Source organism: Eschscholzia californica, unplaced genomic scaffold (assembly GCF_041429995.1).
Source record: "Eschscholzia californica isolate CP2 unplaced genomic scaffold, dmEscCali1.0.p SCAF_4, whole genome shotgun sequence".
NCBI lineage: Eukaryota > Viridiplantae > Streptophyta > Magnoliopsida > Ranunculales > Papaveraceae > Eschscholzia > Eschscholzia californica.
Window position 1 is genome coordinate 16919722 of NW_028238461.1, and position 55991 is coordinate 16975712.

At 36.4% G+C, this 55991-nt stretch overlaps 5 protein-coding genes and 1 pseudogene across 7 annotated transcripts; 3 read left to right on the top strand and 3 right to left on the bottom strand.

The window, feature by feature from the left end:
- Positions 1-2248: 2248 nt before the first annotated feature.
- LOC147543270 (protein trichome birefringence-like 19) lies at positions 2249-4843 on the top strand. Its single transcript, XM_086633227.1, has 2 exons — positions 2249-3185; positions 3874-4843. Exons 1-2 carry the CDS (start codon positions 2676-2678, stop codon positions 4660-4662), a joined length of 1299 nt encoding a protein of 432 aa, XP_086489353.1. The 5' UTR covers positions 2249-2675; the 3' UTR covers positions 4663-4843.
- A 130-nt stretch (positions 4844-4973) lies between these two features.
- On the bottom strand, positions 4974-8245 carry CAS (calcium sensing receptor). Its single transcript, XM_086633225.1, has 6 exons — positions 7794-8245; positions 7462-7707; positions 6861-7053; positions 6050-6191; positions 5646-5777; positions 4974-5345 (listed from the first exon to the last, which is right to left on the bottom strand). The coding sequence occupies exons 1-6, from the start codon at positions 8064-8066 to the stop codon at positions 5105-5107; spliced, it is 1227 nt and encodes a 408-aa protein (XP_086489351.1). The 5' UTR covers positions 8067-8245; the 3' UTR covers positions 4974-5104.
- A 508-nt stretch (positions 8246-8753) lies between these two features.
- Positions 8754-12400, bottom strand: LOC147543272 (golgin family A protein). Its single transcript, XM_086633226.1, has 6 exons — positions 11828-12400; positions 11202-11324; positions 9830-10009; positions 9657-9738; positions 9287-9351; positions 8754-9186 (listed from the first exon to the last, which is right to left on the bottom strand). Exons 1-6 carry the CDS (start codon positions 12119-12121, stop codon positions 8887-8889), a joined length of 1044 nt encoding a protein of 347 aa, XP_086489352.1. The 5' UTR covers positions 12122-12400; the 3' UTR covers positions 8754-8886.
- Positions 12401-37626: 25226 nt separating this feature from the next.
- Positions 37627-40335, top strand: LOC147543273 (glycosyl hydrolase family 81 protein). Its single transcript, XM_086633932.1, has one exon. The coding sequence runs from the start codon at positions 37986-37988 to the stop codon at positions 40206-40208; it is 2223 nt and encodes a 740-aa protein (XP_086490058.1). The 5' UTR covers positions 37627-37985; the 3' UTR covers positions 40209-40335.
- A 2344-nt stretch (positions 40336-42679) lies between these two features.
- Positions 42680-43998, bottom strand: LOC147543274 (low affinity inorganic phosphate transporter 1-like; annotated as a pseudogene).
- An 844-nt stretch (positions 43999-44842) lies between these two features.
- LOC147543275 (uncharacterized) lies at positions 44843-49698 on the top strand. 3 transcript variants are annotated; one of them, XR_015223305.1, is made up of 8 exons: positions 44843-45176; positions 46020-46144; positions 46857-46894; positions 47516-47626; positions 47725-47804; positions 48379-48508; positions 48569-49300; positions 49420-49698. XR_015223305.1 is itself a non-coding variant. In XM_086633933.1 (8 exons), the coding sequence occupies exons 1-8, from the start codon at positions 44889-44891 to the stop codon at positions 49503-49505; spliced, it is 807 nt and encodes a 268-aa protein (XP_086490059.1). In that variant the 5' UTR covers positions 44843-44888; the 3' UTR covers positions 49506-49698. The 3 variants fall into 3 exon arrangements, 2 of the variants coding, with proteins under 2 accessions (XP_086490059.1, XP_086490060.1); XM_086633933.1 differs by having other exon boundaries at positions 48379-48415; positions 49259-49300; XM_086633934.1 differs by lacking the exon at positions 48379-48508 and having other exon boundaries at positions 49259-49300.
- Positions 49699-55991: the final 6293 nt, after the last annotated feature.

Sequence of the window (55991 nt, forward strand, 5' to 3'; positions counted from 1 at the left end):
CAGTTGTTCTTCTTTAATGTTGTTACTCAAGCTGAAGGTTCTTACTCGAACTTCTCTATCAAACCGAGCACTTCCTCCTTCTCAACTTCTTTGACTCATCTTCTTTCTCAACTCTTACATAAATTCTACGTCTCTTGCTTTCATTGTTTCTGATCCCAACACTCTAAACTTATTTACTTGAAGAAATTGGCCAAGAAAGAGTGGAAGCAACCTACATTTGCTTGTGTGAAGGTTGGTTTAAAAAGACCCAACTTATATGAAATTTCCCTTAATTTATTGGTTGTATGATTTAGGAAATGAATAACACATTATAACATGCTGAGCATGCTTTTTTATATGATTTCGAGTAAGTTTGGAGTATTTATAGTGATGAAGATGAAAGAAAAAAGTAAATTTTGAGTATTTTTTTCCTCGCAAATAGACTGACTAGTAGTTTTTTTTGTTATGCAACTATTGTTTTCTTCTATGAAACATGTATTATGACATCATGTATGTCTCCTACCACAAGTGCAAGGGATCGTGAGCAACAACGGAGAACTAATGACAATAAGCCAAATTCAAACAAAGAGTCTCCTATTTTGCCATCGTCTATGTACCTTCCTTCCATAATATAAGGGAATTGCCGTGGTGAGGTTATGAAGAAATTTTTACACGATCCGTTGACTGGTATAAACACACGGGTAACACAAACAAAAGAACTGGAAACGTCTTCTCACGCAAATGGGTCTGACCCTTATTTCGGAGGCCCAACATGTTGTTCTTTGTTGACATGTATCAAGAAACATGTTGCTTTTCAGATTTGGAATAAAACGGTAAGCATATTTGTTAACGAATTTTTGTACATATAAGAGAGATTTAGTTAATCAATTGTCTAATTTTTTTTTTTTTATTGTTTTCAGGAGAGTTAGGTGATGAAGTTACACAACCATACTTCTGTCGTACTTAGGGGTAGGATTCGGGCGGGTGGTCTGTGGGCAACAATGAGTCTGGCTCAGGCAGACTCGGGTATATTTCGTCTTTGATTATTAGAGTAGTCGGGCGGGTATCTGACGAAGATTTGTTGACCAAAGCCCGCCCAAGTAGAAGGACGTGTCAGGCTTTCGCATTTCTACTTCGGAAAATGAAACTAAATATTAAAAAAAATGTTATTCAGTTTCAGTATTATTTTTCTAGATCTAGTTCTCTAAAGATCAAAAGTAATTATCATTTTGTCACAAAAAGATCAAAACTAATTATCATTTTGCAAAAGTATTTATAGAATAGATCTTAGTATCAAAGATAACTGGCATCGTGACGAAGTACAAGAGAAAATAGAAAATAAAAAGAGCTGAAACTACAAGAACGCGAGAAGGCAAAAGCCAAAGAGAATTTTTTTTTGTTTTCATCCCTATACACCCCTCGTAGATTAGCACACTGCACATCTTCATTTTATCAATAGGCTTCTGAGTCCCAACCCTACATCTGGCGGATGAGGGGCACTCTGAAAAATTGGATGGGTATGAAGATATCGGGCGGACTCTCAGGTTATGGTTGCGGACTTTTGTTGTCTGGATTTTTCGGGTCGGGACTCGGGCAGAGGGACCTACCCGTGTCCCAACCATTAAAACTCGAGTTTATGGATCAGGTAAGCTCGACTCGGGCTCAATGTGACACAAACATTTCCTGGTTTAGGCGGTATCGTTCGGGTGACGGACTCGCAGACTGTTTTCTCGATCCTACCGTAATTGTGGGTTTTCTTGTGAAAGTTGTTTTTTTCATAAGCTGATGTGATATTTTTTGGGTTTATTGAGTTTACCCCCTCAATACTAATTGGTAATTGAGTTTACCCCCCTCAATAATTGATAATAGAGTTTACCCCCTTAGATTTACTATCTTTTGCAAAATACTAAGGTCATGTTTGGCGTAAAGGAATTGAATCACAAATTAAATAGTGTACGGACAAAATAATGTTTTACGAATTACATTCTTGACTAAATCTAACACACTAAGGTATTACAATTACTAAATTCACATTACCTAGTCATTAATTTGATAGTCATATTCTATTTCCACACACCGTCAAACATTGTCTTAGTGTTTTTTAACAAAAATAGTAAATTGAGAGGGGTAAACTCAATTATTAATTATTGAGGGGAATAAACTCAATTACCAATTAGTATTTAAGGGGTAAACTAAAAAAACCCTAAATTTTTTGGCCAAACAGTTTCGTCACTTATGTTTGTTTATATTATTCCCAAACTTGATTATGAAATTGTGGCTACCATCTTTAATTTCATGCAACCTATATATAGTCTAACAAGTAACAACAAACATCCATAAACAAGGTGGATCTAGCAATCAATATAATTAAATGTAAAAACAAATGGGTTTGTTATCAAATATTTTCAGAATGTGGAGGGTCAAACAACAAATCATTTATCAATTTTGGGGTATAATTGAGTTATTTCTAAGAACTATGAACATAATTGGCTTGACTACAACATGTGTTCCACTACTACTCCACCCAAACATTTTTGAAAATTCAACCACCATTTTTGAAGATCATGCATGAACTTAGAGTACTAGTATATATCATTGAGTCAATGACCTAAATATGAAATATCCTTAATGTTTGATGCTTCTATTTCTTGATCTTGATCATTTCATTTCTAGCTTGAACCTTTCTCTTATCTCCCATGAGGATTTACTCCATTGAGCTTCCCATAATTTGGAAGATTACTCAACCTCTACAAAAAAACTCTAGGATTGTAATTCTAGCATCCATACTAACCCTAACAATTCTCACAGTCATTCCTTACTATTATCCTTTACTTGGGTATCCTACATTTTTACTCAAAACTTATTCTTCATTATCTTCATCTTCATTTCAAAATGGAGTCATTGACGAAAAAGAAATAAGATCGAAAAAGAAGTGTGATATATATAAAGGCGAATGGGTTTCGAATCCACTTGCACCTTATTATACTAACTCAACATGTTGGGCAATACATGAACATCAAAATTGTATGAAATATGGAAGACCAGATGTTGATTTTGCAAAATGGAGATGGAAGCCAAATGAATGTGAACTACCACTTTTTGATGCTGAAGAGTTTTTGGAGCTTCTTAGAGGGAAATCTTTAGCTTTTGTTGGTGATTCTATTGCAAGAAACCAAATGCAATCTTTGATATGCCTCTTATCCAAAGTAATCCTTTCTTATCCCTTTCTTATTTTTCTTTTGTTACTTTTATTTTCTTTAATTCGAGTGCTATAAAAAACGGTATCTATTTAGAGGCCCATAGAGGCGACACGAGGATCAATTTCTTTTTGCATGATTTTAACAAGATAAATGAAGTAGATTGATAGGAATCTGAATTCTTATGAGTCAATTGGAAAACGTAAGAATCGTAAATCCTATGAAATTGCTTTTCCTTTCTTTTGTATTGGTTGTAGTTACCAGCGCACCCCTAAGATTTAGTGGAATTTTAGTTTATTGGTCACCAAGTAGACCACAAAAAAGAAATCCTAGGGATTCATGAATGCTAGCATTCATGATTCCGGCGATTCACGATTCTTATTCTTAGGGTTCATGATTCCTTCACCCAAAGAGACCATAGATAAATAGACCACGTCCCGAATTTTATACCTTTTGAGTCCCCCTAAAGAGAATCGATAGTAGGTCAACACCCTTTCATTCGTACGTAAGACTCCAGCTATCTCGCTTCGAGTCCGTAGTTTGGTCTAACTATGGTGTAAAACTCTAGTCATTAAATGTTATCATGACACAAAAGTTCTTAGTGGGTTCTTGAGTTTTTCGACTAATTTCGTTTTCTTTCCCTCGGTTTGTCCCCCTATTTAAAATGGTGCTACCTACATTTTGCTTGAATTTTCAGGTTGAATATCCAGTGGATGTTTCATATACATCAGATTTAGAATTCAAGCGTTGGTTATACACTGAATACAATTTCACTATGGCGATTTTTTGGGCACCATTTCTAGTAAAAACCAAAGAAGTCGGCCAAAATGGTGCCACAGGCATGTTCCATCTATACCTTGACGAATTCGACATGGATTGGACAACCCAAATCGACGAATTTGATTACCTAATCATATCTGCAGGACATTGGTTTACCCGACCGACAATGTTTTACGAAAAAGGAAAAATTATCGGATGCAACTTTTGTCAAGAAAAGAACGTAACCGACCTTAGCTTCACTTATAGTTATAGAAAAGCTTTCAAAACTGCATTCAAAGCTATAAATAGCTTAGAGAACAAATTTAAAGGTGTAACATTTCTAAGGACTTTAGCTCCTTCACATTTTGAGAATGGGACATGGGATCGAGGAGGTAATTGCGCGAGAACAAAGCCATTTAAGAACGGCGAAACGTCTTTAGATAGTATGCAGTTACCTTTGTACAGGACACAATTGGAGCAATTTAGGGTTGCTGTAAGAGATGGGAAGAAGAAAGGATTGAAGTTTAGGTTGATTGATACAACTCAACCTATGTTATTAAGACCAGATGGGCATCCAAGCAAGTATGGGCATTGGCCAGGAGAGAAAGTTGTCATGTTTAATGATTGTGTTCATTGGTGTTTGCCTGGTCCTATTGATACTTGGAATGATTTCTTGCTTGAGATGTTAAGAGTTGAAAGTAGTGGACAAGAAAGATCAATTGAATAGAAAAATGAGGCTGGCTTAGAAATGTCATAATCGACGGACTTATAACAAGATTAAAGCGAGAAATTCGCTATTCAACATTATTAAGTTTTTAAAGATTCGCTTTCTCTAGTGGATTTTGTATGTTCTTGTCTTTCAGGTGTTCTCGTGACACCTTGGCTAATACATTACCCTTTCAATAAAACAATTTCTCTTTTTCGTTCTTTATGTTCAGTGGTGGATCCAGGATTTACTTATGGGGCTAAAATGTAAGTTGAAATTTTGGCAGAATTTTGTTTGTGATTCAGATGAGTAGCAAGAAAAAGAAGAGAATAGAAAACAAACTACATTTATATATAAGAGAAATTGATACATAGTTTCTCGATGATTTTAGTTGAGAAGCTCATATCTAATCGATCCAAAATCTACTCGGACAGCACTCAGGCTAACAAAAAGAAAGAATTCACTAATCGGTGCCTCCAGTGAGGAACTTTTGTTTCGATCTAACAGAGGTACCCATTGTTCCAAATCGTTTAGGGATGATTCGAGATGGTGATAGAACCTCTGCAAATACATTTAACGAGTCTGTACCTAAACGACTTTGTAACCATCCTTTGCCTCCTGAGAACCCATCGGCCATTATCCAACTGTTCTTAAACCCAAGATTTGTAAGGGTTTTTGCAACTATCTTGGCTGTGTCTGAGTACCTGATATTTCATTAACACGTAAAAAGAATTTTAGTTTACGTACTAAGGTGGTTTTTGTGACTTTTCTCATTGTATGAATGTAACTCATCTGAATCTAAATATCTGAAAGCTGACAAACAAGACGAGCATTATGAAAGATTACCCGAGTCAATTCAGACCACGAGTAAGATTTCAGATGTGACTTCCGGAAAGAAAATACTACCTAAGTACTTACTCAAGAATGCAGTGTTCTGTTTATGCTATATAAATATAAGCGCTAGGAATGAATTTAGTGAGATTGATAAGGAAGAGAGAACTCACGAGTCCATGATCACGATGTTGGAACCTTTATTAATTTTTTTGAGATATGAAATCTTCAGAGCGGCTATTTCAGCTTCTACCTTCTTCGTGTTCCTTACGATTCCCCTTATCTTGCTTGGGAGTTCTTCCAAACTGTATCATTAAAAAGAACAAGTGCAAACCTTAAGTACACAACACTGAAAATCGAACTGATAGGGTTCCAAAAGAAGACTTATTAGGCGAGGTAAAACAAATTATTCAGCGAGGTGCTTGACAAGTACATGGTAACTATATGAGATATTGTTTATAAAACAATTAAGATCATCTAGGACATTATAGCACTCTTCTGTCTCTGAAACTGATTGTTTATGTCAAACCGAATAAAGGGATCTGAAAGAAAAGCTCAAGCAAAGAGAAAATCTTACGGAATTGAGATCATCTTATTTTTAGCGCTGGATGGAAGACGAGGAATACCAAACTTATTCTTGTCCTTTTCCGATCTAACATCGATCAGAAGATAATTCTGCGTGGATATTAAGTCTAAAGTTTGAGCAGGACTGAGCTTTCCTATTGAACAACAGAATCACAAACATATTTAGACGTTCAAACAGAAACTTTGCGGTATAGATTAACAAACGAGAAGAAGTATACAAGTAACCCATTACTGCAAACTCAATGTCATCTCAGACGAATATCTACATAACATGGATCATCCATACCTATCGGTGTCCACACCGAAACAAGACGTCATATACGCGACAAGAAAAGGGCAATATCAGGATACCATATATATATATATACATGTAGTTAATATTCCTTCATTTTACTTCATTGTGCACTTTGGACCGACTACAAACAAAAGACAGTCAACCTAAAGTGCTCTTTCATGGTTCTACTAAGTGTGGAAGGTCAACCAAGATCTACATACAAAATCTCATGGTATACCTATTGAAAGGACTATAATATCCGAGAAAAATATCAGAGTATCCTCGCATCCAATATGACAGAAAAACAATTACTAAAGTGAGATCCCATAGAGCGATTATATGAGGTTCAATATGGTACTTATCTCCAACTGTAAAAGCGACAAGTTTCACAAGTATTTCAGAAGATAATTGTAAATTTAAAACTGTAAGTTCTTTTTCTAAAGAAGGGTATATGAGTATACATAATTTGTTTCCTCATCATCTGGTACCCGAAAGAAAAGAAGTTCATATCAAAAAACAATTGATGTACCTTTGTAACCACGAAGATTATACAAAATTCCCGACCATATCGGTGGAAGGAGAAGATAAGTGAGGACAAGCACACCAGCAGTGCCTAAAATCACAACCGGTTCAGTCGATGAAAGGGTTTCCACTGTTGATGAAGCAATGGGTTTTGCTTCTTCAATTACTTTGGTTGTTTGTTGTGCTGCACCTGCTACTGTCTGTAATGCCAAATGCTATATCAGCTCAAATAATTTATTCATCAAGAGGATTTCTAATGAAGAATAATCCAATCCTTTCTGTTAAAATCTCACTTATGAATCATTTGTTCGTATTACCCGAAAAATCGCTTTTGGATCAAATTAAGCAAACAAAAAACTACAAGTACTTGGATTCTCCACAAATGGATGACCTCTAATCAAAACAACTCAAAAATCAGTTTTTTTATTTATTTATGTGAAAGCGCAATTAGATTTCAGACATAAATTTTAGCAACCAATTCAATCAGAACTACAATCAAACTTTTGAAAAATTCAGTTAGGATATGACAGAAATAAGGTAAATTCAGATTCAATTTTAAGTACCCAAATAATCTGATTGAGAAATAAAGGAAATGGGGGGAAACAAACCTTAGCAGCAGAAACAACTGGTGCTGTATCAATGCCAGAGCTTAAAAGGGTTTCTTGGGCTTTCTTGGATGCTTCTGATATTACAGGTGAAGCAATCTTCACTGCCTGATTTCCAGCATTCTGTAAAATGGGTAGGGCAAAATCGAAAGTTGGCTTCAACCCATCAATCACAACCTGAAGAACTCTTTGAGAGAAGTCTAATGCACTTGAACTAACTTCCTCAACTTGATCAATTGCACTCTCTACCTAAAAAGAAACAAAAAACAGAGTACTGGGTTATTAGTAACAGAACTAAAAATGCATTATTTGAAGAGTTAGAGGAGAATTGGTACTTGGGTAAGATTGTCCATGATCTGATCTTTGGAGAAGGTGAAGGCTTTGGCTTCATTAGGGTAAGTAGTAGAGAGAGTGAGAAGAGAGATGGAAGTTAATGTTGGAATGGGGAGTGAAATTGTTGGTCTTAAACTTGATTGATTAGGGCCATTTTCTTTAGGAGAAGTAGGAGGTTTAAGAAGAGAAGCTCTAGATGGTGGTGGGTATGAAGATAGTGTTGAAGGATGGGGTGTTGGCCTTGCCATGGCTGCAGCTCGAAAACCCACCTCCATCACCAGCTCTCTCTCTCTCTCTCTCTAAACAGGATAGACAGAGAAGGGAGTCAGAGAGTCAGGATGAGTGAAGGAGAGAGATGGACTAGTGAAATTTTTTGTGTGGATATTTGGTAGTTGATGTCCACTGATTTGGAACAGGAAAAGCCAAAAATGTCTCACCTCAATTCTACGACTTCTGAATCCAAACTCTAAATATTCGTAGAGAAACGCTATAGCTTTCATGGCCTGAATTTCAGGTCGATCAGAGGGCGAAACGTAATATGGGCGGCCTGAATTAGTCAGGCCATGAGGTGAGAGAACTGGCCTGACCAATTGCAGCCGCACACATCACCTTTCTGCCAATAGTCGACCCCAAAAATCGGGTCACGCAAGACTTTGTTTTGATGCTCGTGAGGACCTCCCCTCAATTGGTGTGGCTCACTTGGATTTTTAATGATGTGTTGTGTTTTACCAAAAATAATACTGCATACGCAGACAGTTGATCCAGCTCAATGTGTGCACATGAGACAGCCATGGGTTAGAAAGTTGGGAGTGAAGCTTTGCCTTATCTCTTGAGCTAACTGTTACAGTGATCGAGTCTCACAGACCCAATATCACTTCAGGGCAAGGAAGACTCGTTTTAGGTTTAAACTTTCCACTCTAACCACTGCATAAGATCAGTACTAAAAACCTCAAGAACACAACTTTTCAAGTCTTAGTCTTTTCTCATATAACAATATAAGAGTGCATTTACAGAGTACACAATATCAACCCTAACAACTTCACTTTCACCGACTCATGGACCATTGTCACGTAATCAATTTCCGTTGGAGAAAACTTAGAATGAAATCTTGATAAATACCAATATATGCAGAGCCAAAAGATAAAGCACAAATGCAGATCTAAACAACATGAGCCTCTGCTGACTTTCTGTTCTTCCCCCCGAGTAAGGATACCTTAGATGTGGATCCACAATGTAATCTGCAGAAGAAACCCTAGACGAAGAACTTCTTCCCGATCGATTCCTAGCTGTACTTGAATCGAAATTTCCACTATCAACTCTCCTTCGTAAAGCGTTAAGTTTTTCTAACTCTAGCTCCATGACATGGTTTTCACTGACAAGGCCTTCAGCTTGAGACTTCAAAAGAAGAAAAAAATTGATTGAAAAAACAAAATTAAGAAAGTTTTTCTTTATTTTGAGAGAAATCTACAAGTTGGAGAAGATAATTAGTACTGACTTGCTTTGTCGCTAGCTGCTCAATTAAGCTGTGAAGCTGCTTGTCTAGTATTTTCTCTCTCTGAGCTGCAAAACGAAATCAGCTTTCCATTTAAAAGTTAATATACAAAGAATCCCGAACTTTTAGAGAACTAAATAAAGCAACTGCTAATTTACACCATCTGATTCTCATCTACTTTATTTTGAAATCAGGTTATTCGGTTATGTAAAAATACTAATCCAGAAATAAAATAGGAACCCCATTATCATAAATAAGCTAGTAGACAAATGATAAGCAAAAATCAGTTAACATTTGTGAAACCTCAGTTCAAAGAGATTGTCCAAAAATGAAATGCATAAACGAACTTCCTGGACTAGTGCTAAGAGATTACCTGGGGAAGGTTGCCGCAAAGAATTATGCTGAACTGTTGCCCATTTTTTCTCCAATTCTTGAACTGTATCTTCCAAAGAACTCTGAAAAGCACAAAGTAATTTAATATTCGGCAAAGAGATAGTAGTACTAAACTATAAACTCCGAGTGGATTATCATACAGGTATGACATACCAACTCTTTTTTCTTGGCATCCAACTTGTCTAATAATGTAGATTCTGAGGCTTCTGCATCAGCTTGAGCTTCTTTTAACCTTTCAGAATCATTTAGTAATTTTCCGGATTGGTTGATCTCAAATGTAGATTGCATATTTTCAAGCTCGGTTCTCAACGTCTTCTCAGTCTCATCCATATCCTGGTGAAATAGTAGTCACAGGTTAACAAAACTAGCCCCTTACACATACCAAAGTAATGATACACATAACATAAACCAACTCTTAGAACATTTCACACCTATTAATCGATACAAGGCATAATTGTATAACTGATTGCTTTAGGTGGATTTTCGTTCTTTCTTCAGACCTTGAATCTGAAGACAGTGATTGCCTCCCTTCTTTCTTGTTGGATTATTGTTGATCAACAGGAACGAAGATATTCTGACTAACAGCAGGCTCCAAAACTCATTCCCATGGAACTATCGGGCCAGTGGCCCGTAAGTTTATGACTATTATGCATTTACACAATTTCGCACCAGTGAGAAGAGGAGTTCATTCTGAACATGGAAGACACTGCTTCATCATGGCTTCAGCTGCTGACAGTTTTTAGGCAAAAAATTGAGGTTTTTTAGCATTCTTATTCATACTCTTAAGGTGGGACAGTGTTTCAACTTTCATATTTGAAAGCCTTTGGGCTTACGTTTTGTATCTTCTTCTTTTTTTTTTATTTCCTTCCTTCTGTATCTTTATTTTCTTGTGTGCATTTTTCTTATCACAAAATTACACATAGGGTATGTATGGTAAAGTCATAACATAAATTCCAAGAAGTACCCACATATATTCACTACTTGTTGTTGTATTACAAATAACAATTCATGACCGTGAAAAGGTTCTTTAACCAGGTATTAGAATTTGTATTCAACTGCCAATTTTGAACATTTTTGAAACGGTTAAAAATCAAGACCGTAAAAAAGGAGGAAAAGTGAAAATATAATGATAAATTTATTGTCCCTCGCATGGGCTCATGGAGTGTCAGAAATTGATTAAATCCTCCATTGAGATAAAAATTCCACCTTTATGGAAGCCGCCACACAACATATATCAATAGAATAGAAACAAATGCAATTGGAACCCGAGGTAGAAAATTCTCACTGCTTGCAAGGCAAATAAGGCTATAATATAGGTACTGACTATTCCGAGACCCGCTTGATAATGCTAATGTTAGGTGTTAAATCTGCTATTTTGTTCAATCTAATGTATATATCATAAACATGAAGAAAGCTATTTAGAATATACTATCGGGAGATATGCAAATGTCTATGATCAAATTATAGTAAACCTAACTTTCTATTAAACTTGAAAAAAAAGCTTGCTTAGTTTCTATTTTCTAACCTTTAGTTTCATCTGCAATAGATCTGCATCCTGCAACTTTTCCTGCATTTTCTTTTCACAGTTCAATATAGCCTTTTCATATGCAGCATTTTCTTCTTGTAGCGTAATCTCTCTGAATTGTACCTGCAAAGTAAAACCAAATAAGCAAAGACCCATGTCAAACAACAAATAAATTTCGAACTTCCGACTAACATCAAAGAGCAACAAGCCAACAATTATCCATAAACAACTATATAAAATCTAACATTCAAGAACTTGAATTGGGATTGCATTACAAGAACAGATATCTAATTCTACAATCTACATAAAACTAAAAGTTCCCCCCACCACCACCCTTGAGAACAAATACAACAACATTCATATATGGCATTAAAAATCAGGCAATAGGTTATGTTTATCTAATAAACATTTGAGAATGGATTAATGCAAAAAATCCAAGTTTGGGCAAATAATGAGTAGACACAAAATCCACAATTATATTATTAAGTGTAACTGTGTAAGTGAAGCAAGACTTTAGGGAAAAAATGAATCATTTCAGTTTCTAACAAGAATTGGCTAAGCAAGAGATGAAATTAGGTTAAAAGAAAAAGAACCCAGATGGGGGAATGAATGATAAAGTGGTGAACCTGTTCACGAGTGGCAGAGTGAGCATTCAATTGAAGAGTAAGAGCGGCATTGGAAGCAAGGGAATGGGCATGGAGGTGAGGAAGACTTTGAGAAATGTTAGGGGGTGGAATTCTTTGACGTAGATCTTGGATGGATCTTCTGAGTGAAGAAGCTTTCTGATCTAACTCTCTTACGTATATTTGTTGATCGGGAGTGAAGATCACAGCCGGGTATTGATTATTGTTGTCGTCTTCATCGTTGCTCTGACCATTTCCTCCTACCACATCTGCCGCCCAAGCAAGCAACCCTGCCATCTCTCTCTCTCTCTCTTCGAAACTCAGAATTTAATTTTGCAGGAGCAAGTTTTGAGGGATGCACCAATTGATATAGATCTAAACTAGTAGGGAAGCTAAAGGCAGAGTTTTGTTTTTCTTTTGCAAGAGAAGTAGAAACTTATGTATGTAAGAGCATCTCCAATGCAAAACTCAATCTTAAAAATTGGAAGTGTCAGATAAGATTTTCGAAGTTTTTCTTTAAAAAAACATCTCTAATTCAAAATTCAACTGAGATCTCAAAGATGATATGTCGAGGGTGAAATAGAGATATCTCAAGAAGAATACAGGGAAAAAGGTGGAAATCCCAAAACACATTGTGAGGGGTCGAATTCGCGGGTCAAGAAGTCAGAGGATCGGGCCGTTGACCGCAAATCAAACCTTCACCTGTTTAATATTTTTGCGGGCACCGACGACGTCTTTGGGCTTAACCTGTGACAAAAGAGACAAAACACACGTGACCGTAAGATCTTAGGGGACACCGGATGGTGTCGTCCTAAAGGGGGCTCCAACGGTCAAGTCAGTAAACTTGGCAAATGGTAATTAGGAATTGTAAACCAGAGTTTGAGCTATCGAGTTAAATATGTTGTCTGAGCAAGACGACCGTTGGGAGAGAATGTGATACAACCGGGTGTATGCTTGCCTAATTCTCTGGTCGTCGAGTGAAATAACGTGCTTGCACCCCTTAGTCGTGTGGAAAGAGAAAGGATCAGTCGCCTTCCTTGATCAGGTGGTCGTCAGGAGAGATAAAGATCACTCGTCTACCTTAATCAAGTGGCCGTCTAGAGAGAGAAATATCACTCGTCAACTGCTTAATCAAGTGGTCGTCAGGAGAGAGAAAGATCACTCGTCAGCTGCTTGATCAAGTGGTCATCAGGAGAGAGAACGATCACTCGTCAACTGCTTGATCAAGTGGTCGTCTGCAGAGAGAAAGATTACTCGTCAGTTGCTTGATCAAGTGGTCGTCTACAGAGATGATGATAGTAGCAGTCGTTGGTTGCCTGCTAGAGGTTTGGATGATCGATGTGAGAAAGAGAGAGAATAAGTGGTTAGTTGATTGCGGGTGAATTGGATGTCAGGTGTTGTTATCCCTCGTTCGCTTCCTTAGTCGATGACGGGTGATCCTTATATAGTGTTTCGTGGTCAACTGTCTTTCTTGGTCCATTGTCACCTGGTGGTGGGTTATCGTCTTCAATGTGGTAACGCACAGAGGAGTCACCATTAATATGAATACTGTAACCCCTTAACGAGTATATTCGAGATATTGTCATCTTGAATGACCGTAACGCCTCCCCAACGGATATGCGAAGGGAGGTCTGCTGAGGAGGTAAGGGCGGACCTCTTTATCCAGAGCTGGATGTACTTCCGTATTTTGGTCTGCTGAGGAGGTGAGGGCGGCCTCTTTATCCAGAGCTGGATGTATTTCCGTATTTTGATCCGTTGAGGAGGTGAGAACAGACCTCTTTATTCCAGAGCTGGATGTACTTCCGTATTTTAACACTGTTTCGGGGTGTCTAAAGATAAATGGGTCGGGCCCATTAACCATTAATTGATGGGCTTGGTCACCATGGCGCTCCTAGTGCCGTATTTTGGCCCATACACACAAACCAAACATACCTTTAAAGTCACCGGACGGAGTTAGCCGACGACTTCGACTCTTTCTCATGTCTCTCTCTCTCCATCTCTTCTCTTATCTTTCTTCTCGCTCTCTAACTCCGACGAAGGGAAGGAACCCCTTCATCATATTCTTGGTTTGGCCAGACGAGATCAGATCTCGTTTGGTTTTGTCTAGAAATCAGGGCTCCTCCCCTTCACCAGAGATATATATAGAGAGAGAAAAACAGAAAGAGAGGAGAGAGAAAGGAGAGAGAGAGCGGAGAGAGAGAGAAATAGAGGAAAGAAGAGAGAGAAAGAGAGAAAGAGAGAAAGGAGAGAAGAGAGAGAGAGAGGAGAGAGGGGAGATGAGAGTTGTCGAAGATGATGAAAATGTGGTTGGGATTTGTTGTGAAGGTCGCCAGAATTTATGGTGGAAGTAGCCGGTGTTCATGGTAGAAGTGGGAGAGGAAGAAGTTGAAAATATAAGAGTTTGAGTGTATAGAGGAAACAAAGAATTTCAAAGAATATTTATTTCCACCCAAAACTTTGTACCCCAGAAATTTCTTTATTGTCCCAAATCACCCACCATTTCCAATCTATAAAATAAAACTGAAGGGAAAACGCTGACTGGAATTTTTTTTTCAATAAAGGATATTGTCTAGAAGTCCGTCCCAAAAATTAAAATATAGTCCTTCTTAAAAATAAAATAACCTATTTAAGAAAAAATAATTGTGTTCTTCTTAGAAATAAAATAACTAATTTAAGACAAAATGAAACATAAGATATTCTAAGGGTTAAAAAAAATGAAATCTCTCTTTCTCAATAAAATAATTAATTTAAGAAAAACAAAACAAGAGAAAATAAATATGAAAAGCCGTCAAATTTGAGTGATACAACGGTTCGTGCCCCATGGCACGGGATATACCCTAGTCTATATAATAATAGAAAAAAAAACGCTGATTGGGACAAACATCACTTTTTTTAATAAAATAACCCTTCACAAAATTTAAAATAAAAATAACTGTATCCTTAGAAATAAAATAACTAATTTAAGGAAAAAAAAAACAAAAGAAATTACGAGGGTTAAAAAAAAGAAATTGAAATCATTCTCTCTCTCAATAAAATAACTAATTTAAGAAAAAAAACAAGTAAATCTGTTTGATTATACCCAAAAAGTCAAAACAAATAAATTTTTCTCTCTAAACAAGTAGAATACCAAAAAGTTAGAGTATCAAGAATGATGGAAGCTTTGGGGAATAAAGATTCTAATCTATTCCGGCCAATTAGATCGCTTATATCAAAATAAATTTTTAAAAGAACACAAACATGATTTAAGGGATGGATGTATAAGATATTATTTAATAAACATGAGCTTCCTTTATTTTGTTATTAACAATTATTTGTCCTCTTTAGGTTGGGAGGAGTGAGACTCTCAAGGAATAGATTGGAAGAGATAATTATTTTCATCTTGTTGATTTTGACAAAGTTCACTGATTTTTGTTTCTAATGCATATGAAAGTAGCTTGAACTATTATTGTGTGTCACAGATAAATAATAGGTATAAGTTTCCATTGCAACTTGCTCGTGATAGAGAAAATGACAAATATTTATCTCCAGATGTAGATTGAACATTTCGCAACCTTTACATACTTCATACGTATCATAAAGTACTATTAGTTAATGAATATAAAACCATGGTGTATAGGCTTACAAAAGTTAATGCCGAAGAGATTTTTTTGGGTCGAAATAGGTTTCTATGTCGTAATGATAAAAAGCAAATGGTTATATTAATGGTAATTTAAAAAGAAACAAAATTTAGATGATGACTTGTTAGAATTGTTATAAATTATTTAATATTATTAGGTATCGTCTTTTAATAACTCTATTAAATAATTATAATAATTATTTTATATTTAATAAATAAACAGAATAAATTAAATATAACTAAAATAATTTATTAAAATAGTTATTTTTTATTATATTTATAATAATTATTATTAAAAGATTTTAGTATCAAAACAATTTTTTTGATAAATTATTGTTTACTAATTATTTATTAACCAGTTCTTAAAATAGAATGTAGAATCATTATTAATTGTTAAAATATTATCTATCCTGTAAATAATTATTTTATAATCATTTACTAAATTATTATTTTATTATTAATAATCAAAATATTTTAATAATTAATAATTCTTTCCAAAATATTTTGATTATTACTAATAAAATAATGTGTTAATTCCTATATAGCCCCCTACTTTGTGACCAGCTTCCTTTATGACCCCCTTTTTTTCGTAAATTCAAATATGGCCCCCTATTTTCATGGAAATGTCCTAACTACCCTTCCTTTAAATCTTTTTTCAAAATAAAATCAAAGAAACAAACATAATTCCACCTCACTTCCCTCTCCACCACTTATCTCTCTCCACCTCACCTCTCTTCCCAAATCATCTTTCTCTCTCTCTAACTCACCTCTCTCTCTCACCGAAGTACGGGTCTGTTGAAGAACATACCCGATCTGGTTTGTTCTTCAACAGACCCATACTCCGGCGAAGGGAACCCCCTTCGCCGGAGTTTTTAGAGAGAGAGAGAGAGAGATGAGACTAAAAAAAAAAAAAAAATTCTTTTTTTAGGTTGAAGGTCGTCGGCCGGAAAATTTTCCGGCCGGCGACCTTCATCGGAGAAGATAGAGTGAGGTGGAGAGAGAGAGGTGAGGTGGAGAGAGAAAAAGGTGAGTTGGAGAGAGAGAAAGATGATTTGGGAAGAGAGGTGAGGTGGAGAGAGATAAGTGGTGGAGAGGGAAGTGAGGTGGAATTATGTTTGTTTTTTTTATTTTATTTTGAAAAAAGATTTAAAGGAAGGGTAGTTAGGACATTTCAAGGAAAATAAGGGGTCATATTTGAATTTACGAAAAAAAAAAGGGGGCCATAAAGGAAGCTGGTCACAAAGTAGGGGGCCATATAGGAATTAACTCTAAAATAATTAATTGTTAATGAATCTTTTTTTTTTTAGCAAACTACAATATTTTAATACACTTTTAAAATAATTATTTCATAAATATCGTTATTTAATTAATAATTCATTATAAACTTAGTTGATAATTTATTAGAACTAGCTGAAAAGTGGAGTAGTGTATTGTGTCCGGAGATTGATAAAATAATAAGAAAACGTAATTAGTTTGCTTGTACATGGAAGGTTGTTTAGTCATCGAAGTTTGTATATGAAATCTTTTTTACACCAACTCAGTTAGTTGATTTGAATTCATTATATTGTTCTTGTTTGAAACGGAAAGTTGAGTACATCCCATGGGAGCATGTTGTTATTGCTATCAAGTATGATGGATGGCCAATGGCCAGTGGCGAGGCCAGGATTTATAGTATGTGGGGGCACATTTAGTACCAATAAAAAAATTAAATAACAAGATAAAATCATGTATATTAATTCTAGTAATATCATTGATTCTCTCTCTCTCTCTCCCTCTCTCTCTCTCTCCCTCTCTCTCTCTCTCTCTCTCTCTCTCTCTCTCTCTCTCTCTCTTGTGGCGGTTAAGGATAATGGTTGTGATGGTAGTGGTTGCAATTGATCTCTCTAGTGCACGACTCTAGTTGTACACCCTCATTGATAAGACGTTAACGATGATAATATTATAATGGTAGCATTTTACTAACATGTAGACGCGTCTATATATAGTTGGTCAGCGAAGTCCCAACTGAAATTTCAATGAGTTTTAACCGATTTGCTCTTTGTAATCCAAAGAGACATTATTGGTTACATCAGTAGGATCTTACCGTCGTGTAAACACATCCACTAGTTTCGCTTGACATTTTGATGTGTTCTTCACTAACAAACATTTCGCATAGCCAGTGAGACGCTACTGATGGTTAGCACAACCTCTTATTGTTGGTAGCTTACCTGATAAAAAAGTCACGTCCACAACCTATTGACTGAAACTCTACCATAGAGAGAAAATGAGAGATGCAACTGGACGAGACCTAATCATTGGCCACCAGCGTTCATTGATTGAGAAAAAATTTGGTATGTGCAACTAACAATTGATTTTGTCTTAGTCAATTTACACAGTAAATTATGACGTATATGCGTACGGAAAACAGGATTAACGACTTCACTTGGACTTTTATGTAATGACTTATAGTTGGTGGGCTTAAATTATATGTTCTTAAAATAGATAACTCCAATTCAATTTTAATATCACACTTGTAACAAAAGGGAGGAAAGTAAATGCACTTATTAGGTACACTCACATCCAGAGGTATTTTATGTTTTAAGTTAAAGGAGCTAGGAGTGTAGATAACAAGATGTGTGAGTGCACTTACCATCATCACCATTGGGATGTGGGGGCCTGTGCCCCCACATGTCCCTTACTGCCATCGCCCCTGCCAATGGCTGAATACTTCTACATATGACATTATTCCCATCCCAAATGGTGATGAACCAAAAGAGTTTGTAGCAAATGCGAGAATCATTAAACTGTCATCAAATAAGAAACCACCTGGTAGGCCAAGGAGTTTGAGAATTGAAAGTGCTGGAGCAGCGAAGTTTAAGAAAAAGAAAAAGTGTGGACGTTGTGGCAAGTTAACGCACCACAACCAGAGAACATGTGAAACAATATTGAGTTTAGATGAATTTTGACATTTTCATTTCTTTATTGTTACTCGATAAAGGATTATTTGACATATGAGTATATTTTTTTTGTTAAATATATACAAAGATACTATTTGCAGGAAACTGTTGTATGTATCCACTTTTTATTTGACTGTGTTATGCAAACAAGCGTTTGCAACAATCTGCTATGCAAAAACGTCTGCATAAACATTTTTGAAAAGTTATGTTTGCCTTATTTTGTTATGTTTACATAAATTTTAATGGGAGTTCGGGGGCGTAGCCTCCGATTTTTTTAAACAATTTCTCAATAAGCATAAATTTTGACTTTAGTTATGTGGTGTTATATATTCAGTCCAACCGCTCAAATGTGAAGAATTACATTATACATTGATAGTGATTTGTGCTTTGACTTTATATAAGATTGAGAGGCAAAGAACTGTACTCTAGTCAATTTTTGTGTTAACCACTTAGGTATATATAGATCATGGATTTATGAAGGATGTTTTATTTGGTTATAGGTCTTAGGTCTACACCATAACTAATACAAGGTGGTTTAACCACACTATTGAGTTTCCGAAGACAACACCAAGGAACTTCTATTTTAGAAGTATTTCTTGTGAAATTTTTGATGTAGGATGGATATTTGTGAATCTAAAGAAGTGTTAGGATGAGTTAGAGAATCTTCAACAAGACAATCGATAAACCTGTAAGTCCCATATGTGGTAATTCATGAAGTCGCATATGAAGTTTGCATGTCTGGAAACTGAACTTGCACATTTGTTTCTGCAAACCTTGTTTGTAATTTTTGTTATGCAACCACTGAATTGCAATGTTTGTTCTGCAAACACTGAGTTGCAATGTCCAATCTGCAAACACTGAGTTGCAAAGTACAATACTAATTGTTTCATGCTAGAGTGTACTTCTATACCAGTCAAATAAGATAACATACATCCTGGTCATCATTTAAATGAAACTATCAAAATCAAAATGGATGATTTCACAATTCAAATTTTAAGCTATCAAGCAGTTCTTTAATCTTCACTAATGGTTCCCTCAACCCAAGGTTTGTTGGTAAAATAACTTAAAATGGAAGCTGCGACTTCAGGTCGCTTTCTTGATGCCCTCTCTTCCATATCTTCGGGCCCGTCTAAGTTAAACGATGGATAATCTCCTTTTGTGATTGTATCAGCATATAGCAGCACATGCATCGCACAATCAATCCTACAATACATTATAAACTAATTGGCATTCATCATTTTTATGGCAAACACATTAAAATCAAAATTAATATGTAGGTTATACTTACGAGTTATTCTGTTTAGGGCATTTAACTTTTGTGAGTTTCGGATTGGCTTTCAGGGGCACTTCTGTTAATTTGGCTTATTGATTTTATTCACCAAAGTTACTGTGAATTTCTTTGCCTCCTTTGCACATCGTATACTTATCTTGAGTGTTTTCTTTAAAGAATCGTAATGGAACCACTGTTGATCGATTCCGTCAAAGGCGAAAAGATGCCAATGCAGATCTTCATAACTCCCATCATCATCACTTGTGTTCAAGGGAAATAGAAACCAACCACTCTTCTTTGCATAAGCTTGTTTGAGCTTTTTGGTTAGTAATTCAGAAGTGCTACCTTCTGAAACTTTAAATTTCATCAACGTCATATATACTCCCTCAGTCCCAAAATGAATGACCTATTTTGAAAACCTAACTTTTTAAGGGAACATTATTAATTAACATTGGTTTTCCAATTGTATCATTAACTTTTTTAATTTACAATGAAAAAGTTGAAATACTTTTAAATAAAGTTGTCATTAAATATATAGTAATGGGTATTATTGGAAAGAGCGAAAAGTTCTTTTCTTTATTTTTAGAAATATGACACTAAAATGGGACAACCCAAAATAGAAATTAGGTCATTCAATTTGGGACGGAAGGAGTAATGTTTTTCATCTAATTATATAACTAATGTAAACTATGTACAAATTAGTAACGTTTGAAAGAACTTACCCAAATAGTAGAACTGAAAACAACCGTGAATTTGTTAAATTTCACTTTGTGTAATAGATACCAATCTATTACTTGACTTTCGACAAATCAATTCATAATGAGATATTCAATGTCATCTCCAAGGATAATCAATTCTGAATTTTTGTTCCGTGCAATTGTACTACAAAAAATATGCAATAGAATTAGTTCAAAAATATTTTGCAACCCAATGTAGAGGCCCCATTATTTGCAACTAAATGTTTGTCGACATTGGATTGCAACCAAATGTTTGCAGACACTTGTTGCAACTCAGTGTTGGCAGAAAATAGTTTGGCTGTGCATAAAATTATTCTGAAACTCCATTGTTACAAATAGAAAAATACATTTTGAAGTAAATTTGTCCTTACCTTTTGTTTGCCAATGCATAAAATTCTTTAACTGTATTGTTTTCTTCTTTGTTGAAGTGTATCCAAATTTACGAACTCTCCCATTTAGCGAATGCTTGATTATCCTTCACATCAGATTACGTTTTAGAAGTGTCTTCACCCACTTGGAGGTTTACCTTCTCAATTGAAAAACCCCTTAAGCTACATTTTACTTTTAACTTCTTCGACATGTATACTTTTTTCTCTGATGTCTCAAAGTTCGAAGTTTCAACCACTTCTTTTCTTTTCTGATATTTTTTGTCTCAACTTCCTCAAACTTGGTTTCTGAACTTACTTGCTTACTATCTATATCATCTGATCCCTTCATGTTGATATTACTTTTCGATTTTGAAGCTACCTTTTTTTTTCAGTACTCTTTGACTTCATCTTCGACATGTTGTCATCAACCTCCTTACTGCACTTTCTTTGTTTTGCAGCTTTTAATTGCTCGATCTCTTTGATAAGAATCAAATTTAATTATCTTATGTAATACAACTCTTATTTCAACTTATCTATTTCTTCATCTTCAATTTTCAAATTTCTTTTATGTTCTTCACACTCAGCTTCTAATTTCTTAACTTTGTCTTCAAGATGTTTCAAATAAGAATCATCACCATTAGATGGAATAGTCAATATTCCATCAGAAATCAGTAGTTCTTCATTTTCAGACAGTGGAACCATAAAATCCTCTGAAATCTGAAATTCAAACAGTATGTTTGCAAATTTCAGTATGCATTAAACATTTGCAAACAATTATTTCCAACTTACGGTATGCAACTTACAGTATGCAACCTACATTCGCAAACTACAATTTTGCAAATTCAAATTTCATATAATGAATGCAAATCAAAAAATATAAGAAGAATAGAATATACATGTTTCTCTGTTATATAATCTAATGATTGAAGAAAATCCAGCTTCGTGTGATCCAAACTCCATCTCACAATTCGAGGACATTAGTCCTTATTGTGATGGATTCTTCTAAGTATGCAAACTACATAAAGTTAATCAAGATATATAGAACTGATTTTACAGGCAGTAGAAGGAGACATTCTAACGCCTTTGAGGGTTTGTCGACATTTTCTTCGATTGACTTCATCATGTACTTGTGAATAATTGTTGGCCTTGAGATAAAATTTATCTTTTCCATCGACCTTAATAAGTTTGTGAACGACATTTGTGTCGTCGTTCAAGCTTGTGTTGCAAACCTGAATGATGAAGCTGTGTGCATAATCATCAACTTAACAAAATCATCAGTTCCTGTTTTTCTTCTTCAATAAACCTTTCAATAACAGTTTCTATCATTGATGTAGAACCTTATGTGCCTTCTCTCCAACATAGGTACGGACAAATTCATCTTCTTTTTTCCTTCGAAGGGAGATACAACCATGCTGATGAGACCTTAAGAGAATACCGACAGTTGCGTAAAGTTGAGCTTAACCGACCTGGTATCACCTTAAGAGAATACCGACAGATTAATGAGGGAATATGCTAGTTGAGCCTAACCGACCTGGTATGACCTTAGGAAAATACCAACAGATGTGTAAAGATGAGCCTAACCGACCTGGTATCACCTTAGGAGAGTACCAACGGATGTGTAGAGACGGTCCAATTAGTAAAGGGAATAGACCAGAGTCTGATCGATCTTGTATGACATTAGGAGAATACCAACAGATGTATAGAGATGGTCAGATTAGTGATGGATATGGTCTGACACCAAATATGTATAATTGGGGGTTATTCGTTCCGAACTTTTGTGAGATCTTCAATGTTTTTAAGATCTTTAAAGTTTGGCGTTATTGGTTTAGACCTTTTTTTAAGGACTTTCAAGTTTCGTGTTATTGGTTCAGATCTTTATTTAAGAAATTTAAAGTTTGGCGTTATTGATTCAGATTTTTATTTAAGAATTTCAAAGTTTAGTGTTATTGGTTCAGACCTTTATTTAAGAACTTTAAAAGAAAGCGTTATTCATTTTTTTAGAAAAATCAAGAACTTTTAATCCAATATCCGACCCAAGATCTTTTGGAGACAAATTTACTCACAATTTGTCAAATTCAAAGTTTCACCTCTATATAGGTGGATCTTTGGAGTTCTTACTGCCATGAGTGGATATTAAAAATAATGGGTTAAATAACTAAAAAAACTCTTTTCTCTATTATAAAAAAAGACCAAGTCCACAAAAACCCTGAAACAGGTAATCTTCTCTTTCTCGGTTGGTAGCCGTTTTCTTCTTCTTCTCCGTTGGTAGTCGCTTTCTTCACCTTGTAAGTTGTCAGCTTCAACAAGGTGATCTTTATTTTTGTAGCAGATAAGATTACCTACTATTCTTTGATACCATGTTTCATCATGATGTTTGTGTAGTCAAAGAAGATTACCCACGTGACTAGGTAGAATTCAGTAGCCATTGTTTGTGAAACTCGATAGTAACCCTAAAAACATGTGTTTGTACGCTAAACTCAATTTTCGTTTCCCAAACAATAATGCCAGAAACAAGTGTGAAACTCGGTAACAACCCCAAAACAGGTAGAATTCAGTAGTAGCCACTTCTTTAAATCCATGCATAATCCTAGTAGGTGGGAATAATAAGTTCTTTATTATGTAGTTACGAATTCTTCATTCTTAAAAGTTGGTTGTTGTTATTTATTTTATTAGTACACTTAGGCAACCATTGCATAACATATCACTAACATAAATTCTTACTATCATAGTCGTCCAATTGTAATTTTAGGAAGATAGAGCCGAAATTTATAAGTTTGTGTAATTCTATGATAAATTTGGAGATAAACCTTTTTGTATTCAATTTGTTGTATTAATGAGTTCACAGACGACAAAAAAATACATGAAATGATCTCAAATTGAAAATGAACGGTAAATACGGCAAAAACAGTGCACTTTCAAAAGCGTACCATGACCAAGTTATTATTCCGACTCTAAATAGAAAATGTATCGGTAATAAAACAACATAATATTTCATTTTTTTTCCTATGGCATCTCGCGTTTGCGCAAGAATAATGAGAGAGATAAATGAGATTTGATATTTTTTCTATGTCGTCTCATTTTTTACATAGGAGTGAGAGAGAGAATAAAAAAAATTATGTTGTATTGTATTTACATAAGTTTGAGATAGAGAGAGGGGGAGAGAATGAAAGAAGCAACAAGTATTTATATAACTTTTCTAACAAAAAAATATCTAGAACTTCAAATTTTTAATAAGAATGGTCTAGAACTTAAAGATCTAGGATTTTTAATATCCCGGAACATAAAAAGTTTCACCACCTAAAAGATTCTGGACCTTCAAAATTTTAATTAAAAAATGTCCCGAAACATAAAAAAACTTTTGGATCTTAGAAGATCCGGACTTTGAAGATCTAGTAAAAAGACCTTATAGTCCACGCTATTCTGAGACCAGTGACTTTAGAGGCAGGTATGATCCTATTATGTACGGTGGGAGTTATTATCAAGCGTCTTCATTTAATTACACTTGTGAGCCTTATTATGAAGAGACTCTTGAAGATAGATCTGAATCAGAGGTTGCGAGTCGTCTTATCGAGATTATGTCACAACTTGTAGAGGCACAGACTCAAACGGAGTAGAAGATTGAGTCTTTAAGACATCAATTACAGGTTATTGAGTCACAGTTATTCGCCGACGAAGAAGGGGTTGTTGGGTTTTACTCCCTACTAATGTTTATAGAGGAATCTCAGACATCTCATGTCTAACATTAGTATCCCAGGATTACATGCATAAACTAATAATTAACTAAGTGAAACTAGTTTGACGATTACCTTAATCGCTAGTTTTCCCTCGAACCTTTCCAATCGCTTTAGAAGACCAAGAGCTCCAATTGTTGCTCCTCTACTAGGGACACCGAATGGACTCCTTAATCTCCCACCTTGAAGGTCAGCTAGAACTCCAATGGTAGTTTGATACGAAGAACACTTCTTCTTGACTAGTTGATAGCTTTTGGGAATTAACTCACTTTCTCTTCTCTACTTGATGTGGTAGAGTAAGAAAGCTATATGAAAAATTTCACACCTTATCCTCTGCCCTAAGAGTCTTTATATAGAACCCTAATAAGAGTCCACCTCTAATTTGGTTTCCTAAAAGACCCTTTAGAATAATATTAAAAAAATTGCCGAAAATAGCAACTAGTTGATATTTTCTCAATTCCTTGAAGAGGTGACGTCCAAACTCGGCCAAAATTGGCAGATTTTATGTTCCTTACTAGAGGAACCGACCCTCCAAAAATCAGCGCAATCCGAGCCCAAAAAATCCCTTTTTAGCTCTAGGCCCAAAACCCCTTTTGCGGGCGTTTTTGCTATCTTTGCCTAAACTTGTTTTAGGCCTATGAGATATATTTATGGGACACTCCCATTATAATGTATCTCACTCCCACTAGTCATATCATCCGATGAAATAGCCATTCTTATGTGTAACCTGTTGTAGGATCCGATCGAAGTTAACCGCGAATTACTTCGTAATTCGACGATCGTAGTAGGTTTCTAGCTAAACACTACTACCCCTAAATCAATCGGACTTGATGATCTTCTTCATCAATTGTCCTATCCGACAAATTGCTCGTGTTGCAATCTTGGTCGAAGGACATCTCCTTCAGGGGTTTCACCACCCGCAAACTCAGGAGGGTACTAGGTACGATGACGAGGTTAATACGTCTAACCCTAATACTAAGTTAAAGATCGATGAATTTACTGATAATACCTAAGAGTCTGAACAAATTGATGACCTTATGGTCTGTTTACCTTGATCCTTATCGTCTCATTATGATAGGACCTGTCAGACTTTGATGTTCAGGATGATGGCTCTATGAGCAAGTTTGAGGATGACACGATTCCAAACTATCCTATTTTTGACACTTTTAAGGAGTCAGTCTTAGATGCAATGCTAGAAAGGCCTGATATTATAACTGACTGCGAGGCTCCAGATGCCTTTGAGGATATTGAACATGTAGTAGTTAGAGACATGGTGGATAGTTTGTCAAACTATTTACCTAAGGAAACCATAGACCTTGACCTTGTCTCCGAACCTACTCACTTACCCTTAGGGTCTGGTTCGACTTTCCACATGATTTCAGACTCGGTTGTTGATCCGTTTTGGGACATTTCAGACGTTTTTCCGAAAATGTCTATGGACCTCGTGGATGTTCAATCCACTAAGCTTGCAGATGATTTTTTTTTCCTTCGACTGATATATATATATATATATATATATATATATATTGACCCTTCATTTTTATTTCGATCCCTTTGATGACTTCTTAGTTGTCGCTCCTTGTGCTTATTTTCTTTTATCATCTCATGTACACTTTACATTTTTTATCTTTTTATGAAACAATCAACACCAGCTTCTTTGGGTTGACCCTCAAAATTTTCGTCTCGTATTGTATGATCGTTTGACTAATTGAGATGGGTCTTGATGTTTGTGGGTATCATCTCTGAAAACCCTCCACGAGACATAACTCGTGCTTTTGTGAAAACAAGAGAATCAACGGCTAATTACATGGCTCAATGCAACCGTGTTTACCCGCGTTAGTGGTCACTTTATATGGTCATGTTGTTATGTGTTTCATTCTCACATTTTTTGTTGATCTTAGGAGCACTTCTTACTTGTTTTACTTTTGAGGCGTGGTTTGTTCCAAGTTTGGGGATGGCAGCGAGCTTGTCATCAACTTGGAACCTGTTCATACACGAGTATCGGTAGTTTCATCTTTTATCTCCTCCGGCTATGGTAATATCTTTTCACTCTCCTCTTTAAATTAATATGTATCTTATCTTTTGGTGAGTATGCTTAAAACATTGAAGACAATGTTAATTTCAAGTTTGAGGATGGGGGTATGGCCTTTTGGCCTTATGACCATGGGTTTCAAAAGTTCATAGGTTCAATAATTCGACAAAATTTGAAATTTTTTTGGTAGATTTGGTATGAATTTAGTGGTATGCTTAAGTATGTTGATACATGTGTTTCTTTTTTGGTGAATGTTATGCATGCTCTTAGTCTCTTTCATGAATGTTAAGTCCTTTAGTGTTTGTTGTCTTATCATGTGAGTAACATCCTAAGGAAGAAGAAACATTTCTGAGGGACCTAGAATAGTCATTAGTGGAGACTTAAACCCATGTGAGATAGCTGAGCCTTTATATTATTTTCGAGTGTACTCTTCTGCGCTAACTCCGAGTATAATGAAGAGTTACTCAACTTCGTAACTCTTAAAAGAGCTTAGAGGATCTTATGAGCTCAACTTCCTTAGTCAGTAGGAGTGACATCAGGATAGCGAATTAACCTTACTCTTGTAATCTATGAAACCCGATAATGTTGACAATTTTGGGGAAACAGATACTCCACCGCTCATTCGTCATACTACTCCCGAGAATGAAGACATGGAAGTATAGAAGAAGAATGTGAAAGTGAAGTGCGAAATAAGAAAATTTGTTTGTTGAGAATACTAGTGGTCGTATTTGTTCGTTATGAGAAATTTTTTATTGTTGATGCTTATTAGTTGTAAGTCATTAGTTAACGTATCATCATTCGAGAAATCTAATTTGTAGTGTCATTGATGATTAGTTGGTATTTGACCATGATTAGGTGGATTTTAAAATCCTAGGCTTCTCCCCCATTGATCCGTTTACCGTTATTATTTGTTTTAGTATTTTTTATTGTTTAATCACCAAAAACCAAATCATTCAAAGAAAACGTGTTACTTTTGAGTTTCAGAATAAGTTTGACTAGTCCCTGAGGATCGACCCCGGTTTTACCGGGTTTTACTACTTGACCACCGTGGACTTGGGGTATAGACCTTTTAGGGTAACCTTTTAGGCCCATCAGTTGGAGATATAAATTACCATAGAGTAAAGTTGAGTCCCTTATATGTAGATCACAACTAGAACTTATTAAGCCACATGTTAAGCTAAAGAGTTTGGGTTGTCTTAACATGTCTCACTGTCACACCTTAAGTCCTACACTAGTTAACTCTTTCTAGTTTAGATAATAAGAGTTATTATCTAAAGGTTGAAGTTGCTAATTGTTGTTCCTCTGGTTATAGTTTGAGATCACTTTATCTCTGTCTTGTCTTGATTAAGACAGAGTATGGGCTGAAGGTAGGGAACTTCCTTTCTCTAAGTTATAGAGATAAACTATAAGAGAATACCGACTTTTATCTGTAATTTCTTCTTTCAGATCAACCGAGATAACATCCCCAAACTTAGATTTTGCTAGTCCTCGAGCAAAACAGAGAATAAAACTAAACCCAAATCACCACTTTCGTAGGGAATCGCGATTGCACTTAGCCCGTGCAACAAGCCGTTAAACCTCTAGGTTACCCAAGAGGACGAGTTTTGTCTCGTGAGGGTTTGCAGTGAATATACCCACAAAATTCAAAGATCAAAAATGCAAAAGGGTCTACATATGATGTGGACTAAAAATGTTCTTCCGGTAGATTTTCGAAAGTTAATAGAAATGAAATCCAAATTAATTGAACCACACAAACGCTAAAAATCTTTTCACTAGTAATCAAGACTCGAAGTGTACGTGACCAGCCAATATGAGTATCATTTTGGTTCTGAAAAAGACAAGACCTCGATTACCGTCTCGATACATTTCGCCTCGACTGCTGCCTCACGGTCATACACTCAAAAATCAAAGTCACTCAAGAATGGTTCACTCTATGTGTTAGTATGAATATGAAGGAAAACTCAACACATGAAAAAGACGGACTAAAATTCTGTGGACGACTGATCTCAAAGAAGGAAACAACCACTAATACAGGATGGGGAAGCTAACCAACTCTTCCCACCTGATCTACTATCTAACAATGCTTCCTAGAGGTCGATAGACACTAATGAGGATCTGACTAGAACTCCTGAGAACTCGACGTCTTCAAATCTTCAAGAACTACTTCAAGGGATAAATACTCAAACAAACTACACAAACTCTTTTTTTCTTTTTCTTTTCTCTCTTTTTTTTTTTTTTTTTTGAATACTGACTCTGGTAATAAAACTCAAGATACATAACATACTTTCTTCACATTATTCTTTCCTTGGATAAAATTCTATTCACTTTGCTTCATGCCTTATTCTCAGGGTTCTAAATGATGAATTTCCTATCTTCCTATAGTTGACACTGTTTTCAAGTTTCTCAGACTACAAGAGAAGGTTTGCATTCCTGATGACATCCCTAGTGGTTGTAAAATTTGAACTCAAGAGATCAACTGAGTTCTAATGAATATTGCGAGGTTGAGTAGCTCTTCATTCTACTCAGAATTAGCTCAGAAGAGATCACTCAAAGCAAAAGAAAGGCGCAGAATCTCACATGGGTTAAGTCTCCACTAATGATCGATTAAGTTCTCTCAGAAAAGTCAACTCTTCACCTATCTAACACTCACATGGCTAGTGCACAGACAACTTCAAGACTCGAAATTCGTGGAAAAACCTTTAGCAAAAGCATAGTACAACCAACTAAACTCTATAACTATTAACAAGCAAAAACACTAGACTCACATTTCCAATCCAAAAATTAAAAATTTTGAACCCTTTTGAATTTTTGAAATCAGGACTAAATTTTTTTTGAAATCAGGACTAAAAATTCAATCCCCCATCCCCAAACTTAAACCGAACATTGTCCTCAATGTTCTGAAGACTATGCAAAATAATAGGATTAGGGAAAAGATGTTATTAGATTCAGAAGTCCTATGCATGGGTTGCCTCCCAGAAAGCGCTAAGTTTAACGTCTTCAGCCAGACGATACAGATGAGTCAACAAACCTTAAGAACAGCTCCATAAACCAATAGGCGAAACATATGTGGATCTACCCAAGACACGAAGCGTTTAGTGAAGGATAGTCTCACATTTGTGTAAATATGTTGTAGTACCCGTGAGACTATCGTGATCGGGTAAGAATCCCCAAACTTAGACGACAATAAAGTCGTTAAGTTTGGCCATGGACCAGAAAGAGTATAGTCCTGGTAGAAAGGATCTAGGTATGGAGGAGAAACCAAGTGAGGTATTGCACAATTTGTTAAACATGCTCCCGAGGGATACGACACAAGAGGATCTAGAGGACTATCACAGACACCCAGAGTTAAACAAGAAGTTTCTAAAACAGGTACACCGAGTTCTTCCAAAGGAATCACTCGGTTACCAGACTCAAACTCTACCAAAGTTGGTTCAGATAAACCCTCTATAATTTGTTTAATGATGATGTCATTAGTGTCCTTAAAGAACTCCAGGTCCTTGACTAAGTCAAGCGAGTCATCATTCTCCTTTACTAGATTGAGCAGCCAAGATTCATCATCATCTTTTATGGTGGGTCCATAGTTCAGTGGTAGAGCATTTGACTCATACGATGGAAGTGGTGACTCTAAGGTTGGCAAAGTAATCGGCTCAGACACTAACAAGGAGGTAGACTCTGACATGTTATCTATCTCATTAATACTACCCTCCTCATCTAAGCATAAAAGTGCCAATAGAGTTTCTAAAGGATCTCGCGACTGAGTTGTTGGTAATGCATCTTGAACTAATAATTCTACCAAGTTCAACCCACTGAACTCATCTATGTCATCAGGGTGAAGTCCCACATCAAAAATATTCATCTCCACCGTCATATTTCCAAACGACAATCTCAAAAGACCACTTCTACAGTATATGACAGCATCTGATGTAGCTAAAAATGGTCGACCCAAAATGACAGGGATTTGACTCTTGGTATCATGAATGGGTTCAGTATCTAAGATGATGAAATCTACAGGAAAGATAAACTCGCCAACTTTTATCAAAACATCCTCTACTATGCCACGTGGTCGTCTGACAGACCGATCTGCCAACTGAAGGACTACAGAAGTGGGTTTTATTTCTCCCAAACCTAATTGTAAGTACACCGAGTAAGGAAGAAGATTGACATGGCACCTAGATCTAACAGAGCTCGTTCAATCTTATGGTTCCCTATAGTGCAAGGTAATGTAGGGCTTCCTGGATCTTTGTACTTAGGTGGGAGGTTTTGCTGGATAATAGAACTCACTTGTTGAGTCAAGAAGACCTTTTTATGCACATTCATCTTACGCTTTCTAGTACATAGGTCTTTAAGGAACTTAGCGTAAACTGGGATCTGTTTAATTGCATCTAGTAATGGAATGTTAATATTGACTTGTTTAAATATTTCCATTATCTCGTCGAACTGAGACTTCTTCTTTCGCTCTACTAAACGTTGAGGATATGGAGCTACAGGAATGTAAGGCTCAGTAACTACAGGTGGTTCCTCAGACTCAGGAGCCTTCTCGGGCTCATCACTAGAGACTCTGGTTGCATAGAAGAGGGTTCATGATCTCTTTCACTATCTTCGGGAACTCCTACCTTATTATCAACTACCCTACCACTTCTAAGGGTGGTCACTGCATTGGCTTGACCCATTTGTTGTTTACCTAAAGTACCTTTTGGGTTTTGCTCCGTTTGACTAGGAAAATCACCTTTTTCTCTCTGGCTTAGGGCTTCTAGCTTGGTTTCCAAACGAGTTATAGACTGGCTGGTCATTTGCATAAACTCAATTTGGGTCTTAGCTAGTTGATTTAGGGTTTCCTTCAAGGAGTCATTTTCTTGAGAATGGTATTGGGTACTAGGTTGAGCATATGGATTCCTGGGAGCATTAAACCCAAGAGGGTTCATCGAACTACTAGGTTGTCCCTGATTTTGACCCTTGGACCAGGAGAAATTGGGATGATTTCTCCATCCTGGATTATATGTGTTTGAATAAGGGTCATACTTTTAATGATTATCTTGCCTAGAGTTTTGGTAAAGAACATAAGCTTGTTCTTTTTCAGCAGAACTAAGAAATAGGGTACATTTGTTCCCTATATGAGAAGGGTCTCCACAGACGGAGCACGGATAAGAGGTGGATTCATTTCCAACACTCATGACCTGAGTGGGATCCTCCCTGAATGCTTTAGGCTGACCAAGCTCTAGGGCTTCTATTCTTCTAGCCATGGCGGCGAGTGTAAGTTCTGACTTATCAACTCTATAGATGCCACCTTTATTTGGAGTAGGATTTGCCCTAGTAGGAGGTCCTCTAGAAGTTTCCCATTGATGGGATTTCTCAGCTAGATCTTCTAGAAAAGCTATGCAATCATCGGCGGATTTATAAGTAAAACTGCCACCACAGAATGATTCTACCATGGATGTAGTTGGGTAATCTAGTCCGTCATAGAGAATCTGGACTAGTCTTATCTTTTCAAAACCATGGTGTGGACACTGTAGTAAGATTTCTTTAAATCTCTCAAGATATTTATAGAGAGATTCTCCTTCTTGCTGCACAAAACTGTTAAGACTTTGCCTTAAAGAGGTAGTTTTGTGTTTCGGGAAGAATTTCAGAAGGAATGAACTACTCAATTCTTCCCATGTAGTAATGGAATGAGGTTGTAAGGCATACAACCAAGATTTTGCTTTCTCCTTCAGTGAGAAAGGGAACAACCTAAGTCTCAATATTTCGTCAGGCATATTGGGGAAATTCATAGTCCCACAGATTTCTTCGAAATCCCTAACATGGTAGTAGGGATTCTCGTTCTCAACCCCACGGAAAACAGGGAGCATTTGAATAGTGCTCGGTTTCAACTCGAATTGAGTCGTGCATTGAGGTAACTGTATGCATGACGGTTGACACGTTCTAGTGGGATTCATGTAATCCCTGAGTGTCATAGGCTGATTTCCATCCCTGGCTTGGTTTAGATTTTCACCCATAGTGTCACTCAAAGAGAGATTCGCTATAAGATTACTTAAATGTGCTTCTCTACTGATGAAACGACCTCTCTTATCACGATATCTATCGGGCATACACTAGAGCCCATTGACCAAGGATATTCTCAAAACTTTTTTTTTTTTTTCGAACCAAAGAATCACTACGAAGAACCTATAGGAAAGCAAACACAATCAAGCTGACTCCACCAAGCAACCTAAACAAAAATCTAGCAATGAGTGGGTTTGTCAGATTCACCTAAAAAGCTAGACAGCTCCTACTTCGCCACAACAGTTGAACTTTAACTGTTATAAAGGTTACTCTATCAGAGTAGTCGGTAAACAATTCTCCAGGAAGACAACCAATGATGAACGTTGTGACAGCCGTCTTCCTTCGGCAAACGTTTCCTCTTCTCGAGGTGGCCTTTTTGACAAGAATTGTTTACAAACTTTCCTCTGAGAATGCCTAGATAAAAGTCAATTTCCCGAGTTGTTTTTAAAGGGTCCTATGAGCTCGATACCTTAGGGGCTGATGTCTAAATAATATTTTAGCTTTTTAAGTGAGGTTTGGGTTCGTGAATGTTGTTACCTATGTGGGCAAGAGAACGGTGATGAAATCCGTTTCTTATCTTGTAACTGGGTTAGTGCCCTTACTAGAATGATTACACTAACAGTTCGATCAAAGCAATTAGGCACACGAATTCACACAAATACCCACTGACAGGAGATTCGTGGGTGTTCAAGAAATTTACCTCCCGTTCAAGACGGGCGATGACCTTTGTAGACGACCCGCGAGTGTTCCGACCCGAGGCTTCATTTTGGTTTTCGGTTACAATTTAATTAAGCCCTCCAATTTAGGGTCAAAACTTTAAAAAATAAAAAAAATAAAACTAGAAAGTCTAAAAGTCTCTCTCTCACAAAAAAAAAATAAAAATAAAAATAAAATGTAAATTCTTCTTCTTGAGCTCCTCTCCTTGTTGCGCCTTCTCCTTTGCTCCTTAGTGTTTTTTTCTACACCAAAAACGGAAAAGCAAGTAAAAGTGTCCAAAAATATAAACTTACCAAAAATAGAAATAAAATTAGATTAAATTTAAACTAAGTCCCCGGCAGCGGCGCCAAAAACTTGATGGGCCTGAAAGGTTACCCCAAAAGGTCTCCACCCGCAAGTATACGGGCGTCAAGTAATAGTTCCGGTAAGACCGGTTCGTTCCTCAGAGACTAAGTTAAACTAAAATCTAACCTTAAAACTATTGAGATTTAAAAATGGTTTGATTGAGGTGAAATAAAAATAAAATATAAAACTCAAAAATAAATAAAGAAATAAGTCGGTATTCAGAAAAAGGGAACCTAGGGTTTTCGAATTCGTCTTCCTAATAATTCTAACGACAATTTAATTTTGATCTAATTAGAGAGTTCTTTATATAACTCAGGTTTTAGTCCATGAACGGTCTAAAAACCCGGAAGATTTTATCGTTAAAATGGTAAAAACTTTAATAAATTTATCGTTAAAATAATTATTGTGACTTCATCTAAAACCCTAGATATAAAAGACTTAGCTACTCATGCTAGAAACGATAAATATTTGAATTAATATAAGAAAAAGAAGAAAGAAACTTAACTTTTCTGCGATTTTCCCACCAAACAGAGCCTAAGGAAGTGATTTCCTTCTGATTTTCCGAGAAATCTGCCAAACGCACCCTCCGGGAAAACGATTTTCTCGTCTTCCCGGAAATATTTTCCTCTCTGAGAAAATGATTTTCTCATCTTCTTCAACTTTCTTTCTCTCTCTAACCTCCTGTTTCTTTCTTACTTTCTACTTTAATCTCTCTCTATGTTATCTCTTTCTCTCTTACTAGAAACAGGAACCAAAAAGAAAGAAAAAAAAAACCGAGATTGATTGATTTTAAAAAAAAAAACTCTAAACAATACTCTCTGTTATTGATCCCTCTACAATCTCTCTCTCTGTAATCTCTCTATCTCTCACAAACAAAGAGATTACAATCGAAAAAGAAACAAAATACAAAGATTAGAGTTTAAAAACTTCTCTCTCTCTCTACTGTTATATCTCTCTAAAACCGAGAGTCAAAAACTTCTCTCTCTGTTCTCTTCTATCAACTCTCTCTCTCTAACTTTCTTCTTTAAAACCGTGATTCACTTCTCTCTCTCTCTACTGTTCTCTTCTATATAACTCCTTCTCTGTTTTTCTAAAAAAACCGATACCAACCCCCCTCTCTCAGCCGAACTCTTCTGTTCTTTATAGACCCGGCTCTCCTTCTCTCCTCCTTTGTTTCTGATTTTATTTTGAATCGAATCCCATCGAATCCGAACAACCCTCTCGGTTGTTATCTTCCTCTCTCTCTCTCTCTCTCTCTAGGATCCTAACCAACATCTCCTTCAATCCCTCTCTCTCGGCCGATATCTTACTCTCTGTTCTCTCGGTTTCATCCTCCAACCGAGTGTATAAGTTGCTGGCAAGAGGGAGAGATTCAGTGCACATTGGAGCATCGAGTTAGCGTGAAGTGACAAGCATGAGCCGTCGGATGAAGCTATTCGGTAATGCGCCACAAGATAGGCCATTGGATCATGAGGGGAGTACCGTGGTATTGTGTCTCGCGGAGCAGTGAATCGCACCCTCAACTGGATCCTGAAACCATCCCATGTGTACCACCAACGTACCGAAAATTAGCCCTCGCCAACAGATTATTAGCCACGTGTATATGGAGTCTTTCGCTTCAATTTAGTCAAATGACTTTGACTCAACCTTTGACTTGGACTATCTCCTTGATCCGGACTCCGATTCCACATCCGCTTTCGCCGATAGATTCGTATTGGACTCTACTTTCACATGAGCACTAATATCGACCAGAATACCCTTGTCATTAAAATGACCAAAATGCCCCTCAAGCATGTCTTTATCATGATGTTTTCGCATCGAACTCCGTAAATGAGACCTGAGAAAGAAAATCAAACAAATCATCAGAGTAACCGCTCGAACTGGACTAATTAACCCGAGTTAAGAGATTCAAATGGGACAGTTTCATGTCTCATCAATAGACAAAAGATAATGGAGTCGAAGTGAGAATAAATTCTCTTTCCTTAAGACATTTTACACCCCCGTAACTGTACCAATCATTAGGGTGTATGTCTTCGGGATACAACGACTATCCTTTCATAATTTAAGATGGTACTTCTATATCCTGAAAGCGGGCGAATCTTCTTAAATGATATGAGCTCTTGATTGAGGCGAATAGATCTTCTAGGCACTCGGATACTTATCTCTTTGGAATTCCAGACACACCAGAATATTTCTAAAATCAGAAATACATTCCAGACACACCAGAATACTGATTTCAGAAGAGAAAAGGGGAAGAAATTAAACGGAATTCATTCGGAGACTTCTTTCTTCTTTGCTCTAGATATACTAGAATACTTCCAAATCAGATTTACGTTCTAGACACACCAGAATACTAATTTTTAGAAGATAAGAAAAGAAGAAAATGAATTGGATGAGAATTGGAATGATTTTGGGTTGTTTATATAGGAATTGAATGGGTACATGTGTCTATTGGCTTATTAGGACACGACTGTTCGGAACTAGGGACTAAACTTGAACTCCGGATCAAGTTTAGAGTCGGTTGAAATCTGAAACGTTGGATCTACCTCAAAACCGCGGACAAAACGTCAAACGCTGGATTAATACCGAAACTTGCCCAATAGATCAAGAAATAAGTCGTTGGATGAAGATCTCTGAGGATCCCAAAACCTGCCCGACGTGGGTGGGACGCCAACCGTTGGATCCTCGCGGATCCAACGCTCCTAGAAGCGTCCCTCCAAGATCTCGAAGCAGATGATGCGCGACCGTGCAATCTTTTCCAATCCCGCGGAGTGAACGCGAACCGTCCAAATCTGGACGTGTTCGCTTCGCTCAAATGACCCTCAATCTGACTTGTCCGATTTGCCGTTTTAGTCCCTATTTCAACCGATCATCGTCCAAACATTAAACTTGAATTTCTCATTCATCCGGAATCGGATTCAAGCGATTATTAGCTCTAAGTTTAAGAGCTCGACGAGACAAGCGCAATGGCGCATTCCGTTTCTGAGTTTGACGAGTCGAGCCAAAATCGGATCCTGTTCCAACACTAATTACTTAACATGTGGAAAAAATGATAATATTGTCCACTTTTGAAAATATTTTTTCTTGTATGTGACTTTGTATTTCTTTTAACTTCAAAGTATTGGAGGCATTAAGATTTAGACCAGTGAAGAGACTACAACATCCACTCGTGAAAAGTAGAAAAAATTGTAAAGAAGTAGGACAGTTTATGTGTCACGTCATATTCCTTACCTTGAAATATTTTATTATTGTTTTCTTACCAAATCTTTTTTTTCAAGTATGCTCAGGTTTCACAATCGGACCGTTCCAGCGACAGATAAAAGAAGACGATTATAAAGAGGTACGACTGCAAATTTGGTTAGTAAAAAAGTTACTTAATCATCTATCCAGGAAATGGTCAAAAGAGGGGTCTAAAGTGAGAATTTCACAAGTGGGCAAAATGGCTACTGGCCATAACTTGAAGGTTCAACAAAAAACTAACCTACCAAACGTAAAGCCAATGGCTTAATCAAACAATGGCAGTCTCAATCCATCTATATAGACAGTAATTTGGGTTTTGCCATTGTGGGAGATCACATTAACTCTTTTCTACTATCAAAAAGAAGGAATATCACTTTATGATAAAATAAAAACTGTTTGTTGTTTAAAGTATTCTTCCTTTCCTCGATTCTAATCTGATTCTACCAAGAAAGGGGGAATTTCCCTATGTGTGGGAAGCAAGATTGCTTTTACCCAGGGGTGAAGGAAACTTATGAGTAAGCCTAGACAAAAGACATTCCTTAATATCTATGTTTGGTTTCTCTAAAACCTTTCATCTACGTCAAGTGGGCGAAAATGAATGGCAAGTAATTAAGAATTACATTCTACAATGTGTTTAGTATGCTGGAATGTATCAAAATTACATTCAGGGTGGAACATAATACTCTTTGAGAAGTGGAATCCCAAATAGTACAATTAATTGGGTGGATTTTCAATTTTTTTTTTGAAACCAAATAATGACTTAGCTTCACAAGTAATCCTAGGAAAACCTCAAATAGACTTATTCTTCTATTTTTGCTTCTCCAACACTCCCAATTCCTTTGCCCTTCCCTCCTTCTAACTCAAACTCTACCTATATTGCAAATTGAAATAAAACCCCACAAACCTAAACCCTAAATCTCATTTTATGACCTTTCCTTTCAATCCAACCTTCCCCATCTAGTTGAATTTCTACATCTATCTCTCTCTCTCTCTCCTCTTTAGTCTAAGCTTATCTCAATAATTGTAAAATAGTCAACATTCAAGAATCACCCTAATCACTTCCTAACCAAATTGGCAAAGTTCAGCCAACTCATACAATCATTTCCTCAATCAAATAAATAAATATAAATACTATGTTAAATAAACTCAAAAGAAGAGTCACCTTCGCGATTAAGAAAGCCTTCAAAAAAGGTAGAAGACCTTCTCAAGAACAATACCAATTTCCTCCTTCACCTTCTCCTCCACCACCACCACCACCACCACCACCTGAACCCATTTCTCCGATCATGGAAAAACCCAATAGAAGATCACCCACATCTCCTTTTCTCTTCCCTGAGGTAAATTCAACTGTTCTACCTGAACCGTCACGTTTCTTCTCTCCCCATCTTCTTTCTTCCCCATTACCCACTAATTCTTTCTTCCAAAATTTCACTCTTAAAAATGGTGATCAACCTGAATATATTCATCCTTATCTAATCAAATCTGCTCTTTCTTCACTTTCTCTTTGCTACCCATCTCGATTTTCTTCATCTTCTTTCATTTATCAAGCTTTTGTTCCTGATCTTACAATATCAGCTAATGGAAATGGATCTTCAAATGTTGATCATGTGATCTCTTCTTTCAGTGATCTTAGTGTTACTTTAGATCTTCCTCCTCATCTTCGATTCTTCATTGTTAGAGGAAGCCCTTTCTTAACTTGCTCTGTTTCAAGTAATGCCCTTGTTTCAATTTCAACAATTCATGCTATACTTTCTCTCTCATCAAATGGGTCTCAAACAAAACACACCATTAGATTGAATAATGGACAAACTTGGCTTATCTATTCATCTTCTCCAATTAATCTTACCCATAATGTTAATCTTCTTACTTCTAATGGGTTTTCAGGGGTAATTAGGGTTGCAATTTTGCCTAATTCTGACCCTGGTTATGAAACAATTCTTGATCGATTCAGTTCTTGTTACCCAGTTTCTGGTGAAGCTAATATCACTAAACCCTTTTGTTTGGAGTATAAATGGGAGAAGAAAGGGTGGGGAGATTTGCTATTTCTAGCTCATCCTCTTCATCTAAGGTTATTATCTTCTGATGATTGTAATGTTACTGTTTTAGATGAATTCAAGTATAAAAGTATGGATGGGGATCTTGTTGGTGTTGTGGGTGATTCATGGATTTTGAAAACAAATCCAATTTCTGTTACTTGGCATTCAATTAGAGGGGTAAATGAAGAGTCTTTCCCTGAGATCATTTCTGCCCTAATTCAAGATGTTGAAGGTTTGAATTCAACACCTATAGCAACTACTTCATCTTACTTTTATGGGAAATTAATTGCTAGGGCTGCTAGATTTGCATTAATTGCTGAAGAAGTTTGTTTTCCTGATGTAATTCCAAAGATTTTGAAATTCTTAAAGGATTCTGTTGAACCCTGGTTAGATGGAAGCTTTAATGCAAATGGGTTTTTGTTTGATCCAAAATGGGGTGGAATTGTGAGTAAACAAGGTTCAGTTGATTCAGGAGCTGATTTTGGATTTGGAATTTATAATGATCATCATTATCATTTAGGTCATTTTCTATATGCCATTGCAGTACTTGGGAAAATTGATCCAGCTTGGGGAAGAAAATATAGACCTCAAGCATATTCATTGATGGCGGATTTCATGAACTTGGGTAGACGATCGAATTCTCACTACCCACGATTAAGGAACTTTGATTTGTGGAAATTACATTCATGGGCTGGCGGATTAACTGAATTTGGTGATGGAAGGAATCAGGAAAGCACAAGTGAAGCTGTAAATGCTTACTATTCGGCAGCTTTAATGGGTTTAAGCTATGGTGATAGTCATCTTGTAGCTACTGGTTCTTCATTAGCAGCAATGGAGATTCTGTCAGCACAGACATGGTGGCATGTGCGAGAAAATGAAGGAATTTATGAAGATGATTTCAGTAAAGAGAATAGAGTTGTGGGTGTTTTATGGAATAACAAAAGAGATAGTGGACTTTGGTTTGCTCCAGCTGAATGGAGAGAGTGCAGATTAGGAATCCAAATGCTGCCATTATTGCCCATCACTGAAATCCTGTTTTCCGATCTTAAGTTTGCCAGAGAATTGGTGAATTGGACGGTTCCAGCATTGGCAAGAGAAGGAGTTGGAGAAGGGTGGAAAGGGTTTCTTTATGCCATGGAAGGAATATATGATAAAAATGGAGCTTTGGAGAAGATAAGAAATTTGAAAGGATATGATGATGGAAACTCGTTGACGAATTTGTTATGGTGGATTCATAGTAGAGGCGAGCAGGAAGAAGAAGATGGATATGGATATGGTGATGCAGGAAGATATTGCTGGTCTCGCCATTATAGTCACTGATCGAAAGGGTATATCTTCTATTTATTGCTTTTGTTTGTGATACTTGATAATGGTTTGATTGTTTGAATGATCTATCGTTCTTATACTTTTACTTTTATGTTATTGAATAAAGTTGCAGTTCTTGAAAGCTTGATACACATAAAATTTCTTAAGTGACTAAATGAAAATTTCGTATCGAACTTTTCTTTTTTCGGTTCTCACTCTTAGAACATATATGATATAGTCTTTTTGCAACTAAATGATTTAATCTGGTTGAAAACTTGTTATTGTTAGAGTTGCGGGTAGCTGGTTGCTTGATTGTTGAGAATATCTAATAGTTCATGATAGGTTTATAATCTTCGTTCGTGTACTCTTATTGGGCTAAATGACTAAGCACTTACACGATCGATGTTGACTTAACAACATAACTTATCTGATTTATCAACATCAAGCCATTAACCTTGTTAGTTCATTAAGCTGGCTCTGATTGAAAAGTAAGCTTCCTTTTCTTGTAGCTGGGAAACTTTTGAGGTACTTAGAGATAGCCCAAATTGGATAATATGCATGCATCTACAGCAAATATATGAACGGCGATGCTGTTATATCTGTTGGTTTTGTTTTCTTAGTAAGAATATATGTTTGTTTTGTTAGTAAAAGTTTGAGTTTTTTTTGTTGAACTTCATAAGTTAGAACAAAGTCTGGTTACCGCACAAATATTAATAGTTGTGGCATGCTTGACGTTCCACGACTTTATTTGTCAAAAGATTGCTACAGCTTGGTTTTTTTTCGATGAGAGGCTACAGATTGGTTACTAAAATAACAAAGAAGCAGTCCGATGATAATAATGTGAAACAACACGAAGAAGAAAACGAAGAACTCAACCACTAAATCAACAACATGAAGTTCAAATGCACATATTAGTGATGCAATTGTAAATGATATAACTAGTAGAAATTAGACATCGACTAATTAAGTTACTGATTTCTCCTTACCCTACTTTATTTCATGATTATTTGAAACTATGATATTGTGAGGATTTTGATAATACAATGAGACATAATTAATAATTTAAGACATTTGTTTTCATGAATTAAGAAGGTTAATATGTAATTACACAAGGTTGATGTTTTGGATGGAAGAAAAATCTTGGAGTACAATTCACAGGGCGGGAAAACCAAAATTTCCTTCAAACACACCCTTCTGCTCATGTCGTTGGTCGAGGACTCTTGCGTTTCTTTTCTATCTCTTTTTAATCTTTATCCCTTTCTCTTTCTCTTTTTTTCTCTCTCCAAGTCCAAAGGAGACATTCTGACGAAAGGGAGGGCACGCATGCGGGATTCCTTCGTCTCGTTTTTAAACGAAGGATTCTTTCATCTAGAATTGGGCCTTCTAAATTCAGACCAGAGTTTCGATAAAGAGGCCTCCCCTCGCCGGAACATAGACGAGAGAAGAAAGGGAGGGAGAGAGAGAGAAGAGGATGTAGAGAGATATGATGGTGGGAGAAGGTGGTAGTGGGAGGTTAGAGGTGGTGGTCGGAATTCGGAAGAGAAAAAAGAAATATTAGAAAAAAATATTAAAAGTTGCCTGAATTGTCGCACTAAACCATTGCCGGGGTATAGAAGGAATGGTTGTGGAAGTTGGGAAAAAATAAAAGACAAAAAAATATCGCTCAAAAGTTTTATGGGGTAATTTCTACAAAGGTCAAAATAATATTGAAAATGAGTAGAAAAGCACAATACATTTGAAAATTATTATTCAGGTCAAAAAGTGTGTAAATACTAAAATACCCTTTTTTGTCATTTTGTGTAACTAAATTCTTTTATTTTTCTTTAAACTTTAAATCGATATAACTTTTGTTTGAAATGTCGGATTTCTATAAAAATTATATATTTAGAAATGATTTTTCATTAGCTTTCTAACAAGATCCACTTTCAATATTTTTTTTCCAAAAAAAAAATCCAGAAAAAAACGACGTTTTTTTCTTTTACGTTTTTCTGCAAACGTGTTTGCAACAATCTGTTTTGCAAACGTGTTTGCAATAATCTGCTATGCAAACGTATTTGCAACAATCTGTTATGCCAATCTGTTATGCAAACGTGTTTGCAACAATCTGATCTGCAAACATGTGTTTGCATAATGTAAACTGCAAACATATGTTTGCATAATGTAAACTGCAAACAATGTTTGCAAAATATAGATTGCAAACATGATTTGCAAGCTTTGCAGAATATAATCTTGAGTTACATATCTTGCAAACTCAATTTGCAAATCAAGAATATAAACTAAGAGTATGTGTACGAAATCTTGAGTTTGGAATTAATTTCATCATTCATCATATAAAACTCATGAAATTATGTGGTCGACTTTAAAATCAAACCTTCAAAATTCTTATTATTTTCTACTTTAAGATTAAACTTTCAATACTTCAAGATGAAATAATGTAGAGAGAGATAGAGAAAAACAAACTTGATCAATGAATCATATACATAAACACAACAAGAACTAAGAAACAAATGAATAATAAGTCAATACAAAATCGAGGCAAATAATATAGCTATTCACGGTTCATCATCATCTTAATTCTCTCGTGAGATTTCCTCAAGTGATTTTCCCTTTGATTCTGGTAATAAGAAAGTCAAAAGGAAGCCAACCCCATTTGTTGCTGCTAGTATTAAAAGAGAGTTTGTCACACCAATAACTGCTGGATAACCTGCATCAGCCTTGCTTTTATCTTGATTCTGAGCTAAATATAAGAACCAAATTCACCAATTATAGAACCAGCTTTACCACAATCTGTTGATATACCATGACAAGTTGATCTTAACGTAGCGGGAAATATCTCGATCGGAACTACAAATATAGTAGCATTTGGACCAAAATTACCAAAGAAGAATGTTAGAGAACATAAAACAACACACCCTAGATGGTTCCCATTCAAAGTCCAATGGTGGAAAGGAATTGCAAGACCTAACATGAATTCTGTCATGAAAAAGAACCCCATTAATTGAATCTTGAATCCACCCATTAGATCGATAAACGCCACCGTAAACCAATACCCAGAAACAGTACTACATAACGCAATCATGGTTTGTGCTCTTGCAAATTTATAAGCTTCTTCAATTGCATACATAGTTTCTGCCGGTGGAATACATCCAATTGCAGTAAAAATATCCTTCTGAAATAAGTTTTGACTATAGTACGCTATATCAAGTAAAAACCAAGTAGTAGCTGGTCCAAGCAAATGCCAACCATGTCTCTTAACAAATTTCTTCGAAAATACCCGAAAGAGTTATTAATGGATTTATTCTCAATTGTTGTTTTTTTCGGGGCAGTCAACTTCAATTTCGACTTGTAAAACGTTTGACATATCTGCAGTTGCTTGTTTAGTATCTTGCGTTACAAGAGCGGTATATCTTGCAGTTTCGGGCATCTTCATACGCCAATAATAAGTTAAAGCAGCGGGTAAAGCTCCAAACATCAAAATTATACTCCAAACATCGACGGAATATATAGGAGCTTTATAAAGAGTTTTGAATACTAATGAAATTACTGTTCCGAATATTCCTCCAAATAAAAATCTAAAACCTTGCATAGAAAACTGCAACAATGAATGCACCTCTAGTTTTTTAGTTGGCATATTCAGACATAATAGTTGTAGATAATGGGTAGTCACCACCAATACAAAACCCTAACCAAAATCTCCAAAAATAGAGAGTGATCATAACGCATTAGGTGAATGACCAAAGGATAGACCAGAAGCAATTGTAGCAAAAACCAATGACTCCTTTGTGTCTAAATATGTCTCTACCATGCTGGGGTAGACTAGAACATTCAATCATATCCAAAATTTGCAGAAATCAGAAATCCACTATGAAAAGGTTCAAGATAAACCCTAAACTTTCAAAAGCAAACTCAGGAACAACAAAAGCCCTCGACGAATCATGCTATGAAATCGAGCACAACAAATACCATTAGCAATTTTGAAAAAAACGCAGGAATTTTGATACAAAAACTAACCTGACTTTGCCCACTTGGAGGTAATTTGCTGTCCATAGGCTTTCTAAATTCAACATAGTTTGTATTTGCTTTGATTTGGATAATAATAAGTATCTGGGGAAGTAGATCCGGGGAAGAAGATTCGAAGAAGAAGAGAAGGACTCGAAGATAGAAGAAAAACCCTAGAAAATATTTGGGTTTCTTGAGAGAGAAAGTAATTTCTGACGGGCAAGGGTATATTAGGAACCAAACAATTAGAAAATGACCTGAATAGTAAATATCAAAATTATTTTAAACTTGACCTATTATTACCCATAATATTTTGATAACTTATACTTAATAGGAAAATATCTAGGTGTTTTTAGTTAGGGAAATTTTAAAAGGCCCCCCCGTTTTTGTTAAAAGGCCTCCCCGCTAAAAGTGGCTCTCTTTATGACCCATTTGGTTATAGGTCCCCCTCTACAAAAGAGCACCTCCTTCATCAATATTTGACCTAACGGCAAAGTTAACGTCGTTAGGTCAAACTTAACCCAAGACCGGTGATGTTGACCACGCCACATCATCATCTTCTCCGGCAAGGTCGCCGGCCGGCGACCTTCAAAATTTTTTTTTTTTTTTTTAGGGTTATTTCCCTAATGGTTTTTTTTTTTTTTTCTTTCTCTCTCTCTCTCTCTCTCTCTCTCTCTCTCTCTATCTAGATTTCCAATGGGATCAACAGCAATGGCGATAAATCCATTGACCTCTTCTTCATCTTCTCTGAATCGTTCTTTATCCACTCATTCTCAATCAATTTTCCTTTCTCGAACCTCACTAAAGCTTCATCTATTTAACGAAACTCCTAGATTCCTCACCGTTCGTTGTCATAACCAGAATCATTCTTTATCTTCTAATTCTAGTGATGGATTTGAATCAAACAAATTGGGGGTTTCTTCGGTTGAGTCATCATCTTCTGCTTCCGCCATTGATTTCCTCACTCTTTGTCATCGTCTTAAGGTATTTATCAACTAGTATACAAAATATCCTGAATCTTTCTTGCATGAGGTAGTTTGTTGTTCATTTTGCTGTAATTTGAAGAATCTCCTTTCATCAAGCAGCATGCTTTAGATACCCTAAGTTATTAGAAGCTCAATTTTCCCTTATAAAAGAACAATATATCTACTTCTAAAAAAACCCCAAAATTGCCCAAATACTATAATGGGGAGATCATGTTTTGCATGAGAGGATGCTATATTTCTTGATCTATATTAACTTCAAATTTTAGTTCAACACTTCAATATTTGATTAACAATGGAAATGAATTAATGAATTGAGCTTTTTTTTATATGTCAGTTTGCCTAAAGTAACTCCTTTGAATATCAGTTCATCTAACAATGTGAAAGGAACCAATATGGTTCCCTAATTAAGAAGAACTGAAGTACCAAGAAAAAAAAAAAGGAACTGAAGTGTCGATTATAGAGCATGGATATTCCCTGTTATGGGTGGGTGGGTGGGTCTGGATTGCGGCAAAGGTTTTTCGCGCCAGACCCAAGCTAGACCCCCCTGGCCCCCTCTGCCTAGAGTTAGCGAGGAAGTTACGGATAGGGCTTTGCGGAAGCATGATTTGAATAGGTTCTTCAACTTGATATGGTTCCTTCCGTTTCCTTAGGTTTGCCAAGTTAAAAAGAAAATATAGGTGAAGTGAATGAGTTGGTCGCACTCTGTTTATATAACTAGTTACGGAAGTTAGAAGATTTTGAATATTTGGTTTTTGCATTTGATGAGACAAAGTGTGGGATAGGTGTATAACTATCTTCCCCTTATTCGTTTAATCGAACCGTTTCATTTCACCCTTTTCAGACCACTAAAAGGAAGGGATGGGTCAACCATGGGATAAAGGGCCCTGAATCTATTGCTGATCATATGTACCGCATGGCACTGATGGCCTTAATTGCTCGAGATCTACCTGGTGTAGACAGGGAAAGGTAATATCACGTCTCCTCTAAGCAAGGATGTTGTCTACACAAAAGTTAGAAATCACATGCATTATGAGGATTTACGAATTTAAGATTTAGAATGTAAGATTGAATGGACCCATCTCGTAAGGACCTGGCCCTTGAGGAAGGGCCAACATCCCCCCCTACTTGAGGTTCCCTCTATTTGATCTTGTATAGTTATGATAACAACCAACAAGAGTTTCTATTTGAGTAGAATTAGTAATTACAGTTTAAGTCAAGTTAGGAATGTTTCTATTTTTTTTCCTAGCAAAGCCCTGTAAGAAGGAACTCAGTTCTTATGTTTAAGCAATCTTTGAATCATAAAATATATCTCATTGCAATTCACTGTCCTATTTACTTTCCTTTTGCTTTCTTGTCTTAATCACTTGTACTTATTCAGGTTTCTTTAGCTTTAGTTTCACCTAAACTAAAAATGTTAGCCTCAAGGAGGTGTTACAAAACAATTTGTGCTTATACACTACACAAACGAAGTCCTACTTAATATGTTCTCAGTGTCCAACAAGGTAAATAAAAAGAATGTACTTAGAAACAGTATCCAATTCCATGTTCAGTAGGCTATTATAGACTATCTGCAATTGTTATCAATACCATCTCCTCATTTCTTATCTATCAGTTTCTTCTCCTCAGCAGTTCGTCATCTCGCTATGTGCTTTGACATTTTATATTTTGATTCCAACAGGTGTATTAAAATAGCAATTGTGCATGATATTGCAGAAGGTACTCTTCTATTTAGTTTCTACTCTTTAACTTGTAAATTTCAATTTTTTCGTCTACTTGAGATATTAAATTTGTTATTTCTTCAATTAGAAAAACTCAGGGTAATAAAAATTAATGAACTCTCTGAAAGCAGATTTTTAAGACTGACCCAACTTTTATGTGGAAGGCTGTATTGTTGTTCTTACTCCTGCAGCACTTCCTGCTTTCATTTGTTATAACTCCTTCTGTTAATGATTAATGAAGTGATGGTAATTGAGACTTTTAATGAAATCGGTTGAGCAGAAATACCAAAGCATGAATAAGATGGTAAAGTTTCTTAATAACAACTTCCTCCTCTGAATTCCCTAGAAAGAGATAGAGGGAGAGACTGTCCTCTTTAACTGCAGTTTTCGTAAAGTGAAGGAAGATCTAATTATAATTTGAGATGGTTAATTACTAAAAAAGAAAAACAGAGTACCTATCTGGAATTTAGTGCTGTCAAGTTGTTTACTCCTGCCAAGCATTTATGTGCTGCAATTTAGTTCTTGGGGAGTTCCTCCACTTTTAGCAGTTCCTGACAAAGTAAACTTCTGATCTTATCCTTTTAGCTGTGAATTGAGATGCACCAACTTTTTTTTGCAGCTATTGTTGGAGATATAACACCCTCGGACGGTATCCCTAAAGCAGAGAAAAGCAGGCTCGAACAAGCAGCTTTAAATGAAATGTGCGAAGTTCTTGGTGGCGGACTAAGAGGTACTTGTTGATGTATATATAATGGGTATCTTCTGTAGTTGCACACTTGCACTTTTCCTGCCATTGCTACTTGTCGTGACGGAACTGTGGGTATGCAGCTGAAGAGATACAAGAACTTTGGACAGAGTATGAGAACAATGCTTCTACTGAAGCCAATTTAGTGAAAGATTTTGACAAGGTATGTATCTGCATAATCTTTTAACTCTTAGTTGTACAATAAGCAGACAGATGCAAGTTATAAAGTGCTCTTCTATTTCAATAGCGAACTGTGAGGTTTGCACTTAGAGTAGTGTAGTTTGCACTTAATAGAGCATCATTCTGGACTGTGGACTCCATGATTGTATCACAGATTATGGGCTCTCAATGGCATTTTGAGTGAAAAATGTTTCTTAATACTCTCAGATATCTAAGTCGAAATGATTTGTCATGTAGATTGCGCTTAAAAATTATTTAACTTGGCTATCTCCTTTATTTCGTGACTTGTCAAGGTTTTTTTACTTTCTGGTTTGTATGTATAACAAGTACTGTCTCTGGTCATTGTTTTAGTGAGTAGATTTTTCGTTGCTTAGTGCCTATAGACAATTTCTTATACTTGCAATGGTGGTCTTCTAGCTTCTTATAGCAGTACTCTTATAATTTCTAAATATACATTATGAACACTCAGTTTTCAGATTCAACTATCAAGATTACCATTTTTCCTGTATTTAGAGTTTTAGACATGAATCCTGTAACTTATGCACGTCTTGAATCAGGTTGAAATGATTTTGCAAGCCTTGGAGTATGAAATGGGTAAGTATTTGCTTTAGTTTATTTTATAAGACCCTTTGAGCCTCAAAGTTTCTCATATCCTTCCCCTTTACGTTATTATTATCATCAATTTCTGTAGAGATGAGATGATCATCTCATTAACTAGTCTACCAGTCACCTTTCCAACCTATACAGTAAGGATTTTTTAAAAAGTTGAGATTATTTGTTAAAAGAAAAAACAAATAGTGGTACAGTATCCTGCTAAGAGAAAAAGGTTTGTTTCTGTTTTCCCTATGTCAAGAAGAAATGAAATGCTGGAAGACATAGGGAAGCAAGGTTTCTAGAGATAGACACTAGCAGTTGAGATTGCGGGAAAGTCATCACTCGGGTTGGCCTCTGAGGTAACTTGATCAAATTCACTAAGGAGCCCCGAGTTGTACCAAATTGAGTAAGTAGCAGAGTTAGTATCCTGAGTTACATGAGTCGGTGAGTCACTTGTATAATTTACCAGTAAGTCGGGACTTTTTGGGAGTAACTTGGCAGGCATGGGTTTTCGGCGTAGCCGAGTTGGGACTGAGTACCAAGCCCAACTCTGCATAATATCTGAGATGAGTCCCCCTCGACTATATGTTACTCTCTGTTTATTCATTCTTAACGATTTGGTCTTGGATAAATATAGTTTACCTCTTATGCCGTGGCTTGGAAATAGGTTGATACTGAACAGTTTTGATCGATACTTATAATCCTGGGCAAATGACTTAAACCGAAACCAAGGACAAGTAGTGCTTATTGTTCCAACCATTAATCGCCTTTTTTTGAGATACTACTGCATTTGCCTCTGCTTTCCTTATTCCCAGCTTTTCATTATCGTTTGCATCTTGGCAGAACATGGAAAGGTCCTGGATGAATTTTTTCTGTCCACAGCAGGTAAGTAGTAACTTTTTTATCTTCCAAATCGATGAGAGAGATAAAAAATGAATCATTAGTGCTGCTATAACTGTGACCCAGCAAGTTGGTAAATCTTATTATTCTCACTTTCCTTTCAGGCAAGTTTCAGACTGAAACAGGAAAGAGTTGGGCAGCTGAGATAATTTCAAGAAGAAACTCAAAGTTGGGTAACAACTTTAGTTGAAGTTCTATTATCAACTTCTTATTTCATGGATACAGAAAATTTGCAAATTGACTTTTGTACCAATCCTGTAATTTACTCCTAACCTAAACTAGATGAGAGATGGGTATCTCCTAATTTTGGTGTCGAAGACTGTTAACAGTATTGTTCATCTGCTGACTTCAATAATAAGAAATAGGATTCGAACTTGTTATCATCTTTCCTTGTTTAATGAAAGTAGAAAAACAATTGAAGAAGTTTAAAGGCGGGTGTGAATACTTTTCCACACCGAAGTATGAAGATGTCGTCTTAGAGTCCAAATTTCTGAAGTATTCAGATTTCAGAAGCTAGACCCAGGGGCATGATGGTTTCGGCTTAATTCTCTAGGCTAGTTTGCCAAGAACGGTGTTCTTGAGTTTATCTTATCAATAATTGGTTATTGAGTTTACTCCATTGGACTTATATCTATTGTTAAGAACAGTAAGACAACGATTGACATGTGAATAAAGAATATGACTATGAAGAATAATCATCGGGTAACGTGAATTTAGAACTGTATTACTTTATTTTAGTTTTGGTTTACTCAAGAATATGATATGTAAAGACTAATTTTGTGTGTAGATTTCTTAATTTATAATTCCAACTCTTTTACGCCAGACATGGTCTTAAACCCAATTACCAATTACCGAGGGTGGTAAAATCAATTACTAATTAATGTTGAAGTCACCCGTGATGCACCTCATTGGACTTGTTGCGCTTGTTGACTTGGTCTGGTCCTTTAAATTGAGGTGATTCACTGAGTAAAACCTGCTTCGAGTCCCGTGACTGAGCTCCTTCAGTACTTGATCACTGATCTTGATTCAGAGGTACGTTGGCCCGAGCGCGAAGGCATGGGCCATGTTAGCCGAAATGGGTCGAGGCCAAGAAAGTCCAGTCTTTCATCGTATTGTATTCAGTATTGTGTTCTCCAAAGAACAACTCTTCTAAAGAATTCAAAAGGTGCTGAGTTGGAATCCCATTCTAAAGATTCTTGTGGTTCCAAAGAATTCAGATTGAGGAGAACCAAGAAGAGAGAACTCTCCCCCATTTTCCGGGCTCTTCAATCTTTGATTGTGGAAAGTCAAAAATCCTTTTTATTTTATTTTTGTATGCCTTTGACAAGAGACCCAGTGGGGTGCTGACAACCTTTCTTTTTTCTTTTTTTTGTTGTTGTTGCAGGGGGTGCTGACAATCTTGTCTTATTTCTTTTTTCAACCAAGAAATTGAGGGTCGTCTTAATCACATGTGTGGTAGCCTGGGAGGTCAATTCACTCGCCCACTCCAATCAATACCCCACCCTGCTTCCACGCGTGCAACCATTTTGATTGCTACTCAAATAGTACCATATTTTTACCAGCAGGATTTGGGAACTTTTGTTAAAATGGTTGGATAAATTTTTAGTTTTAGATAAAAAAATTGCAACAGCTTGAAAAATTGTTGCAAAAGTTCTGGGTTTTTAAACAAACAAAACAAATATTTGGTTTTGGGTTTTTAAACAAACAAAATATAACTTGTTGTTTTAACTTAAAAAAAACCTGAAGTTTAGCTTCGATTTATAATTTTGGGTTAGTAACAACTCGATTAAAGTGTTGAAATCTATGATACCACCACAATTTTGTCACGAAATAAACACGTTAGGGCGATGAGGCTTCTTTTGAGGCCTAAATATTTTGGTCTATGTTGTAATTTCCTAGCTTTTAGATACTTTTACGGGCACCCAATGATGTTTTTTTGTGAATAGTATCTTTGGACAATAATACTTTTATGAAGTGATATCTTTTTATACTTAAAATAATTAGCATTTTTCTTTAAAAATGCATTTACTTTGTATTATTTAGTATGCAAGTTTGTAGTTTTCACATTATTTAGGGTTCTCAATCTTGGAACGTCCATGGACATAAGATGAAGGGGAATTGATGTTCTTCTCCTTCCCATAGAGAAGGACGACTACCTTTTTTTTCTTGTTTTACATCTTCATATTTGCTTCCTCTAGACTTTTTCTTTTCTTCCATGTGGGGTTAATAATTGACTTGGTCAAAGCTAACGGACCAAGTTATGAATGGCGGTGTATGGGGTTTGTAAAATAAGTTGGTGATGTATAATTTTCTCTCTGCCAGATCTTTTGTCACGATCCATTTATCTTCCTTAGTGTTATATTTAGTTGAGATTGGGAAATTCACTATCTGCTCTTTTTTAATTTACTTATAACCACTTTTCTTCACCGATTAAGATGTTACAATTCTAGTTTGTTGTAGGTCGGTTACGCGTTATTTCAAGTGTTTAGAACATATATTTTAGCTAATATCTAGTTTTATGTGCTAGAACTAGAAAACCTCTGTTTTCTCCTTTTTCTTTTTGAGCCTTTTGGGATCTGAGGAAGGGAAGATTGTCATCATAAAACATATAGTACTTGTTATAAGTTTATAGTTTTTTTTTTCTTGTTTTTTAGTTGAAAATTATAAGTAATTTATAGTTTAATAAAGCAAATCAAGTCAAAGACCAATCTCTCATTTAAGTATTGATTGCATATGGCTTTTGTACAAATAAATGCCTGAGGAGAAGGGCATGTTCAATCTGACTACTAAATTGCAATAAAATAAAGCAAATAAAATAGCAAATCAATGGGACTAGAGAGCGACTAAATGCATCCCAAAGAATTGTTGTTGGCGCCCCACCTTTCTTCGCGCTCCGTACTGATATGCGAAAGTCACCCGAACGTCCCTCCCTCATCTTCCTCTTCCGACTTTCTCTCTCTTAAAAAATCGTTCTTCTTCCTCTCAAATTTGTTTTAGAGATCTACCTATTATAAAGATGATTCAATCAAGATTCTACATTCTTTTCAAAGATCAATCTTACTTATGAAGTATTCGATCAAACGTACCTAACATTCAGAGACCTCAAAAAATCCTAAAAAAGATCTCAAGGAACCCTAAAAGATCGATATTCCTCTCAACTTTCTCCATCTTTCAAACAAGATGAGACCTTATAGCAAAAATCCTATCACTTCATTAGATGAATTTAAGCATTTCATCATGAACCTTATAGCAAAAACCCTAAAAGCTCCCAGATTAATGAAGGCAAGTCCCGGGACGCCATCATTCCGGGAGCTTGCTGAAGGTCCCGGATTACCCCAGTCGGAGACCCTAAGTAAACTCTCGCACTGTCCAGTCCTGTTAGTCAAAGAAAGGTCTTGGACTAGGATAGTCTGAGACCTTCCAAACTGGTCAGTCTCTAACCTCTATTTGGCTCTCGGACTAACCATTCTGAGTGCTCTCTTAGAGGGTGTTCGATTTTTGTGCTTATTAAGTATGGGCCTACAATGTTAGGTCGTTAGTTTTTCCACTTAATAAGTAAAAATCACTTCTAAGTGGTGACAAAGTAAGTTCAGAAAGTAAGCTCCAACGTGGAGCTTATTGTCATCACTCTTAAATTTTTTCACATCTTTTCCTTCACTAATCACGGAACAGCCGACCTCCATGACACAATGTAAGTTCTTTCGCCTTCATAATTCTTAATTATTTGCGGTTAATATTTTTGACACAAAGTGTTCATAAATCATAATTTTCTTGTCCCTAAATTCGTGAGCTTAATGGTTCAATATGAAATGCTAATATGTAAATACTTCAAAGTCAAAATAGACAATTTCTCATTTTTATAACATTTAGAATTTATATAAAAACAAAAATCAAGCACTTACAAGTGATGAAAAACAAACACCGTGTCAGTCTCCCGAACTGATCATTAACGCTGATCAATCGAAAGTCAAAGTTAATTTACTAAAGTCAATCGCTTTTCGAAGGGCACAATTTTTTGGGACTGTCTTCGGTCGCCCTCATGGAGTAGTCATGGGTTATTATATAGGTAAATTGAAAAGTACAGGTTTTACTTGTAATATCTAAAAGGTGAGTTTTTGTAAAAGTAATTAAGTATTTAAATTAAGTCAACTATTTTTGTCTGCACGGATTATTAAGTTGATTTTCACTCTCTAAATACTATATTTAGCACTCCGCTTATAGTCATTACCCCTTAAAAGAATGTTGACCTACCAAAATCTTATTATACATTGCAAATGACTAAATGAGAAGATAGATATTCGTCTAGAGAACATGGCAATCGGTGTCTATCAATCATTTATGTCGGTGAGATGATCCAGCAGAAAAAAAGATAACCATGAGTGGGAAGGGAATATAACTATATAAGAGTTCAGACCGGTGGTGATACCTAGTGTGAAATGGCCAATGAGATAGAAAGAGATGAAGACATATTGAGAATTAAGGCACAAGATCCCCACTAACTGCCTTAAGTTTTTGTTTGTTACTAATATTTATAGATGGGTATTTGTGCCATTTCCTAACAAATTGGTACATTCTATTTTGTAAGAGGGTAGTTTCCAAAAGTGGAGAGGCGGTTCCAATTGAGGCATAGCAATAGGCGATTTAAGAGGCAGCAATAGGCAGTTTCCAATTTTTTGGCTTATAATATATATAAATAGGGGTTGAGTGCTTTGTAATCAACACACCAACACAAGTAACAACAATTCTTCTTTAGAGAGCTAGAGAGAGAGCAAGAGTGAGAGAAATTTTTCATAGTTTTTTAGCGGTGTTAAATTTCTCGGTCGTCGAAGATCTAGTATAGAAGGTTAATTTCTATACGGTACCATCTTGGGACGAACTTGCGGGTTGTGTTAGTCGTCTTCATCTATCCTTCAATAAAGATTTTTTTTCGCCCGAGGACGTAGGCTTTAAAGCCGAACCTCGTTAAATTCTGTTCACATATTTGATTTTGACTTAGCTTTTCGATTAATCTTCATAATCGGATCAATTTCTGGGTAGGTTCGATAGCTTCCGCGACTTTTAGTTCTAACAATTGGTATCAGAGCCTTGTTGAGATTGAACGAAGAGAAGATGGGATCGAGAAGTGGTACGGTCAAATCAGGGAAATATGAGATAGAGAAGTTCAATGGGAAAAACGATTTTTCTTATTGGCGGATGCAGATGAAGAATCTGTTAATCTCGCAGAAATTACACAAGACGTTGACGGAAAAGAAACCAGGAGATATGTCAGATGAGGATTGGGAAGAGTTAGATCTCGAAGCACGGGCTACCATTATGTTGTGTCTTGAGAGGGACGTGGCGTTCCTAGTAGACGGAGAAACAACGGCGGCGAGTGTGTGGTTAAAACTAGAAAGCAGTTTCATGACGAAAACTTTAACGAATCGGGTCTACTTAAAATCCAAATTATTCACATGTAGAATGGAAGAGGGTTCTTTTATTCAGGAATATGTGAATAGGTTTGACAGGATTATCTCAGATTTGAAGGATATTGATGTTAAGGTTGAGGATGAGGACCAAGCCCTCATATTGTTACTTTCATTACCTAAATCCTATGAGAACCTTGTTCAAACTTTGATGCTTGTTGGTGATAGTCTAACCATGGAAGAGACGAGAAATTCGTTATTAGCGGATGACCTTCGTAAGGTTGCTACTAGCAGTATGGCGTCGGGTGGAGTAGACAATGAACAAGCACAAGGGTTGTTTGTAACAAGGGGGAGGAGTAATGAAAGAGGAAAGGGAAAGGGCGGGAAATCTAGATCCAAATCTAGAGGCTCTTTCAAGAAAACGTGCTTTAGTTGTGGTGAGTTTGGCCACTTTAAAGCGGCTTGTCCAAAGAGAAAGTTGAAGCAAAAGAACGAAGGCTACAAGGGGAAACAAGAGATGCAAGAAGCGGGATATGTGTCAGAAGACCCTGACGAATGTTTCTCGGTGACAGAGGTGTCTGAGAAGATCTCTGATAAGTGGATGCTTGATTCAGGGGCGTCACACCATATGTGTCCAAATAGGGAGTGATTTACTACCTATAGGAGTATAGATGGTGGTACAGTTATATTGGGTGATGATAGTATATGTAAAACTGTGGGACTCGGAACAATACGGATCAAGATGCACGATGGAGTGGTGAGAACATTGACGGACGTAAGACACATACCCGATTTGCGGAAAAACCTAATTTCCCTTGGTGTGTTGGAGCGGAACGGCTGTAAGATAATTATAGAGAATAGCTCCATAAAAGTCGTTAAGGGTTCTTTGGTGGTAATGAGAGGTACTCGTTACGGTAATTTATACAAACTTTTGGGGACAACAATTACGGGAGATGTAGCAGTAGGAATCAGTGGAAGGGATCCAACGGCTAGTACGAGGCTTTGCAATATGCGCCATGGGCATATGTCAGAAAAGGGTCTATCTTTGATGTGCGGGAAAGGCTTGTTGAAGGACACGAAGAAGCCTTGCATGGAGTTTTGTGAGCATTGTGTGTTCGGGAAGGCACACAGGGTGACGTTTTCTACAAGCAAGCACAGGAGCAAAGAGGTGTTAGACTACGTACACACCGATGTCTGGGGACCGGCAAAGTTACCTTCCAAGGGTGGTTCCAGGTATTTTGTTACATTCGTTGATGATCATTCGAGATTTGTCT

Coding starts and splice junctions, on each gene's coding strand:
- LOC147543270 (XM_086633227.1), top strand. CDS start 2,676: ATGAGGATTTACTCCATTGAGCTTCCCATAATTTGGAAGATTACTCAA. Junction 3,186..3,873: donor TGATATGCCTCTTATCCAAA/GTAATCCTTTCT, acceptor TTGAATTTTCAG/GTTGAATATCCAGTGGATGT.
- CAS (XM_086633225.1), bottom strand. CDS start 8,066: ATGGAGGTGGGTTTTCGAGCTGCAGCCATGGCAAGGCCAACACCCCAT. Junction 7,054..7,461: donor CAGTTGTTTCTGCTGCTAAG/GTTTGTTTCCCC, acceptor TTGGCATTACAG/ACAGTAGCAGGTGCAGCACA. Junction 5,346..5,645: donor AACATCGTGATCATGGACTC/GTGAGTTCTCTC, acceptor ATGAAATATCAG/GTACTCAGACACAGCCAAGA.
- LOC147543272 (XM_086633226.1), bottom strand. CDS start 12,121: ATGGCAGGGTTGCTTGCTTGGGCGGCAGATGTGGTAGGAGGAAATGGT. Junction 10,010..11,201: donor TATTGCAGATGAAACTAAAG/GTTAGAAAATAG, acceptor CTATTTCACCAG/GATATGGATGAGACTGAGAA. Junction 9,187..9,286: donor AGCAGCTAGCGACAAAGCAA/GTCAGTACTAAT, acceptor CTTCTTTTGAAG/TCTCAAGCTGAAGGCCTTGT.
- LOC147543273 (XM_086633932.1), top strand. CDS start 37,986: ATGTTAAATAAACTCAAAAGAAGAGTCACCTTCGCGATTAAGAAAGCC.
- LOC147543275 (XM_086633933.1), top strand. CDS start 44,889: ATGGGATCAACAGCAATGGCGATAAATCCATTGACCTCTTCTTCATCT. Junction 46,895..47,515: donor TGTGCATGATATTGCAGAAG/GTACTCTTCTAT, acceptor TTTTTTTTGCAG/CTATTGTTGGAGATATAACA. Junction 48,416..49,258: donor AGCCTTGGAGTATGAAATGG/GTAAGTATTTGC, acceptor GCATCTTGGCAG/AACATGGAAAGGTCCTGGAT.